This window comes from Megascapheus bottae, chromosome 35 (genome assembly GCF_031878675.1).
Source record: "Megascapheus bottae isolate mThoBot1 chromosome 35, mThoBot2.hap1, whole genome shotgun sequence".
Lineage (NCBI taxonomy): Eukaryota > Metazoa > Chordata > Mammalia > Rodentia > Geomyidae > Megascapheus > Megascapheus bottae.
Genome location: NC_143543.1, coordinates 3,381,307 through 3,453,125, shown reverse-complemented (window position 1 = coordinate 3,453,125; position 71,819 = coordinate 3,381,307). Strand labels below are relative to the sequence as shown.

The 71,819-nt window shown below is 42.1% G+C and overlaps 1 protein-coding gene across 3 annotated transcripts; it reads left to right on the top strand.

Annotated features, from left to right (window-relative positions):
• Nucleotides 1–31,354: 31,354 nt before the first annotated feature.
• Nucleotides 31,355–71,558, top strand: Kras (KRas proto-oncogene, GTPase). Of its 3 annotated transcripts, XM_090324488.1 has the most exons (7): nt 31,355–31,366; nt 36,447–36,568; nt 53,875–54,053; nt 55,959–56,118; nt 64,119–64,234; nt 64,703; nt 69,019–71,558. In XM_090324488.1, exons 2-7 carry the CDS (start codon nt 36,458–36,460, stop codon nt 69,133–69,135), a joined length of 684 nt encoding a protein of 227 aa, XP_090180614.1. In that variant the 5' UTR covers nt 31,355–31,366; nt 36,447–36,457; the 3' UTR covers nt 69,136–71,558. The 3 variants fall into 3 exon arrangements, with proteins under 3 accessions (XP_090180614.1, XP_090180612.1, XP_090180613.1); XM_090324486.1 differs by lacking the exon at nt 64,703 and having other exon boundaries at nt 64,119–64,242; nt 69,019–69,107; XM_090324487.1 differs by lacking the exons at nt 64,119–64,234; nt 64,703.
• The last annotated feature ends 261 nt before the right edge of the window (nt 71,559–71,819 follow it).

Sequence of the window (71,819 nt, the reverse complement as noted above, 5' to 3'; positions counted from 1 at the left end):
TTTGCTGGCTTAGCATTTCTGCTAAGAATGGCGTTCTAATGCTAATTCTAAAGGAGCCATGCCTCTATTTCTAGATCTTTGCTGATAAATTGGAGATTAGACCCTTAGGGGACTTTTCTGCCCAGGATAGCTCAGAACTGTAATCCTCAGTCTCCTGAGTATCTAGAGTTACATTCATGAGCCAAGGATGCCTGCTCTACAATTTTGTTTTCTCACTGAATTCCTTCCTTGACAGTTGGTGTCTTCATTTATAATCCAAGCAAATATAAACTCTCTCTCACAGAAAAACTGAGGGCAGACCTGGAGCAGGGAGAGATGGGGGAGAAAGATGGGACAGAGAGAAAGATGGATCAAGATGCACTGTTATCACAAACTTTTGAATTGAAACCCTTTTGGATATTTTCTTAACTAAGCTACCTCTCAGGGTTGTGAATAATAATCAACAAGTTATTTCTGTGTAGCATAGAGTCCTACCCTTTGATTAGTAGTTAAATAGTAGTAAGAATAATGGTGAGGATGATCGTAATAAGAAGCCAGGCACTGTAGCTCATGTTTGAAATCCTAACTATCCAGGAGTCTGAGATATGAGGATAATAGTTCAAAACCAGCCTGAGAAGGAAACTCCATGAGACTCTTATCGCCAGTGAACCACCAAAAAGGCAGAATGTGCTTCTGTGGCTCAGGTGGTATTATAGTAAACTTGGGCAAAAGAAAGGAAGAAAAGGAAGGGAGGGAGGGAGGGAGGGAGGAAATGAAGAAACAAAAGGGAAGGAAGGAAGGAAGAGAAATAAGTGAGGGAAGGAAGGAAGAAAGGAAGGAAGAGAGAGAGAGAGAGGAAGAGAAAGAAAGAAAAAGAGGAAGGAAGAAAAAAGGAAAGATAGGGAGAGGGAGAGGCAGAGAAAGAGAGAGACAGAGAGCTCCCCGTTTTCAAATCATTTATGTGGATGTTAGGTGCTAGCTAGGAATGTATATCAGATTAAAGCTAATCATGGCTTAGGCCATTGTGTTTGGGATTTTTTTCTTTTTCCAGTGCAAATGGTATCTCTGTTCCTTAGTGTGACCCCAAGAAGTGGTCATTCCTGAAGCAGAAAATCGGGAGCAGTGGCTGTCAGTAGATAAGAGATAAGACCTGGAGCCCTATTCCAGCTAGATGACAAAGACTCCAGGGTGCTGGAAAAAGAGGCCCTACTGGGTGGAATTGAAGAACATTTCGTCCAGTGGACTCAGGGAGGCACAAGGTGATTCTCTTTATCTACTTGATTGCATCATTTTCTCAAAGAAATTGGGTTCTCAATTTCTATGAATCAATAACCCCCCAGAAGTTCAATCAAAACATAATAAATAATCCATACATTCACACAAAATAAAGTTCAATGGGATAATTTTTTTAAAAATGTATATTGCCAGCTGGGTGCAGCGACTGTCACCTGTAATCCTAGCTACTCAGGAGGCTGAGATCTGAGAATCAAGATTCAAAGCCAGCCCAGGCACAAAAGGACCTGAGACTCTTATCTCCATTAACCTCTAGAAAATGGGAAGTGGGGCTTGGCTACCGCCTTACCCTTGAGCTGAAGAGCTCAGGGATAGCATCCAGGCCAAGCTCCAGTTCCATGACCCACATAAAAAAAATGTATATTGCCTGTCCTTAAAACATTGAATATTTCTAAGTCATCAGTCTTCTGAAAGAGTATATAAAAAAACAGCAGAGCTGGGCGCTCACTGGTGACTCACTCCTGGAATCCCAGTTATTTGGGGTTCTTATCTCCAATGAGCCACCAGAAAACTGGGAGTGGTAGAGTGCTAGCCTTGAGCAAAAGAGCTCAGGAATAGTGCCCAGAGACCTGTAATCAAGCCCCATAATCAAGAGGAAGTGGGAGGGGAGGAAGAGAGAGAGAGAGAGAGAGAGAGAGAGAGAGAGAGAGAGAGAGAGAGAGAGAGAGAGAGAGAGAGAGAGAGAGAGAGAGAGTAAAGCAATTGGGTCAGAGAGACTGCAGATGGATCTGCTGATACTAAAGCCAGAACTGCAAGCCACAAACAACTACATGAGTTGTCAATCCAGTTTTCTAACACCCAGGCCCTGCAATAAAAACTTGAAGTTTTAAACTGTTAAATGCTGTAGTAATTTAGCATACAATGAAAGATAATGAAAACTCAAGGATACAATGTGAAGTCCAAAAGAATGTGTGGTGTGTGTGTGTGTGTGTGTGTGTGTGTGTGTGTGTGTGTGTGTGTGTGTGTCTACATCCTAGGTCTTAAACTCAGGGTCTATGCATTGCCCTTGGCAGAATATTTTGCTTAAAGCTAGTGTCCTACCATGTGAACAACAGGTCCACTTCTGACTTTTTGTTAGTTAATTGGAAATAAAGTCTCATGGTCTTTTCTGCCTGGCTGACTTCAAACTGTGCCTGGCCAACAAGCAATTAACCTTAATTCCTTGAGTTGAACGTACACGAACACCTTATTGCATGTATATTATATTGCATAGGGAAGGGCTCTTAAATTTTACTCTCAGAGGCTAATCTTTCCAGTCTGTTGTCTATGTCTGTCGGGGGAGCACTGCGAAATGTAAAGGCATTTGAAAACTATAATGTCCAACAGGATTGTACTGCGGCAATGTCTGTGAAATATGATTAAGAAATACTTATAAAGGATGAAAAGAGCATTTCCACAATTGAAATACATTTCCCCCACTGCGCCATTTGCCAAAAGCTCTATCCAATTAATTCAATCCTGTCTAGACCAGTTTAGCTTCCAAAGTAAAAACAAATGAGCTATTTCCTTTTCTTTTAAAATTGGACCTGCAATGTTCATTGATAAGACATCAGAGCTAAGTAGATGGAGGTTAAATCAGAAAAGTCAAGGTAAGAATTGCATAAGCCAGAATTACTTCTTTAAATAAAGGTTTAACAATAATATGGCCAGGGCACTAGTGGCTCACGCCTGTAATACCAGCTACTTAAGGGACTGAGATCTGAGGATCATGGGTTCAAAGCCAGCCTGGGCAAGAAAGTCAATGAGACTCTTATTTCCAATTAACTACAAAAAGCCAGAAGTGAGCTGTGGTTTAAATGGTAGAGTGTTAGCCTTGAACCAAAGAAACTCAAGACAGTGCCAAGTCCTGAGTTTAAATCCCAGGGCCCTCTCTCTCTCTCTCTCTCTCTCTCTCTCTCTTCTCTCTCGTCTCTCTCTCTCTCTCTCATCTCTCTCTCTCTCTCTCTCTCTCTCACACACACACACACACACACACACACACACACACACACACACGAATTGTACATGCTGAATTTCAGGAATGTTTTATTTGAAACCATTTACTTTGCAAGCTTAGTAGGAATCGTTCCACTAATTCTTTGAACCCTACTAGGTGCAAAGGGCTATTATCTACCATTATTTATGAATTAATAGGACTGATTTCATAATACTAGCCCCTCTTCAATGAGTTAGTAATTTATGGAGACTGAGCAGTTCTAAGTGTTACTGGACTTTTATGCATTAAACTTGAGAGATACCTACACATTCCTTCTTTTCCCTCTACAGCTTGCAACTCTTTATTTGCACTGTTGAGTCTCTTTCTTTCTTTCCTTCCTTCCTTCTTTCTTTTCTTTCTTTCTTTCTTTCTTTCTTTTTTTTTTTTTGCCTTGCTGGGAATTGAACTCAGGACTTGGGCAATATGTCTTAGTTCTTTCTGGCTCAAGGCTGGTGATTTACTTAAACCACAACTCTACTCTGGCTTTGGTCTTTCTTGCCCAGGCTGGCTTTGAATTGTGATCCTCAGATCTTAGCCTCTTGGATATCTAGGATTACAGATATACGCACCAGCACTCAGCTTTTTTTCCCTTTTCTTGTTTTGTATGTAAGTCCTGGGCTTGAACTCAAGGTCTGGCAGACTCTGAGCTTCTTTTTGCTCAAGGCTAGCGCTCTACCGCTTGAGCCACAGCACCACTTTCAGCCGTTCTGGGTATGTGCACTAAGGAATAAAACCCAGAGCTTAATGTATTCTAGGTAAGCACTCTATCACTAAGCCACATTCCCAGCCCAGTAGCCAGCTTTTTAATTGATCACTATACAGGATATTAGCTGGCATAGAGCTAGTGTTCAATCAAAGAAAATTCTTCTATTCTCCTTCTGATCCTCCTCCTTTTCTCCCTCCTCTCTTCCTCCTCCTCTTTCTAGTTGTAATTCTAAACCCTTCTTCTGGTTCATCTCTAAATGCATATCAGCAACATTTCATGCAAACATTTTGAGTGAAGCGGGTGATATCTAATGCCAAAAAAATTCACCATTTCATTTTAGCCTTTCAACTGAATAGGCATTCACTAAATAACCATCTGCCAGCTGCCCATGGCTCATGTCTGGTACAGAGCCAACAGGGTGCTGGTAAGAACAAATCGTGATTCCTCTTTTATGGTGCTTTCTACCTGATAGAAAAGACATTTGGTTCCATTTTTCTTCACTCATGGCATGGGCTTACAATCTTTCAAGCAGAAAAACCCACTTTGATTTCTTTCATTTATTTTTAAACTGAGCCTCTATAACGACGCCTTTCATAGCAAATGCTAGTGAAAGCATTTCTCAGCTCCCAGTCACTTGACCAGAAGTTTCCAAAGTGTTCCCAACAAAGATCTGATATAGAAAGAAGAAAAGTTTTGTTGTGGTTATGCAGATTTAATCCACTGTCGACATTCTGGCTATTCAGACCCAGCTTTTAACTACTTTTCAATTTAATGCCAGTTGTGTTTGAAAGTTCTCCCATGTGACCACGGAAAAAGAACACTCCTCCCCCTCCCCCACCACAACTTTCAATTATATTCCTCAGACTTACAAGCTGTATGGAAAAGTAAGCACTGAATGTAAAAACCAACTAAACCACTGGATGGAAACCAGCACAACCATGTTCATTGCAGCACGTTTGCAATAGCCAAGATGTGGAATCAACCAGATGTCCATCAGCAGATGAATGGACCAATAAAATGTGGTGTCGATACACAATGGATTTCTATGCCTCCGTGATAAAAAAATATACTATCTCATTCATAAGGAATGGAAGACTTGAAAACAATTAGTAGAGTACTAAGGAGTAGTACTAATCAAATTACCCAGACCCAAAGAAACATAGGTTGCATGGTTTACTCATTTGTAATATTAGAATGTACCCATAAATCTACAAGTAAGTCAGGTGGTGGTGGCTCATACTGTAATTCTAGCTACTCAGGAGGCTGAGATCTAAGGATCAAGGTTCAAAGCTAGCCCGGGTACTAAAGACCATGAGACTCTAATCTTCAATTAACCACCAGAAAACCGGAAATGGTTCTGTGGCTCAAGGGGTATGGTGGTAGCCTTGATCTGAACAGCTCAGGGAGAGTACCCAGGCCCAGAGCTCAAGCCCCACAGCAGAAAGAAAGAAAAAAGCAAGCAAGCAAGCAAGCAAGCAAGCAAGAAAGAAAGAAAGAAAGAAAGTAAGAAAGAAAGAAAAGATGAAAACTTACACTTGGACATGTTTAAAAAACACTCTAAACATTCATGCAGTGAGAGAAAAGGAGGATATTCTGAAGAGAGGATCACAAGGGCTTCATAACTATATGCATATGATTGTATAAGATGAAGCTTATTCAAATAAAATCCAAGAAATGGAAGCAAGAAGTTTTTATTGTATTGTTTGTAGTTCTTTTTATTCTTTTCTTTCTTTCTTTCTTTCTTTGTGTGTGTGTGTGTGTGTGTGTGTGTGTGTGTGTGTGTGTGTGTGTGTGTGATGGGGCTTGAACTCTGCCTGGGCACTGTCCCTGAGCTCTACAGCTCAAGGCTACCGCCTTACCCCTGGGCCTGGGCCTGGACGTTGTCCCTGAGCTCTTCAGCTCAAAGCTACTGCCCTACCCTTGAGCCACAGCCCCACTTCCGTTTTCTAGAGGTTAATTCGAGATCAGAGTCTCAGGTTCTTTTGTGCCTGGGCTAACTTTGAAACTTGATCTTCAGACCTCAGCCTCCTGAGTAGTTAGGATTACAGGCATGAGCCACCACACCTGGCTTCTTTTTCTTTTTTTTTTTCTGTTTTCTCCCCCTTTGGTTACTGTTGGTTTTTTTGTTTGTTTGCATTTTTTTAAAATTTTTGTGCCCTTTATCTGATATATAAGTTTACCAAATATGGGGAGAGGAAGGGGAACCAGAAATGGCAGGACAAAGGGCGAGGCAGCTCAGCAATGAGAATCACTAGACACTTTGTTGGAAATGAATGTACAACTGAGGGGATCGAGGGATAGGGAGGGAAAATACTGGGACAAAATGAGGGAGGGGTGGCATTGTTCAAAAAGAAATGTACTCATGTGGGGGGTGTGGGGGGGGAGGGAAACGGGTACCAAGACATGTGAAAGGGTATCAATGTATGTGAATTAATGCACCTTCTATCTGGCAAATATCATGTAACCCTTTTACTAATTACAATAAAACAAAACAACAAAAAAAAAGAAATGTACTCATTACTTGACTTATGACACTGTAACCCCTCTGTACGTATATCTGCTGTACGATAAACATTTTTAAATAAAATAAAATAATAAACCAGTGTCATTGTAATCCATTCATTCCTAGTAAGTTATGTCACATGATAGTTAAATATCCCTTTCTTTGAGAGAATAGTTTGCCTTCATTTCTGACATAACTAAATTTAATGTAATTTTGGTCCCGATAAAAAGTCTTTAGCAAGCCACATTTTGGGTGGCTCACAGCTGTAGATCTAGCTACCAAAAAGGCTGAGATCTGAAGATCAAGGTTTGAAGCCAGGTCAGGCAGACAAATCTGAGAGAATCTTCTCTCCAATTAACCAGCAAAAATCCAGAAATGGAGAGTGTGCAAAGACAAGAAAATGGGAGGCACCAAGTTCAAGCCTCAAACTGGTACACACACACACACACACACACACACACACACACACACAGGTCTTTAGAGAACGGCTTCACGTAATCATTTCATATACACACACGTTAAATTCTCACCTTCCAGGGCATTTAAAAAATGAAAACCAGTTTGGAAGAGAAGGAGGAAAATGATAAAAATAGATGACATTATTCAAGATGTACTGTATTTATAAACTGATGCTAACTTCTTTGTACAACTACCAAAAGATGATAAAAATATTTTATAAAATGAACATCAAACATGGTTAAACTATATTTCTGTGTCTACCACTCATAGATGATTAACTTCCCAAGATTTCAAATTGAAAAAAATCCATGCTATCACAACTATACTTTTAGCTGTAGAGCAAAGTTAGGCTGCATAGTTTCAATGAGAAAAGTTGAGTTAAAATTGGCTTTCAGGGCCGGGAATTTGGCCTAGTGGTACAGTGCTTGCCTAGCATGCACAAAGACTGGGGTCTGATTCCTCAGAACCCTGTACATAGAAAAAAGCTACAAGTGGTGCTGTGGCTCAGGTGGTAGAACATTAGCCTTGAGAAAAGCCCAAGAACAGTGCTCAGGCCCTGAGTTCAAGCCCAGGAATGGCAAAAAAAAAAAATTGGCTTTCAACCAGTCACCAATGGCTCACACCTATAATTCTAGCTACTCAAGAGGCTGAGACATGAGGATCATGGTTCAAATCCAGCTCAGGCAAGTAGTCTGTGAGATACTTATCTTCAATTTACTACCAAAAGCCACAAGTGGAGCTGGAGAGGAAGAATTGCCTTTCAGAGTACAATGGGCTCCAAATACATAGAATTCAGATCCACATGCATGTGATGTCTAGATCTTTCTTAACCTCAGTTTTATTCTTAGCCTCTCCCACACCTCTCTTTTTTTTTGTCCATCATAGGGCTTGAACTCTGGGATTGAGCACGGTCCCTGAGCTCTTCAGCTTAAGGTTAGCACTCTACCACTTGAGCCACGGCACCACTTCCAATTTCCTGGTGGTTTATTAGCGATAAAAGTCTCGTAGACTTTCATGTTGGGCTAGCTTTGAACTGAGATCCTGGATCTTGACCTCCTGAGTAGCTAGAATTACAGGTGTGAGCTGCTGGTGCCTGGCTTTCTTAGCCCTTTAACAAGGAAAGAGTAGCAACTGCAGATGTCAACATCTGGCACAGATGGCCAGACATAAATCCACTCGTGTGTGTGTGTGTGTGTGTGTGTGTGTGCTCAGATGGCTTTCCCTGAAGCCTCCAGTCAGATTGAGGAAAATTACATCACAAACAGGAGCCTTAGTCCAGCCTCTGACTGGGTGAATGAGAATGCAGTGATTGTTCTAGGCCCTCCCCTCTTTGGCTCTGTTGCTAAACAGGTGTATCAACACCTCTCCAAGCTTGTGGCCCCTAAAAAGGGTGATCACCAGAACAAAATGGACATTTTAATAGGAAGGGAAGAGTTGTGCCTTATGTGTTTTGTGCCCGTCCTCAGTCTTGAACTCAAGGCCTCACTCTCCTGCTTGACTTTTTTTTCACTCATGACTAGTGCTTTACCAATGTATTTTTTTTGTACTTTACTATTTGAACAATACCTCTGCTTCTGGCTTTTTGCTGGTTAACTGGTAATATGAGTCACATGGACTTTCCTGTCAAGCCTGGTTTTGATCCATAATCTTCAGAGGTCAGCCTGCTGAGTAGCTAGAATTACAGGTATGAGCCACCAGCCAACCCAGAAAAAAAAAAATTAGTGTTTAATTAGCAAATTAATGTTTGCATTCTGTGGAGTGGAAGAGGCCTCAAATGCAAAATTCATCAGCTTCAATTTTTTTTCCTGGGACTCTGGTTTCAAATATGTCTTTAATTGATACCCTTTATCATTTTACATCAATTATAGAAACACCTGCCAATAGAGATATTCTGTTTACCAAATACCCATTAAAAAACATAATCTATTAGTGGAATTGTTCAGTCTTATAAGGAGTGTATCATGCATTCTTTCATCCAGAAAAGATAGTAGAAAAACCACATCTCCTAACCCTCCCCCAGTAAGATTTCATAGACAAAATACTACAGGCATTCTGTAATTCACTGAAGAGTTTGATACACAAGTGGGTGTTAAATGTTTTATAACTGTCATAACAGGAAAATATATGCATTTAATTTAGCATTTAAACACATGAACATTCATTGCATTGTCTAGTTTTCTGGTTCTGTGGCTATGTTGATTCATTCAGTTACATGTTCAGATAATAGTTATTGTTCACGTGTGTGTGTGTGTGTGTGTGTGTGTGTGTATTGCCAGTCCTGGCTTGAACTCAGGGCCTGAGCACTGTTCTTGGGCTTTCTCAAGGCTAGAGCTCTACCACTTGAGCCCCAGCACCATTTCTGGCTTTTTCTATGTATGTGGTAACAAGGAATTAAACCCGGGTCTTTGTGCATGCTAGGCAAGCACTCTACCACAAGCCAAACTCCCGGCACGCCAATTATTTTCATAAGGCTATGTCATCCTTCTGCTACGTAACTCCTGTTGCATTTCAAGAATTATTATCTGGACACTTTCATGTAGAAATGATGTTGCCTTTGAGAAGCAAAGAGGAAGGGTTTCTCAGTTCCCATTGCTGTCTCTCCATACATGGTAAACAATTCATGTGTCCAAACTTATGATATCATCTGCCATTACACCTTTGCAAATAGTTCTGCCATTATCCAATGGAAAATGAAAAGCAAAAAGGAAAAAACAGCACAACTGACGCTAACAGATACACATCTACCTGCTAACAAAACACAACTTGCAAGCAAACTTTATTTGTATTCCATAAAATGGAGACATTTTCACAGTCAAAGCCTTGGAGACAGTGGTTATGATTTATAACTAGATTATTTATGAATTTTCTATTGACTCTATTATACACACACACACATACGCACACACACACACACACACACACACACACACACACACATTGTGGGGGGCAGTCTTGTGGCTTCCTCTCAAGGCCTGGGCACTGTCCTTGAGCTTCCTTAAGGCTAACGCTTTACCATTTCATCTACAGCACCACTGCTGGCTTTTTCTGTATTTCTGGTACTGAGGAATCAAACCCAGGGCTTCGTGCATACTAGGTAAGCACTCTACCACTAAGCCACACTCCCAGCCCCAACTCTACTATTTTATATTCAATATTTGTTTCATGTTTTTTTTTCTACTGAGAAACATAAACAGAATCCATCAATCATTATGAAATCTATTTCTTTTTCTTTTTCCTTTTTTGGGGGGGAGGGGAAGGGTCATGGAGTTTGAACTCTGGCCTGGACGCTGTCCCTGAGCTCTTCAGCTCAAGGCTACCACCCTACCCCTTGAACCACAGTGCCACTTCCCATTTTCTAGTGGTTAATTGGAAATAAGAGTCTCTCAGCTTTGTACTGCTCCAGCTGGCTTTGAACTGCAATCCTCAGATCTCAGCCTCCTGAGTGGCCAGAATTATAGGTACAAGCCACCAGAGCCTGGCTTCTCTGCTTTTTTTTTTATGCTAGTCTATCTGAAATTCACCTTTTCTGTCTTTACTCTAAAGCAACTCTTTGAACCTGGAGCATGGCATAGTGATAAAGTGCTCACCTAGCATGCACCAAGTCCCGCGTTTGATTCCTCAATACTACATACACAGAAAATCTGAGCTTTTTTACTCTAGACTAGTGCTTTACAACTTGAGCTACAGCTCCACTTCTGTCTTTTTGCTGGTTAGTTAGTAATGAGAATCCCATTGACTTTTTTTTTTTTTGCCCAGCCTGACTTTGAACCATGATTCTCAGCTCTCAGCCTCCTGAGTAGCAGAGATTGCAGGCATTAGCTATCCGTGCTCAGCTTTCCTGCATATTTTTATTTATTAGAGTCTCTCTTGTATGCCTAACATATACCAGCAAATATAGCATAGCTGGGAGACATGGAAACAAGCCCAGATAGATATGTAAATAGAATAATCACAGATAATGCCAAATGATATAGAGATTTAAAAAAAAAAATCAAAGGCCCTAGAGAAGGCACATCTACTTCAAGTCAGAGAGAAGTAGGATTTTCAGGAAGTGACATCCAACCCGAAACAAAACAAACTGTACCCTCAAGAGCCTAGGTGGGGCAAGAGTCTTTCACACAAATGAAGCAGGAAGTGGAAAGGTTCTGAGGTGAAGTCAAGGGCAGGTGAAGGAAGAAGCAATAGTTGAACAAGCAAGCATGTGTCTGGAAAAACTTCACAGAGCTGACACTTGAGAAGATGGGAGCAGAGGGAAAATAGTCAAGATGGAGCAAACTCCCTAAGGCAAAGAGAAACACACAGTGAAGAGGAATGCCCACTACCAGAAATCCACACCTGTCACGTTAGGGATTCAAGAGAAGGAGGTGCAAGGAACCAGATTCAATGGAAGCCTGTGAGGTTCTTCTCAACAATTAACCAGCAAAAAGGAAGAAGTGGAGATGGGGGCCCAAGTGATAGAGCAACAACAGCCTTGAACAACAATTTTTTAAAAGCCAAGCAAGAGCCCTAATTTCAAGTCTCAGTACTGGAGCAAAAAGAAGAGAGCGGTGGGAGAGATTACAGAGGAAGAGCCTGACAACATGGATTTGGGGACAAAAAGAAAATTGGAAAAGAGAAGAGAAGCTATTTCATGGAGATTTATTCTGGATAGAAAGAAGACATTGAAATCAACAGGTAGTGTGTGCGTGTGTGTGTGTGTGTGTGTGTGTGTGTGTGTGTGTGTGTGTTTGTAGGGATGGAGAGTGGACATTCTGAGACCAATTAGGAGACAGATGCAGTGGACTAGCTGGGGAAAAAAAAGCAAGCCAGCTGGAAGCTGGTAGCCCCACCTGTAATCTTAGCTGCTCAGGAGGCTGAAATCTGAGGATTGCAATTTGAAGTCAGCCTGGACAAGATTGTCCATGAGACTCTTAACTCCAATTAACCACCACACACACACACACACACACACACACACACACACACACACACACTCACAGTGCTAGCCTTAAGCACAAATGCTCAAGGACAGTCCCCAAGCCCTGAGTCCAAGCCCCAGGACCAACACAAATTTAAAAAAATAAAATAAAATATATTTTAAAAGATGGACATGAGTTTCTCAGAGAACTGGCTGTATTGGAGAATGCTGTGTATGAGTTTCACGAGAGCTTAAAGAATAAAGCCGAGGTAATTAGCCTGGGTTCTGAACCTGGATCCTCAGATCTCAGCCTTCTGAGTAACTAGGATAACAGCTATAAGCCACCGGGGTGTGTTTTAATACATGTAGGTACATGAAGAGTCTACAGGCATCTTGCCCACCTTTGAAGGAATGGCTTTATCACACACAAATTGGGCGAGCATGGAGAAATGTCACCAAAGTTCTGCCTTCATGTAAAATGGTAACAATACACAGAGGGCGCAATGCATACAGGAATCAGTGTATGGGGATGGAAGAATGTCTGTGGGTTGTGCCAGGGTGGCATTTTCAGTTATAATGCTTTACTAAGAGATGTGTGGAATGTTTCATAGACCAGGGTCTCCGCTGTATGTGTCTTCACTTCCTAAAACTAAATCTAAACTGATTTCAAAATACGAGTCAGAAAACATGAAAGATAGCAGTATCAACATTGTAGAATTGCAGAAAGACTTGTATGTTGGCATGTCTACCGAGAAGTTTCTAGAACAGTGTCTGGCAGTGCCCTAAACATTATAGTGTATGCTAGTTATATCATTTCAAGGTAAATCCCATTCTATGGGCACTGATGCATTTTTATGGCTTAATTCCCTGGGGTTAACCATATTTCTTTCATCTAACAGCTATCTATAGTCTGAATATTTTATAGGCCACTAAGCACATATGTATAATATATTAATTATTCAGTATAGTGTTGAAGCCAGCCTGGGCAGGAAAGTCTATGAGATTCTTTTTTTTTTTTTTTGCCAGTCCTGGGGCTTGAACTCATGGCCTGGGCACTATGTCTGAGATTTGTGCTCAAGGCTAATGCTCTACCCCTTGAGCCTCAGTTCTACTTCTGAGATTTTGGGTGGTTAATTAGACATAATAGTCTCAATGACTTTCCTATCCAGGCTGGTTTTGAACCTTGATCCTCAGATCTCAGCCTCCTGAGTAGCTAGGATTACAGGCGTGAGCCACCACGCCTGGCATTCTCTGTTATTTTTTTGTCAGAGTGATGTATCAAGGGGTTACAGTTACATTCGTAAGGTAGTGAGTACAATACTTTTTGAGTGTTACCCCTTCCCTTGTTTTTCTCCCACTTCTGCTCCCCCACCAATTATTTATTCGTATATCTATTTCTCTATTTATTTATTTATTTATATCAGTCTGGGGCCTTGACCTCAGGGCCTGAGCACTGTTCTTGGGCTTTTTCAAAGCTAGAGCTCTACCACTTGAGCCACAACACCACTTCCGGCTTTTCTATGTATTTGGTACTGAGGAATCGAACCCAGGTCTTCGTGCATGCTAGGCAAGCACTCTAATTATTTATTTTTATCAGCATAAATAATTCATGGGTAATTTCTTTTCCTTTTTTTTTGTCAGTTGGGAGACTAGAACTCAGGGCCTGGGTGCTGTCCCTGAGCTCTTCAGCTCAAGGCTAGGGGCCCTACCCCTTGAGTCACAGTACCACTTCCAGTATTTTAACTCGTATGCCTTCCTGACAGATCCTTATCCTGTTTTCATATTTGGCTATTCATTTAAAAATAAAAATAAAAATAGATTCCCTACACATTAAATACAGCGCTAGTTCCTGGAACTTGAATTATATCATTCTGGTAGTAAACATTTTCTGATATTACTACTGGCTCTTTGAACCTTTTTTCCCCAGTGGAATTCCTTGACTGTTCCTGTATTATTCCATTGCCAATATAAGAACTTGAAAACAAATATGACCAATTAAGTCATGCTGGGGTGTTAACGTTTTTCTAACTCTTCTGGGTAGTGAAGAACACAAGAGAGTTCTTTCATAGCTTTAAATTCCTATTAAAAATAAAAGAATTAGGCCAGATGCTATAGGTTCACGCCTATAATCCCAGATACTCAGGAGGCTGAGATCTTGAGGACTGTGGTTCAAAGACAGCCCAGGTAACAAAGACCACGAGACTTCTGTTAAGGCCAGTGAACCAGCAAAAATCAACAGAAATGGAGGTGTGGCTTAAGTAGTAGAGTACTAGCCTTGAGCAAAGAAAAAGCTCAAGGATAGCCCCCAGTCTCTGAGTTCAACCTCCAGGCCTAGGACAAAAACAAAACATTAAAGAAAAAAAAAAACAGAAAAAAACAATAAACAGGCTAGGAATGGGGCTTAGTGGTAGAGAGCTTGCCTAGCACGCATGAAGCCCTGGATTCGATTCCTCAGTACCCTATACACAGGAAAAGCCAGAAGTGGTACTGTGACTCAAGTGGTAGAGTACTATCCTTGAGCAAAACAAGTTCAGGGATAGTGCTCAGGCCCTGAGTTCAAGCTCCAGGACTGGCAAATAAAATAAATAAATAAATAAATAAACCTCAATACACATAGATATCTTGGTTGGAGAAGTCTGACATAGTAAGAAATGACTATAGGACCTTGGTTACTTGTGGCTTTAGAAATTCTAGAATACCTGCCAGGAGTGTGGCCTAGTGATAGAGTGCTTGCCTAGCATGCATGAAGACCTGGGTTCGATTCCTTGGTACCACATACATAGCAAAAAGCCAGAAGTGGTGCTGAGGCTCAAGTGGTAGAATTCTAGCCTTGAGAAAAGCCCAAGGACAGTGCTCAGGCCCTGAGCTCAAGCCCAGGACTGGCAAAAAAAAAAAAAGAAAAGAAATTCTAGAATACCATTACTAATTGCTGTGGCAGTTAGTTTGTAAGTGTTTATGAGAACACTTAGGCACTCTGAGCGTCAGGTCATTTTCTGGGGAGAGAGAGATAAATGTGAGGAAGATATTTGTATATCACTTATGAGTTGTTGAGAGGCAAGTAAGAAAACTAAGTTAGGAAAAGAACAGTTGAGGTTATTTAGAACCTTAGAATTTTAGTGCATTTGTAATTTTAAAAGACTTAAAAAAAAGAAATCCACTGCCTGGTATTGGTGGCTCTTAGCTACGTAGGAGGTTGAAATTTGAGGATTATGGTTTGAAGCCAGCCTTCAGGTAAGAAAGTCCATGAGACTTATCTCCAACACCCCCCCCAAAAAAGAAAAATCCAGGAGTGACCTCTACCACTTGAGCCACAGCACCACTTCCAGCTTTTTCTATGTATGTGGTACTGAGGAATCGAACCTGGGTCTTCCTGCATGCTAGGCAAGCCCTCTACCACTAGGCCACACTCCCAACCCCAAACCCCTCTCTTCTAACAAGGGTCTTTAACAAACCCAAGTGACTCACTTTCACACGCTCTTCCTTATCATGCTTTAGCTATTATTACACCAGGTAAACTGAGTGGCATTGTTGATCCCCTGGGAGTTGATGCCCATAACGATGAAACTGGAGTGTACCTTCCATAAACTCTGGACACTTGCTTCATTAAGGTAAATGAGACCTGGAGACTGTGAGTTTCTTCTTTATTCCCCTTTTATTATTAACATACACTCATTGTACAAAGCATACATTTCGTTGTTTTCCTTACATGCAGCCTACCAGGCACTTAGATCCAATTTACCCAATGAAAGAGCTTCAGTGACCTCACAGTGACAAGAAAGAGTGTCTCCCTGGAGAGTTGTTACCAGGTGGTTGTTGTTATGCTATGCAACTCTCCTTAATTAGTCATGGAATGACACCCACGCTAAAGCCTGGCACAAGGAAAAGACTCTTTTTCTTGTCTTAAAAGTTTCAACTGCAAGCATGCAGGGAGGGCACACGCTGGTAAAATGCAGAAGTGGAGAGAAGGAAGAGGGGAAACGGAAGCCATGAGTAAGCAGGGCTAGGAGGCCCAGAGAAAGTGGGGAAGCAGGCAACAGCAATGACTGGAAGAATCAAACAGGGTGAAGGAAAGCTCAGGCCAAGAACCAAGATTTCCTGGAGGTCACCAGAGAGCGGCTTCCTTTACTCACAGAGGAGTTATGGCTCTGGTTGTGGCTCAGTGGTTTGAGTTGACTCACGCATGCGCCTGAGTAGACACAAAGCAAGAGATGTGTGTGTGTGTGTGTGTGTGTGTGTGTGTGTGTGTGTGTGTGTGTGTGTGTGTGTGTGTGCCTTGATCCTAGGGCTTGAACTCAGTTCCTGGACAGCATTCCTTAGCCTTAATCTTTCACTGATTAATTACAGGTAAGAATCTCCTGTACTTTTTCTGTCCAGCTGGCTTTGAACAGCCACTCTCTAATTTCAGCTTCTTAATAGCTAGGACTACGGGTGTGAGTTACTATGGGCCAGCTTGTTTTTGTTTACTTCTTCATGTCTTTTTCAACAAAATTATTATTGGGCCAGGGGTTTGGCCTAGTGGTACAGTGCTTGCCTAGCATGCACGAAGACCCGGGTTCGATTCCTCGGTACCACATACATAGAAAAAAGCCAGAAGTGGAGCTGAGGCTCAAGTGGTAGAGCTCTAGCCTTGAGAAAGTCCAAGGACAGTGCTCAGGCCCTGAGCTCAAGCCCAGGACTGGCAACAAAAAAATATTATTATAAATGTGTTGCACAGTTCCATAAGTCAGGTAATGAGGACATTTCTTTTTGGACCTTCCCATATCGCTCTCCCCAAATTTCACCCCCCATCCACAACTGTGTGTGAATGTCTAGAATCCTATATCATTTATAACGTCATGGAGTATTTTAGATCTAGCTTATGCATATAAGAGAAAACATGCGCCCTTTGACTTACCTCACTTCACATGATTTGTTCTAGATCTGTCCATTTCCCTGCAACTGACATTTTATTATTCTCTCTATTGCCTATATAAAATTCCATTGGACATAGGTACTATCCTTTTCAGATTTATGTCATATCTTTTAAATATACCTGGATTGAGTTATATGGTCACTTGTCTGTTCTTTGAATCCCAAAAGAAATAAATTAACTATTAACTAATTTATTAATAATTAACTAATATGTTCCACTAATTGGAACTATATGCTATTAGTCATTTTTGTTGAGCCACTATAAGCAAAAGCAAAACCTGCCAGATAATTCTCCATTGCAAGACACAGTTGTTTCAAATTTTCAGTCTGTGTGTGTGTGTGTGTGTGTGTGTGTGTGTGTGTGTGTGTATTTGTGTGTGGCAGTAGTGGGGCTTGAACTCAGGGCCTTGGTGCTGTCCCTGGGCTTTTCTGCTCAAGATTAAAGCTCGACCACCCGAGTCACAGCTCCACGTCTAGGATTTTTGTTTTGTTTTGTTTTACTGGTTAATTGGCAATAAGTGTCTCATGGAATTTCTTGCCCAGTCTGACTTCAAACCAACATCCTCAGAGCTTGGCCCGTTGAGCCTAAGTCACCAGCACTCAGCCTGAAATCTATTTAGTTTTTTAAATGCTTTAGCATTATTCAAGTTCAAATTTGGGTTAGTGACATCTCATCTATCTGTAGACATTTTCTTATTGTGTGTAGCGCATTCATTCTTCTCTATCATTCAGTAATAATGTTTCTAATAAAAAAAACCTTCAAACTAAATAACTGTCAAAGTGACTTTATAGTTCTCTTCTGCAGTGAGGTAATCAGGCAAAAAAGCCAAATAAATCATTTTCTTCTGCAGTGAAAGCATTCGTATTTGATAAGTCATTTGAAAGTGAAATGAGATTTTTACATAAACATTTTACATTTTTATGAACTTATCTTTCTTAGCATTTTCCAGGAAACAATCATTATGAAAAAAATTATGCACATATCAAAACTATGTATGACAAAGTAGTTATGCGTAATATGAGTAAGAGAAATAATGAAATATGGAAAAGTATAAACCCACAACTCAGTGAAATCATTCCTTTTTTTTTTTTTTTTTGCCAGTCCTGGGCTTGGGCTCAGGGCCTGAGCACTGTCCTTGGATTTTCTCAAGGCTAGAGCTCTACCCCTTGAGCAACAGTACCACTTCTGGCTTTTTTCCTATGTGTGGTACTGAGGAATCGAACCTGGGTCTTTGTACATGGTAGGCAAGCATTTTACCACTAGGCCAAACTCCAGGCCCCTCAGCAAAATAATTCAAAGAACTTAATAATGATAAACTTTTAGCTGGGAGCCTGTGGTTCACGCTTGTAATGCTAGCTACTCAGGTGCCTGAGAGTTGAGGACCGCAGTTCAAAGCCAGCCTAGGCAGGAAAAGTCCATGAGACTCCTAGTTTCAATGACCCACCCCTCCCAAAAAAAAATGAAGTGACGCTGTGCCTTGAGCAAAAGCGCACAGGGCTCAAGACCCACCACTCAAAAATTTAAAAATTTAAAAATTTAAAAACACACACACAACAACTTGTAGGCGAGCAGAATTACAGGTAACCAAAAACAGTCGGTTGTTTTGTTAGTGTAGTTGTTATGATTGGTTTTACAGGGTCCTTCTGAGGAATGCTGGCTGGCCTCAAATTGTTAATTCTCTTACCACAGCCTACTTTGAGTTCTGGGATACAGGGGTTCACGACCGTGGCAAGCATAAAATATTTATTTATAATTTTATGATCGGAGGACTGCGGTCTGGAAATTAAAATCTGATGAAATAAAGAGGAAATAACTAAATAGGGCAAATTCCTGGTCCCAGGGAGAGAAATAATTTAAAATAATAAAATATGTGTTAGGCCGGGAGTGTGGCCTAGTGATAGAGTATTTTCCTAGCATGCATGAAGCCCTGGGTTCGATTCCTCAGTACCAAATACACAGAAAAAGCCAGAAGTGGCACTGTGGTTCAAGTGGTAGGGTGCTAGTCTTGAGTAAAAAGTGTCTAAGGACAGGCCTGGAGTTTGGCCTAGTGGTAGAGTGCTTGCCTAGCATGCACTAAGACCCAGGTTTGATTCCTTGGTACCACAAACATAAAAAAAAAAAGCCAGAAGTGATGCTGAGGCTCAAATGGTAGAGCTCTAGCCTTGAGAAAATGCAAGGACTGGCAAAAATAAATAAATAAATAAATAACTGTCTAAGGATAGCCGGGTACAATGGCTCACAGCTGTAATCCTAGCTATTCAGGAGGCTGAGATCTGAGGATCAAGGTTCAAAGCCAGCCTGGGCACAAAAGGACCTGAGACCCTTATCTCCAATTAACTGCTAGAAAACAGGGCTTGGCTCAAGGGCAGGGTGGTAGCCTTGGGCCGAAGAGCTCGGGGGACAGTGCCCAGGCCAAGTTCAATCCCTATGACCCTCCCTATCCCCCCCAAAAAAGGTGTGTTAGCTCTTTTTTTTTTTTAAGATGTTATATGCATCTTTATGTGGCCTGAGTGGCTATCAAACCAGCTAGAAAAGGAAAATTAATCACGGGGACACAGGATACTCAAACTCCTCATTAAAGTATTTTCTTTTATTCTTCTATTATTTTTTTAATGTTGGTTACAGGTTGAACTCAGAGCCTTGTTAGCACTTGGCTTTTCTAGCACTGGAGCCACAGCTCCACTTCTGGTATTTTGGTGGTTCATTGGAGATAACAGTGTCATTGACTTTCCTGCCCAGGCTGGCTTTGAACTGTGATCCTCAGATCATAGCCTCCTGAGTAGTTAAGATTACAGGCATGAACCACTGGCCCCCTATTAAAATATATTTATTGAGCACCTCCCCATGCCAGATATTAAGCCATTCTCTGTGGAAGGCAAGGAGAGAAACGATACCCAGTTGCTGAGTAAATGTGTTCACCTCTGTGGATGGCATAGCTTCTTTCTAGAAAAGGCAATCACATGATAAGTAAATTCACAGGAGCTGGGCTGCAGAAGTTTTCATGTCCTGGGTAACAAAGAATTTAATAAGGATTTGGTGTGTATCATTACAAGAGGCTAAAATGGATGCAAGAATAAAGAGAAGTTTATCATGAAGGATCCTATGGAAAATGGCAGATACAGGCCTGGAAGCACAGCTCAAAAGAGAAGAGCTGGCCTGGGAAGTGTAAGGCTCCGAGTTCAATCCCCAGCAGTGAAAGAGGGTCAGGATGGGGAGGGGCGGGGGGGGGGGGGGGGAAGGGGAGGAAGCATACATATAGCTAAGGGAAATGTGTATCTGGCAGCAAGTCTGGTCCCCTTCCAATGAAAACAGCTGTAATTGTCTCTTCCTTACACATCACAGGTCCTGTAGCTATTTTCATCCTGGCTAATTCATTCAAATTGACCTTTAGGTAAATTGAGGCCTGCAGAGAATTCATCTGTGGGTGTCATGGGTGGTGATGAGAAGCACAAATGAGGGTTTAGGGGGCACAAAACTAGGACAGGAAGCACTGGAGGAGGAGGAAGAGGAGGAGGAAGAGGAAGGGAGGAGAGGGGGAGAGGGGAAGAGAGAGGAAGAGGGGAAAGGCAGAAGAAGAGGGGGAGGAAGAAGTGGGAGAGGAAGAGGAAGAAGGGAAGGAAGAAGTGGGGGAGGAGGAGGAAGAGGAGGATGGGAGGGAGGAGGAAGAGGGGAAGAGAGAAAGAAGAGGAAAAAAGAGGAAGGAGAGGAGGAGAAGTGGGTGGGGACAGGAGGAGGAAGAGGAGGAGGAGGAAGGGCAGGGGGAGGGGAAGGGAAAAGGAAGGGGGTGGGATAGGAGGAGGAAAAATGGAGCCAGGCCAGCTGAGCTCCTGAGATCCTTGACACAGGCTAGGTCCAGGCAAAAGTCCTGTGGCTGCTTGACCTTTCTTGTTTTGTTGGTCATAAGGTTTGAACTCAGGGCCTGGGCACTGTCCCTGAGTTCTTATGCTGAAGACTGGTACTCTACCACTTGAGTCACGGCTTCACTTCCGGCTTTTTGGTGATTCATTGGAGCTAAGAGTGCCATGAAACTTCCTGAGTAGCCCTGCAGATGTGAGCCACCAAGTTCCACAGTAAATTAGGGCGTGAGCTGGCGTACCTACTCCTGACATCTCAAAAAAGTCCCCTCCTACCACAAGAAAACACCCAGGAGTGTGACATCCTAGTCGACAGGTGTCTTAGGATTGAAGTTTTAACACCAGCCACCCATTGTTGGAAAGAACTAGAAACAACATACAGGAGGAGCTTGAGACAGGTACCTGCCACAAGCAAGAAGCATAATAAATAAGAGGATCGTGGTCCAGCTTAGGAGAGGACCTCAAAGGCTCAAGGCCTCTGTGCCTCTGATCACATTAAATAATATTTACCCAAATGAAATCCAGGAAATGTAAACAAGAGGTTTCTTTTTTCCAAGTTGTCCTTTTCTTTTGTTGTTGTTGTTGTTTTGTTTGTTTTTTGGTCTTATCTGTTTATCTGTCTTTGGGGAGTTGTGGGGCACAGGAATGGAGGGATACACGTTGAACAAAGGTAGTTGTGGTCTTCATGGGACACGAAGTGAAAAATGAACTCTACAACATGTGGAGGGGGAGGGGAAAACTGGGAGAGAGTGAGGGAAGGGTTGACATTATCCAGAAAGAAATGTGCTCTTCATCTGACTGGAACCCTTCTGTACATCACCTTTATCATAACAATAAAAAATAAAGATCAAATGAAATGAAAAAGAGGATCGTGGTCAAAAAAAAAAAAAAAGAGGATCGTGGTCCAGGCTGGTCTATTCTGAAATGCAAGATGAAAAGTTTTAAAAAGTTGGGTGCTGATAACTCACACTTATCATCCTCACTTATTCAGAGGGCTGAGATCACTGTTAGAAGCCAGGTTGGGGGTTGAGAGTTTGGCCTACTGGTAGAGCGCTGGCCTAGCATGCACGAAGACTGGGGTTCGATTCCTCGGTACCACATACACAGAAAAAGCCACAAGTGGTCCTGTGGCTCAAGTGGTAGAGCTCTAGTCTTGAGGAAAGCTCAAGGACAGGGCTCAGGCCCTGAGTTCAAGGCCCAGGGCTTACCAAAAAAAAAAAAATCCAGGTTGGGAAAGAGATTCTTATCTCCACTAAGCAACCAATATATATCAGAAAGTAAGTAGATCAGTGGTTCAAGTGGTAGAGTCCTACCTTGAGCAAAAGAAGCTCAGGGACAGTGATTAGACACTGAATTCAAGCCCCATGATGGCACCTAAAAGCTTAAAAATGGGTAAATCAGGGTTGTTGTTTTTGTTTTGTTTTTTTTTTTGGACGTTTGCTTTCAAAACAGCTTAATTTTTATTGTCTCTAAATGTTCAACAAAGAGGGCCATAAATTGTTGTGGGAAATTGTGTAATATAAAATGAAATAGGAGTAACATAAAATTCCTCATTACTCCACTGTGTCTTTGAATGAGACAAAACAAAAACAACGCTAGGAAGCCATGCAAGGTGGCTCACACCAGTAATCCTAGCTACTCAGGAGGCTGAGATCTGAGGATCATGGTTCAAAGCCAGCCCAGGTACAAAGAACTTGAGACTCTTATCTCCAATTAACCTTGAGAAAATGGGAAGGGGGGCTTGGCTCAAGGATAGGGAAGTAGCCTTGAGCTGAAGAGTTCAGGGACAGCGCCCAGGCCCAGAGTTCAATCCCCAGGACCAACAAAATCAATCAATCAATCAATCAATCAATCAGACTGATTCCTAGCTTAGTGGCAGCATGCATAAAGCCCTGGGTTCAATTCCTCAGTACCACATACACAGAAAAAGATGGAAGTGACGCTGTGGCTCAAGTGGTAGAGCACTAGCCTTGAGCAAAAGAAGCTCAGGGTCAATGCCTAGGCCCTGAGTTCAAGACCCAGGACTGACTGAGCTGGCAACAACAACAGCAACCATAATAAATAAAACAAAAGGTATGTATCCTCATCCAAAAAATTAAAAACAGAAAGAAGTAAGTGATTCTGTTCTGTCGATGATTTCGCTGGCCTTACAGGGCCTGTGGTTGGGCATTCTTCAAATTATAAGTCATAATCATGACAAGTGAGATTGTGTGGGTGGGTGGGTGGGTGGGTGGGTCTCGCTTGAACTCAAGGCATGAAACTGTCCCTAAAATTCTTCACTCGAGGCTGTTATTTTCCCACTTGAGCCACAGTTCTACTTCTGGTTTTTTTTGGTGGTTCACTGGAGACAAGCATTTATAGATTTTCCTGCTCAAGCTGGCTTTGAACCTCAATCCTCAGATCTCAGCCTCTTGAGTAGGATTACTGCATGAGCCATTAGAATCCAGTTTTGGGCATTGATGTAAAACACACACACACACACACACACACACACACACACACACACACACACACACACGGGACATAACATTCTGAAGCCTGTTATTTTTCTGGAATAGTATTTCTTACACCTGCTTTCTTGGTCAACCATATTCTATTCAATAACACCTGCCGAAGTACATTTTAGAATATCTTCACCCGTTTCTTTTCCAGTTAGCAAATTCGTTTGGTGGAAAACGCATAGTGAGCAAAAGCAGACATAAATCCCACGTCTTGCACAACTGGATTTCTAGTCAAAGAAGACATACATTGCGAAATATCTAGGGTGACAGATGGGGACAGAAAAGCACCTACAGAGAAGAGAGAGCTCTCGAACAACAATTGCTTCTTTAAAAAGAAGAAAATAAGGTGACTTTCCAGATGTTGGCGGCACTTGCCTGTCATTGCAGCTAACTCAGGAGGCTGAGACCTGAGGATCACAATTTGAGGCCAGGCTGAGCAGGAAAGTCCATGAGACTCTTATCTCCAATTAACCAACAAAATACTAGAAGTGGTTCAAGTAAAGTAAATGGCATGTTAGGGAAGAGATGAACCCTGGAATGAGCATAATTCCTGGCACCCCGTGGTTGAGATGGAACATTCTGGAAGGCTTCAACCGTGACAACATTTTATTGTGACACTTTGAACCTCAAGGGCTGGGGTCAGTATGAATTTAACACAACTTAGGGGAAGATGTCCCTGTAGCCATGTTACTTTATCCTTTTTATTTTATTTTATTTTTTTAGCCAGTCGTGGGACTTGAACTCAGGGCCTGGGCACTGTCCATGAGCTTTCTCAAAGCTAGCATTCTGCCACTTGAGACAGGGCATCACTTCTGGCTTTGTCTTTGTATGTGGGATTGAGGAATGGAAGAATGGAAGCCAGTGCCTGTTAGGCAAGCACTCAAGCACTAGGCCATTTCCCCCCGCAAGCCAGGTAGAACTGGGACAGGACTCAGTGAGTTTGAGCATGGGGGGGGGTGTTCATAGTTTGTATATTTTGTTTTCTGAGAATAAATGAAGGTAAAAAGGAGGAGAAGAGGGAAGAAGGGAAGGTGGAGAGGAAAGGAAGGCTGGAAAAAAGAAAGGAGGGAAAGAAGGATGGGCAAAAGAAAAATAGAGAAGAAAGAAAATGAGGGAGAGGAAAGGGGGCAGGGGGAAAAAGGGAGAGAGGAGAGAGCTAAAAAGAAAGAAAAGGGAGGGGTGTAGAGCATGGCCTAGTGTTAGAGTGCTTGCCTAGAATCCACAAAATCCTCGGTTGGATTCCTTGGTACCACATACACAGAAAAAGCTGAAAGTGGTGCTGTGGCTCAAGTGGTAGAGTGTTAGACTTGAGAAAGCCCAAGGACAGTGCCCAGGCCCTGAGTTCAAGCCCCAGGACTAGCCAAAAAAAAAAAAAGAGGGAAAGAGAAGAGAAAGAGAGGAAAAGAAAACAGTTCAAGGCAGAAAGGAAAGAAAAGAGGGAGGGAGAAAAATTAAAAAGAAGGAAGGAAACAGAGAAAGAAACATGTCAGAAGGAAGGTAGGCAAGATAGGGAGGGAAAAGAAAGAGAGAGACAGAGACAGAGACAGGTATCAGTGGCTCATGCCTGGCTACTCAGGAGGCTGAGATCTGAAGATAGTGGTTCAAAGCCAGTCCCAGCAGAGAAGTCTTCTAAAGACTCTTATCCCCAGGTAATCAATCAAAAGCTGGGACATCAATGAAAGTGAATTCTTCAACTCCTGGGTGGACATTTGAGGGAAGACCTGGGAGAGAGTGAGGGAAGATAGTGTACAAAAGAAAACGTACTCATTCCCTGACATTGACCACTGTCATTCATCCCCCTGTACCTCACCTTGAAAATAACAACCAAGTAAAAAAGAATTAGACACTGCCAACCTAAAAGACCAAAAAAAAAAAAAAAGGTGGAAATAAGCCCAGAGTTCAGACCCAAGACTGGCACTCATACACACACACACATACACACACACACACACACACACACACACTTATTTGGGAAAAGCTGGGCTCTGTGATCTTCTCTCATCATCTTAGCTAGGCCAGGCAGAGCACAATATTGTGAGATTTATCTCAACCAATAAGCTGGCCTTATGCCCGACATCATTTAGAAGGGACAAACAGGGGGATGAAGGGTCCAAAGGCCAGACACGGTATCTAAACAGAATGGAGGAGAAGACATGAGAATACAGTTCCTTTTATTAAGTAAGATACTAAGGTGAATTACAAATAACGATAAAACAATGCCACTGTTTATGTATGGAACAAACATTTCTCAGATCAAGACATACAAATTGCTAACAGGTATATGAAAAAAAAATATTCCACATCATTAATCATAAAGGTAAAAGGCTAAGAGGAGCCTAGGCGTTTGGCCTAGTGGTAGAACGCTTGTCTAGCATGCAGGAAGACCCGGGTTCGATTCCTCTGTACCACATACATAGAAAAACACCGGAAGTGGTGTTGATGCTCAAGTGGTAGTGTTCTAACCTTGAGAAAGTCCAAGGACAGTGCTCAGGCCCTGAGTTCAAGCCCAGGACTGGCAAAAAATAAAATAAAATTCTGTAAGGAATTTGGTGCCGAGGTAGACTGGTATTTCATCACTGTTCCGAAACACAAAGCTTTGCAGACGTCAATTTCTCTCCCATAGGTCTCTTAACATAGCCTGATTTACTCCTATTCCTAATTATCCTCCACAAAAGGCCTTACCTGAGGTCTCTTGGCTTTGTGATCTTCCTGATATACAAATGCCAATCTAATCTTCCTCTAACACGGCTTTTATGTTTACTTTGGTGATAAGCTCACTGGGTGGCTTCTTGAGTCATAGTAAAGAGCTTGTCTGGTATGGAAGGGTGAGGCCACACACACACCTGAGATTTAGCTCTGGCCTCCAGGATCTTAGAATTTTGTTGGGGAGTCAGGTGACAGTGGCTCATGCTTAGAATTCTGCCAACCTGGAAGGCTCAAGCCTAGGACTGGCAAAAAAAAAAAAAGAGACGACAGAGTTAACAATGCCCTATTAAAGGAGTTAGGATTTGAACGAAAGAGAATTTTAGTAAAGAGGAAGCCTTGAAAGTGGCTAGGAGGAGAACACACCCATGATATTATATTCTATTTATATTTGCTTTGAAGTGTTTAGAAAGAAAGCCACAGGGTCAAGATGTAGCCAGTTGTGGGTGTTTTTTAGACGCTAGCCACCAAGGACTGAAGTTTTGAAGGTGTAAGAAACTGAAAGTTAAAGGTGTAAGAAGTTATTCAAGATTTGCAAGCAAGCCGGGTTCTGGTGGTTCACATCTGTAATCCTATTTACTCCAAAGGCTGTGATCTGAGGATCATGGTTCAAAACCAGCCTGGGCAGGAAAGTCTGTGAGACTCCAGAGAATCATCAGAAACAACGGGAGTGACACCGTGGCTCAAAGCGGTAGAGCACTCAACGTGAGCAAGATCAGATCTTAGGGAAGGTGTAGCTGAGGCCAGCTATTATTTCTCCTTGTAATTTCTTGGGTCTTGAACTCAAGGCTGGAGGGTCATCCCTGAGCTTGCTTGCTTTTCTTCTCAAGGAGCGATCGCTCCATTTCTGACTTTTCACTAGTTAATTGCAGATAGGAGTTTCATGGACTTTCCTACCCAGGCTGGCTTCAAACTGAAATCCTCAGAACCCATCCTCTCCAGTAGCTATGTAGTAGACTCACAATCATGTTGCTGAAAATGAAAGACATGAATAAAGAGTCTCATAGTCTTTATTGCCCAGGCTGGGTTTGAACTGAGAACCTCAGCTGTCAGCCTTGTGGGTGGCTAGGATTACAAGCATGAGCCACCATGCCAAGCTGTGAGACTCTGAACTCCAATTAACCAGCTATCTCAAAAAATAAATGTCTCTGCCAGGAGCTGGTGGCTCACACCTGTAATCCTTAGCTACTCCGGAGGCTGAGATCTGAGGATCGTGGTTCAAAGCCAACCAGAGCACAAAAGTCTGTGAGATTCTGTTCTCCAACGAACAAACGGTGGTTCATTTTAAAACTGGAAAACTGGAAGTGTAGCTGTATCTGTTAGGAAAATGGAGGACATAAACCTTCCCTCGGGACTAGAGGTTGTGCTAGGACAGGAGCTGGGTTTTATGAGGTCTAAGCAAAAGGGCAGAAGTTAATGCAATAGCCATTAATTAGGTCAAGGAAGGTGGGGGCTTTCCAGTTGGGTCTTCCATGGCATGTTTACAGCCAGGCTTAGGTAAATTGCCCTGCTGGAGTCAGGCAGTCTGCATCTGTATACATCTGGAAAAACAGGATGGGAGTCCATTCTTCTAGTCAATCTTTGGCTAGCCTTGAGCTAAAGAGTTCAGGGACAGAGCCCAGGCCCAGAGTTCAAGTCCCACTACTGACAAAGAAAATGGATGTTTCCTCTAAAAAAGAAAAACAACAAAGTGATCACAAAATAATAGGTAATAAATGTTAAGTTTATTCGTTTAACAAAAACTCTATACTATCAAAACTATTCTCCTCCCCTTCTCCTCCTCCTCTTCCTCCTCCTCCTCCTCCTCCTCCTCTTCCTCCTCCTCCTCTTCTTCTTCTTCTTCTTCTTCTTCTTTCTCTTCTTCTTCTTTCTCCTCCTCCTCCTCCTCTTCTTCTCCTCCTTCTCCTTCTTCTCCTTCTCCTTCTTCTCCTCCTCCTCCCTCTTCTTCTCCTCCTCCTCCTTCTTCTCCTCCTCCTTCTTCCTCCCCTCCTCCTCCTCCTCCCCTCCTCCTCCTCCTCCTCCTTCCTCCTCCTCCTCCTCCTCCTCCTCCTCCTCCTCTTCTTCTTCTTCTTCTTCTTCTTCTTCTTCTTCTTCTTCCTCTTCTTCCTCTTCTTCTTCTTCTTCTTCTTCTTCTTCTTCTTCTTCTTCTTCTTCTTCTTCTTCTTCTTCTTCTTCTTCTTCTTCTTCTTCTTCTTCTTCTTGCCCTGAACTCTTGTGTTCAAGGCTTAGTGCTCTACCACTTTGAGCCACAGCGTCACCCCCTATCAGATACTTTTCTAGATTCTGTAAGAAGCAATTTATTGGGTGAGTTTAAAAACTGATTATGAGTTGACCCAAACAGATTGACAGGAGGATTGAAGTTCTCTAAGTAAGGACTAGGCTCAGGGGTCAGAGGGTACAGAGACATCTCAGTAAGCCAGGAAACTTATTTGGGTCAAAGGCTTAGTGTTAAGTCCTGGAAATTTAGTAGTGAGGTGGAAAAAAAAAATCCCTGTTCCTCAAAGGTTACAATTTGATATAAGAACAAGAGGGATCAGAACACAAATTAAGTTCATGTATTTGGAGGTGGTAAGTGTTCTTTAGTTTTCCGAAAAGCAGGAAGTAAAGCAGGAATTAGTATTTGGAAACAAATGATTGGACAGCTATGGCTCATGCCTATAGCATTAGCTATTCTAGAGGCTTCGGAAATATGAGGACTGTGTTTCAAACCCAATCTGAGCATGGCACTCTTATCTCCAATGAACCAGCAGAAAACCAGAAGTGACACTACGGCTCAAAGTAGTAGAGTGCTAGCCTTGACCAGAAACTCTCAGAGACAGTATCTAGGCCCTGAGTTCAAGTTCCATGACAGAGAGAGGGGGAGAAAAGGGGAGAGAGGGAGGGAGAAGAAGGGAGAGGGAGAGAGAAACATTGAGCTAGGCACTGGTGACTCAAGTCTGTCCTAGTGTCTCAAGGGTGAGATATGAGGACCAACTTTCAAAGGCAGCCTGGAAAGATAAACAGTAGAGACTCTTATCTGTAATTAACCAGTAAAAACAAACAAACAGAACCCAAAATAAAACCCCAAACAAGGGCCCGGAGTTTGGCCTAGTGGTAGAGTGCTGGCCTAGCATGCACGAAGACCCGGGTTCGATTCCTTGGTACCACATACATAGAAAAAACCAGAAGTGGTGCTGAGGCTCAAGTGGTAGAGCTCTAGCCTTGAGAAAAATCCAAGGACAGTGCTCAGGCCCTGAGTTCAAGCCCAGGACTGGCAAAAAAAACCAAAAACCAAACAACTGGATGTGGTATAACTTAAGTAGTAAACCACTAGCCTTGTGCAAAAACCCTAAGTAAGGCCAGTCACGGTGGCTCACGCCTGCCATCCTAGCTACTCAGGAGGCTGAGATCTGAGAATCATGATTCAAAGCCAGCCCAGACACTAAAAAGTCTATGAGACTCATCTCTGATTAACCACTAGAAAACATGAAGTGGCACTGTGGCTCAAGGTGGTAGTTGAGTTGAGGAGCTCAGGGACCGTGCCCAGGTCCAGAGTTCAAGTCCACGACAAAAAACATATTTGAACAAAGATTTTTGAATATGGGCACCAGAGGAGGAAGACATGAGTATCTGGAATTGTAAGTGTCACTAGTACCCAAACATAGCATTTTTTTTTCTTTTTGATGGTTCTGGGGCTTGAACTCAGGGCCTGGCCACTGTTCCTGAGCTTTTTGGTTCAAGACTATCACTTTACCACTTGAGCCACAACATTCCTTCTGGCTTTTTCTTTTTTGTCTGTCGTGGGGTTTGAACTCTGATATGTACCACCAACACCTGGCTTAAAAGTTAAACCTCTCTAAATTACTTCATGGGTAAAGTCGTGTAAAAAACATTATGCTTAACTCCTCCTCAGGCTGTTGTGATAATTAAATGATATGTGGGCAGCATTTAGCAAATAGTTGGCATAGAGTAGGCACACTCTTTTCTCTTCCTTGTCTGTCACCTGTCTCTTGTGCCTCCTACCTGGTGCCGGGAGAGACAGGGTGGCAGGGCGAGGGCTCCACTGTGTGAGGGTAGGACAGATTTTGTATAGCTTTCCTTCGCTGACAGACATAGCAGCAGGATAAATTGATGTGTGTGTGTGTGTGTGTGTGTGTGTGTGTGTGTGTGTGTGTGCATACAAGGCCTGGGGCTTAAACTCAAAACCTGGGCACTGTCCCTGAACTTTTTTTTTTTCTCTCTCTATATTTTTCTCTCTCTATATTTCTTTCTCTCTCTATATTTTTCTCTCTATATATTTTTTATTGTAATTAATAAAAGGGTTACATGATATTTGCCAGATAGAAGGTGTATTAATTCACGGCTGGTGCCTTCCCTGTCTTTTTTTGGTGGTTAACTGGATATGAGTTTCATCAACTTTCTCACCCAGTCTGGTTTCGAACCAAGATCCTCAGATCAGCTGCTAGGATTTACAGGCTTGATGCAATCCGCAGACGGCTTTGTCACCAATTCATGTCCATCCTTTACCTCTGAAAGCAAGGTATTGACAGCTCAGGAAGCTGAAAGTTCCACAAGGCCAGGAGCCTGTACAGCAAATTCAGGTGGTGGTGGAGGCTGGATTCAAACTCAGATCTGCTCCGGCCTCCAGATTTGTTCCTCTTTTGTTGACTTTTTGTTTTAATTATTCTCTTCTGTTATCTTGTTGTGTGTGTGTGTGTGTGTGTCTTGGTGTCCCACTTGGGGTACTTGGGGCACTTGGGAGTCCTGGGCTTGAACTCAAGGCCTGAGCACTGTCCTTGAAGCCTCAGCACCACGGGCTCTTTTGTTCTATGTATGTGGTACCTGGGAATCGAACCCACGACTTCGTGCATGCGAGGCAAGCACTCTACCACTAGGCCAAACTCCCAGCACAGTATAGTTCCTTTTTTTTAACGCGGGTAAGTGGCATCTCACGGGCGTTTCCTCCCCAGGATGGTCAGGCCCCGCCTCCCACGCCCTAAGCCACGCCCTCTCGGCCTCCGCCCGCCATTCAGGGCCCGCCCCCTCTTCCCGCCCGCGTCAAGGCCACGCCCCTCCGCCTCAGCTGCTGCAGCTGCTGCTGCGGCTTTTTCCCGCCTGCCATCCAAGTCACGCCCCCTACGCTATATGCTCCCCGCTCGGTCCGGCCCCCCCACCTCTGCTTCCGCTCCGGCTCCGCCCCCTCCCCTTTCCCCGCCCACCCGGCCCCGCCCCATTCGTAGTTCTCCGCCCACCAGGCCCCGCCCACCTCGAGGCCGCGCTCGCCGCCTCCCGTCCCCGCCCTCAGCCGCTCCCAGCCCGGCGCGCGTCTGAAGAGGAATCGATCTCCGAGCGCATCGGTCGCTCTGCCCTCTGCGGCCGCGCCGGGCCTGGAAGGCGCTCATCGGTGCGCTCGGAGCTCTGCGAGGCGGCGGCGGCGGCGGCGGCGGCAGCGGTGGTGGTGGTGGCGGCGGCGGTGGCGGAGGAGGAGGAGGCGGCAGTGGCGGTGGCTCGGCCGAGGAGGAGTCCGGGCTCCCCCCGCGCCATTGCGGAAGCGGGAGCGAGCTTGGCGACGCGGGTGGTGAAGGCTCGGCGGCGGCGGCTCCAGGTGCGGGCGGAGAGGCCGCCGGGCGCGGGCCGCCCTCGGGGGGCCTGGGCCGCGGGGGGGGGGGGGGGGGGGGCTGGGCCCCGGGCTGGCGGGGGCGGCGGCTCCGGGGCGGGGTCGGCGGGACGAGCCCTCCGGGCCGGGCCGAGCGGGGCCGGCCGCCGCGGTGGAGGGCGCTTCCTGGCCCCGATCCTCCCCCCTCCGCCCCGCGCCCCGCCGGCCCCGGCCGGGCGGGGGTGGGTGGGGGGATCCCGCTCGGCTGAGGACACCCCGAACTTCTCCCTTGGGATCCAGGCTGCAGAGAACCGTGGATTCCCCCCCCACCACCACCCCGGGGCTGTGTGTGGAGGGGGGAGGGGGGCGGCGCGGTTCCCTCCCCCCCACACCTCGTTCTCCCAGCGATCGGGGCGGGGGGGGGGGGGGACCGGCAGGGCCCTGGGAAGTGATCGTGGACGGGGTGGTGGGGTGGATCTTTCCTCTTCCTTCCCCCCCCTCCCGCCCCTTCCCAGCTGCAGGTTATTGTGCAGGGTGGGTGGAAAATTAAAAAAAAAAGGGGGGGGAAGCAAACCGTGTCCTCCGCCCTGTTCCCGGCTGCTCCCCTCCCCCCACGGCCGGGCTGTGACATTGCGGTGGCCACAAAGGAGGAGGCCGAGGTGGAGGTGATGGTGGGGGGTGAGGGTGGGGGTGGTGATGATGGTGATGGTGATGGTGGTGGTGATGATGGTGGTGATGGTGATGGTGGTGGTGGTGGTGATGGTGATGATGGTGGTGATGGTGGTGATGGTGATGGTGGTGGTGGTGGTGATGGTGATGATGGTGGTGATGGTGATGATGGTGGTGGTGGTGATGGTGGTGGTGATGGTGATGGTGGTGGTGATGGTGGTGATGGTGGTGATGGTGGTGGTGGTGATGGTGGTGATGGTGATGGTGATGGTGGTGGTGGTGGTGATGGTGATAATGGTGGTGATGGTAGTGGTGATGGTGATGATGGTGGTGATGGTGGTGATGGTGGTGATGGTGGTGGTGGTGATGGTGGTGGTGATGGTGGTGGTGATGGTGGTGGTGGTGGTGATGGTGGTGATGGTGGTGGTGGTGGTGGTGATGATGGTGGTGGTGGTGATGGTGGTGGTGATGGTGATGGTGGTGGTGATGGTGGTGGTGGTGATGGTGGTGGTGGTGGTGATGGTGGTGGTGGTGGTGATGGTGATAATGGTGGTGATGGTAGTGGTGATGGTGATGATGGTGGTGGTGGTGATGGTGGTGGTGATGGTGGTGATGGTGATGGTGGTGATGATGGTGGTGGTGGTGATGATGGTGGTGGTGGTGGTGGTGATGGTGGTGGTGATGGTGGTGGTGATGGTGGTGGTGATGGTGGTGATGATGGTGGTGGTGGTGATGGTGATGGTGGTGGTGATGGTGGTGGTGGTGATGGTGATGGTGGTGGTGATGGTGGTGGTGGTGGTGATGGTGGTGGTGGTGGTGATGGTGGTGGTGGTGGTGATGGTGATAATGGTGGTGATGGTAGTGGTGATGGTGATGATGGTGGTGGTGGTGATGGTGGTGGTGATGGTGGTGATGGTGATGGTGGTGATGATGGTGGTGGTGGTGATGATGGTGGTGGTGGTGGTGGTGGTGGTGGTGGTGGTGGTGGTGGTGATGATGATGGTGGTGATGGTGGTGGTGGTGGTGATGATAATGGTGGTGATGGTAATGGTGGTGATGGTGATGATGGTGGTGATGGTGATGATGGTGGTGATGGTGGTGGTGGTGGTGGTGGTGGTGGTGATGATGATGGTGGTGTGGTGGTGATGGTGATGATGGTGGTGGTGGTGATGATGGTGATGGTGGTGGTGGTGATGATGGTGGTGGTGATGATGGTGGTGATGGTGATGGTGGTGGTGATGGTGGTGGTGGTGGTGGTGATGGTGATGATGGTGGTGGTGGTGATGGTGGTGGTGATCATGATGGTGGTGATGGTGGGGGTGATGGTGGTGATGGTGATGATGGTGGTGGTGGTGATGGTGGTGGTGATGGTGGTGATGGTAATGGTGGTGATGGTGATGATGGTGGTGATGGTGGTGGTGGTGATGGTGGTGGGGAGAAGTGGGTGAGGAGGAGGGAAAAAGTTCATCCCGAGCCCCTGGTGCTGGGATCTCTTGGCTCCTGAGGGAAGGAAGGAGAAGGGAGGCTGAGAACTGAGGATCAGGGGTTCAAATCCTGCTTATCCCCATTCCCTCCCAGACAAGAACATCTTGGAGAATCTGATCTACAATTAACCTATTTAAAAAAAAAAAAGCTGACAGTGGAGGTGTGGCTCAAGTAGGAGAGTGCTGGCCTTTCAGGAAGAAGGCTCAGGGGCAGAGCTACAGGCCTTGAGTTCAAACCCAAGACCACCAGCACAGGAGCGGGGGCTGGGAGGGAGTTAATCCCAGTAGAAAATGGGCTTTGTTTCCAGTTCAAGCCCACCAGGAGGAAAAAGAACCCCAAGAAGCCAAAGTTGTGCCTGTCCCTGGATTGTTATGAGTGTAACCCAAGCAAAAGCTGAGCCTAGTACCTAAGAGTTGAATTCTCTCTCATTTTACCTCTGTCCTTAAGAGGTTTGTCTCTTTGGAAAGTTAGTTCGTGGCAACATTGAGCCAGCAAGTAAATCTGGAGAGGCCCATGTAACATAACCTGGGGGGAAAAAAATGACCTAACAAGAAATTTACAAAGGGAAAAAGAAAAGTGTGTTTGCAAGAGTCATTTCAGAATGGAATCAGATCAACCATATAACAACCTTGAGTTTCAAACCGGACAGACACATTTTTGTGTCTGACAGGTGACAGTCTGTGCTGGGAATTGCTACCCACCCAACACTTGATTTTAAGAGTTGGTAGATCATAATTTAGCTTTAACACAAATAAGAGGGAATGTTTTGTCTTCATACTAATTTTGGTGGGAGTGAGTCCCAGTTATACTCCCTTACTATTGTGACTTGAGACTTTGAATAAGGCTTGGGACGCCAGTTCCTTGCTGTGTATTTAAATATTACGTTTGTTTTTTAAGCCTGATTCAGGATTTCTTTCTCCTCTAGCAACCACCAAACAGGATAGGCAAATAGACCAATCTGTATATGTCTTATTACAGTACATACACAACCAATATGTAATCCTTCCTCTATCTTAGATGATCAAACTTTCCCAAAATTTTTTGCTTGGAGACTTAATGACTATTTAACCATAGTAGGGAAACAATTTAAAAATTCTATCAGTTTGGAACCAGGAATATCATGCTTATGATTTGGTAGCAGGAACACATTTTTTTTTTTCACATGAAAAAACAACTTGTCCAAAAGCAAAATTTAAAAAGAGAGAGATGCATTGATTGACACTTCAGTCAATCTGTCTCATGTCCCTGTTCCTTAATACAGGACATCTGTAATCCCCTAGCTGCATCTGTGAATCCGGTGCACACATAGTCTTTGAACACTATTGGGTGCTTTTGAGCTCAAAGAACATCTCAGTATTACTGTGAAAATAATTTTGAATCCCCTTCTTTCCCATCCAGAAGTCTTCAGGACCCAGTAAGCTCCACATCACTTTTCCTTGTCTATACCATTTGCCCTGGGCCCCCCTCCCCCCCTCTTTTTTTTTTTTTTTTTTTTTTTGGCCTCTCCTGTGGCCTTGGTGCTGTCTCTGAGCTTCTTTTGCTCAAGGCTAATGCTCTGTCACTTGAGCCACAGCTCCACTTGCAGCTTTTTTGGTAAAGAGTCGCATGGATTTTCTGGCTGCTGTGGCTTTTTGTTTTGTTTTGTTTTCCTCCACGCCTGGGGCTTGAACTCAGAGCCTAGGCACTGTGCCTGAGCTTTTGCTCAAGGTTAGCGTGCTTACCACTTGAGCCACAATGCCCCTTGTGTCCTTCTGTTTATGTGGTAGTGAGGACTGGAACCCAGGGCTTCTTCATGCATGCTAGGCAAGCACTCTACCATTAAATCACATTCCCAGCCCTTGCTGTGGCCTTCTTTTAGAATAAAATGTAGGGGAAGATTGGCTTCTGGTTAGCTCTCTGCACTGCCCAGCCATGCAGCTAGCATGAAGATAAGCCAGAGTACAGCAGGAGCTGGGCTGTACTTCTGTGACGGACCAGTGTCCTTTTTGGGGGGATTTTGGAGGGGGGGGTCCAGATTTTTTAAAAATTTCCTGGTGTCTATGAATAATTCTTTATTCTGTAGGAAGCTCCATAGATAAAGTATTTTATATTTACACATTTACTGATCTAGAGCTATTTTATCATTGTGGCATCTCTGCGTCTCATCCCTTGTTTGCAATAATATTATCCAAGAGAAGGGAGACAAAGTTGTTCATCCTCATTTCAAAGAAGTTTGCAGATCTGACCAAACAGTATCATCTGTCATGATACTAGAATTGGTCATGGTGCAAGCTGTCTATTACATTTGAGAGATTGGCGTGCTCTGATCACAAGTCAGAGTCACAGGGACCATTGAGAAAAATCCATTTGTGTCTGTAGAAGTTTCCCCCCCCCCACGGAAAGTTGTTTGTATTTGCATTTTTTCTTAAAGTTGTGTTACCTTTGATCTATTCCATTTTTACAGTTGCCTGGGCATTGATTCTGGTATGTTTTTCTTGTACTAATGTAGAATTGTATTTGCTGGATGATCAGCTATTCTGAATAATCCAAACTTCTCTGAACACCCATCCCTCCACACCCCCCGTAACGTTTCTAGATCAAAAAATCTCATCAGAAGCCGAGTGTGCTCACGCCGTCATCCTCGTTACTCAGGATGCTGAGATCTGAGAATCTTGATACCTAAGGCAGGGAAGCAATGAAATGTAATCCCCAACAGACAACTTAGACAAAGCTGGAAGTGGCATTGTGACTCCAGTGATATAGTGCTAGCCTTGGGCCAAAGAAGCTCAGGAGGGACAACACCCATGCCCTGAGTTCAGGAGCCATATCCAGTTCCCCCCCACCCCTAAAAAAAGGCATGCACACAGAGAATTACTTGGTAGAAAGTTAACCGCATGTATGACACACACTCTCGTTTAATCAACGGTTTTCATTATTATTTTTTTTTTATTATAAGGTCTGCTGAAAATGACTGAATATAAACTTGTGGTAGTTGGAGCTGGTGGCGTAGGCAAGAGTGCCTTGACGATTCAGCTAATTCAGAACCACTTTGTGGATGAATATGACCCGACTATAGAGGTAAATCATGATTTATGTGGCACAGGTTTTATGTGCCACAGGATTTATGTGGAAGACCATCCTGGGTACAAAAAAAAAAAAAGGTTTCTCTTATCACTTGTGTGTGTCCTTAACTGGAAAGAGGATGACTGACTGAAATGTCCTTGGGTTTCAGACTAACTAAAGTGAGATACAAGCTGACATAAGAGAACCCTGCTTTTGTCTGGGACTACCCTTGTGGCATTCACGGTGACAGTGTGTGTGTCTTTTGATTGAAAGTGGATTATTGCAGGGTTTTGAGAGAGGTTGAAAATGTTCCCTGGCATTCTGTCTGTATTTGAAAGTCATTCTCCTGTGTAGCATCATTTTTATGTGCTTCTTGGACAATTACATGTGACACATAGACGTTAAATTGATTGAAGATGGTTGACGATTTGTTTGTTTGCTTTTGTGTGCATCTTAGAGTTTGAACTCAGGGCTTTGAGCTCTTGTTCCACTTGTTTGCTTTTGAACGGTTCTCTACCACCTGAATCTCACCTGTCATCCCGCATTTTACTAGTTAATTGAAGATAGACTGTCCTGGAACTTTATCTCCTGGTTGGCATTGCACCCTGACCCTTAGCTGCCTGAGTAGCCAGGATTATAGGTGGGAGCCAGTACTACTTGACCAAGTATTATTTATTCTTTGGCAGTATTAGGATTTGAATTTGGGATCTTTCTGTAATTTTTTTGTTTTGGCTGATGAGGTGGTGCTGAATTACACCCCCAGAAAGACTTTTAAATTTAGTATGGTTTGACTTAGTAAGGCTTGTTAGGATTATTTTGAGACTTAGTAAAATTTTATGAAAACTTGGCAAAATAAAGACCAAGTACATACTGGGAGAAGAAAAGCCTGCGAGAAATCACCTAGTGTACTTGGATTTGCTGGTAGTGGACTGCTCTTATTAACCAAGTGTATAAGGGTTTATCTAATGTCAAAAACCTGTAAGAAGCTGGGTGCCAGTGGTTTACACCTTATTCCTAGCTACTCGGGAGGGTGAGTTCTGAGAATCAACATTCAAAGCCAGCCAGGGCAGGAAAGTCTATGAGACTCATTTCCTATTAGCCATCAAAAAGCTGAGAGTAGAGCTGTGACTCAGATGGTAGAGAGCTCGCCTTGAGCACAAAAGCTTAGGGACAGAGCCTAGGACAAGCCCCAGGACTGGAGGAAAAAACCAAAACCTGCATGAGGTCATGTACGATAGATGCCCTTGTTAACTCATTTTATACATAATTTCAGTCTTTATATTCTGTTTATTTGTATCCTATTGGTATTAAATGTATCACCTGGACTGTGAGGTAAATTCTTTCTTGGACATTGTTTACCTCAGGTTAAATAGTCTCAATCCCTTTTCAAATGCCCATTAAAAAAAAAAATCCATTCTGAAGAATATCCCAGATCTTTATGTGAGTTCCACCCAGTGGGATAAAGAACACATCAAAAAGTCTTCCTGCCCACTGTGGTTTGTAATTTTGTTCTGTTTTGTTCTGGGGCTTGAACTCAGGACCTGGGTGCTGTCTCTGAGCTTTTATTCAAGGCAAATGCTTTATCACTTAAACCACAGTGCCACCTTTTTTTTTTTTAATACTTTATTGGAACTAAGAGTCTTGAGGATTTTTCTCCTGTCTAGGCTGCCTATGAACTAAAATCCTCAGATCTCAGCCGCTTGAGTAGCTAGGATTTCAGGCGTGAGCCACCACTCCCTGGCTGTTTGTAATGTCTTGAAGAAACACTGCTCAGGTAGATTCTGAGAGCACGGCTGAATTTGGGCCACTGTCAATTGAGATGAACCTTTAAGGGCCAGGAGTGTGGCCTAGTGGTAGAGTGCTTGCCTACATACATGAAAACCCAGGTTCAATTCCTTGGTGTACCACATACATAGAAAAAGCCAGAAGTGGTGCTGAGGCTCAAGTGGTAGAGTGCTAACTTTGAGAAAGCCCAAAGACAGTGCCCAGGCCCTGAGTTCAAGCCCCAGGACTAGCCAAAAAAAAAAAAAAAAAAAAAAAAGGAGGAGATGGACCTTTAAGCTTCAGTTGTTCTAACTTCATAAAAAGGTAGCACGCACTTTTTTTTTTTTTGCAGAATCAAAAGATGGAGAAATAATACTGATTGACTAAGATCTGACTTATGAACATAGAAGTCACTTGTATTTGACTTCCAGCTTTCAGAGTTTGCCTTAGTGAAGGATAATGGTCTTAATGAAATGACCATCTAGGTGGTCTTTGAGCGCTGTGTTAACAGTTTTCATTTTATCTTGGTTGAAGGGCAAGTCGTTCATGCATTTTAATCGGTAGCCCAGCCTGAGACTGTTAGGCATATCCTCATTAATGCAGATAGAAAAGGAGGTTTTATAAAATGCAGGCAAAACATGGAGGTTTCCTAAGATTTGAAAGCCTGAGACATCTTAATTTTCCCTGTTTTTTTTTTTTTTATGGTCATAAATACTATCTGAATGCATCAATCAGTACATGAATGTGATAAAAATTGGCTAGAAAACCTTTCACTCAGCGGGGGTTCCTTTGATCAAAATGTATTTATAAACTGCTTGGCATCTCCTTTGTACAAGTACTTAAAGATAATAATAATAAAAAAAGATTAATCGTGTGCTCAAAATTGTTAAAAGCACTGATTTCTTGAAATGTTTAATCACTTACCTCATTTTATTTGTGAGGAAGCTAGTAAAGGTTATCATCTTAAACCTCTTAACTCTGTATGTTATTTCTGCCAAGCCTGAAGATTTCACTGGGAAACACTGATTACATACTGTGAACTTTGAAACGGACATTCCTTCACGTAGCCTGGCTACCTGAGGAAAGGTATCTGAGATTATCGCTTATCTCACCTATAATGAATGGTGAGTCTCAGAGAACTGACTGTTAAGATCTTGGTGGACGTTACCTGTAAGAAATGCAAGAAAAACCATGTCTGCAATTCTACCTCCTTATGGAGGCTGAGATGCAAGGATCAGAATTGTGGTTCAAAACCAGCCTGGTACAACATGTCATGAGACACTTATCTCCACTTACTCACCAGAAAACCAGAAGTGGCACTGTGACCCAAGTGGTTAAGCCTTGTACTGAAGAGCTCTGAGACAGCACTCAGGCAGTTCAAGCCCCACAATCAAAAAGAAGTGCAAGAAAAGTTGATGGAGGGCCGGGAGTTTGGCCTAGTGGTTAAAGTGCTTGCCTAGCATGCATGAAGACCCGGGTTCGATTCCTCGGTACCACATACATAGAAAAAAGCCGGAAGTGGTGCTGAGGCTCAAGTGGTAGAGCTCTAGCCTTGAGAAAGTCCAAGGACAGTGCTCAGGCCCTGAGCTCAAGCCCAGGACTGGCAAAAAAAAAAAAAAAAAAAAAAAAAAAGTTGATGGAGTTTAAGAAAAAAAATTTGTGTTATTGTAATGTTTATGTTACTGTAAAAAATTAAAAGGAGGGTGAGAGAGCTCACTGTAACAGTTAGGTTTGGGGTTTTGTTTTGTTTTTAATACTGGTTTAGGGGCTTTAACTCAGGACCTGAGCTTTTTCCTTCCGGACTGCTGTTCTACCACTTGAGCCACACCCCTTCTGAATTTTTTGATGATTAATTAGAAATAAAGAGTCTCATAGATTTTCCTTTTCAGTCTGAATTTGAACCTCTATCCTCAATAGCTAGAATTACAGGTGTGAGCCACTGGTACCTGGCTTCTATTCGATTTTGAGTGGAGATTAATGTGGCAGGGGAGAAAATTAGAAATGGTATAAACTCTGCATTCTGTTTTCCCAGGTTAATGAGTTAGTACTGTTCACTTAGTTACTTGGAATTTGAGAGCAATTTCCTTGAGGCAGGTAGACATTTCCTCTTCGATGGATAAAACTGGGTCTTGGAGAAGCTTGGAGTACCTATGAAGATCTATTATGTTTCTGAAAACAAGTGGAGTTTCCACTGTGTGTTGTGTCACTTCTTTCTTTCTTTTTCCTCGTTTGTCCTGGGGCTTGAACTTTGGGCCTGGGCACTATCCCTAAGCTCTTCAGCTCAAGGCTACCGCCCTACCTCTTGAGCCACAGTCGTACTTCCTGTTTTCTAGTGATTAATTGGAGATATGAATCTCACAGACTTTAGTGCTCTCGCTTGCTTCACTTTTCAAATCTGACAATGAATTTGCACTATGGTTCAAGTGGTAGATCACTGGCCTTGAGCAAAGTAGCTGGGGACAGTGCCCAGGCCCTGAGTTTAAGCCCTGGCACAATAATGAATGAATAAATGAATGAGTGTAAAACCGATCTTTCAGACTAAGAAAAAAAATTAATGTGTCAATATAGCAAAATATTAATTTTTGCTTTAGAACTAATGTCTCCATGGCGGAGATATGATGCTAATGTCTCTTAATATCAGAATATATGCCCTGAAATACTTTATTCTGAGGTAGAATGAGGTGGAAGAAAAACATCTCTTTTTAAAAAATTTCAGTTGATCACTTAGTTAACGTATGTTAAGTGTCTACTGCATGTAATATACCAGTAAAATACATCAAGTAGTTGAATTTTCCCCGCATTTAATGCTTTGAGCTATGGGGCGTTTATTTACCAAGATATCTCTAGTTTTCTATTTCATTCCCTCCCCCTCCCCTTAATGGCAGAAATCCATTTTACTGGTAGAATAATGCATTTAGGTTATAATAGAAAAAAAAATGAGAGAGGGGTACGTGGTGATGCTCTTCTGATCTCAGACAGGTTAATGATCTCACCCAGGGCTGGGTGGCCAGGGGTTAGATTCCCCAGGGACGACCTCTGGCCATGCCTGGGGACACTTGGGAGTTGTCAGTCTTGGGAGGGAAGACCCAGGCAGCTGTCAGGTTAGAGGTCAGCATTTATAAATCCTGCTGTTCCAGCACAGCCCAAATTACTTAGCCCACAATGTAATTGTTTGGTTTTAAATGCCCTAGTGAAATGTTTTTGTCCTTAAAATCTACCCTCCATTTGTCACGGCCTTTGCTAGGATCATGGCAGCTACCGCCTGGTGTGAGAGCGCCCTCTACTGGTCATTTACTTCTCCACTGAATAACAGCAAAATCCTAAGTTTGGACAATCATTATTTTAATATTTTAACTTGTATTTGTAAACCTGTGGTGCCATCCATTGGTAGATATATCTATTGTACTTCAGAGTCTGCCATTGATACTTTTTTTCATTGAATAATTTATTAACATGGATTCATCATTGATACTTTTAAAATGTGAACTAGCAGTTTGACTTTGGTACTGTGTGTTCATATAAACATAACTGTAGACTTCTTAGGCCTAGGTGAGTAGGTGAAGAATGGAAGTGCAGGATGGGTACTTTGCTGAGCCCTGTCCTTGAGCTTTTCAGCTCAAGGCTACCGTCCTACCCCTTGAGTCACAGCCCCACTTCCCCTTTTCTAGAGATTCATTAGAGATAAAGAGTCTCTTGATCTTCAATGCCCTGGCTGGCTTTGAACCATGATCCTCAGATCTCAGCCTCCCGAGTAGCTAGGATGACAGATGTGAGCCATCACACCCTGCTCTAAGTATATATCTTTAAAAATGGAGAGATGTGCAGTAGGTGAAAACACATTTTTTTATTTATTTAATGATTTGGTGTCCCCTACCTAAGATTCTGGTTCTAACAGTGCCACTGATTCCTAGTATTGGGCTTTGAACTCAGGTCCTCTCAACTCCCCAGGGCAGATGCTGTATGACTTGAGCCATACCCCCTGCCCTTGCGTGGTTCCCTAGGGCTGCAGAGCCTTGCTGTACTCCAGGAAAGCCCTCATCTTAGAGGTGTTTTGAGGAGTACTTTCTTTCTTTCTTTTTTTTTGGGGGGGGGGGGGACAGTCCTGGGCCTTGAACTCAGGGCCTGAGCACTGTCCTTGGACTTTCTCAAGGCTAGAGCTCCACCATTTGAGCAACAGCACCACTTCTGGCTTTTTTCTATGTATGTGGTACTGAGGAATCAAACACCAGTCTTCATGCAAGCTAGGCCAGCACTCTACCACTAGGCCAAACTCCCAGTCCTGAGGAGTTCTTTCTTAACTCAGGGTTCCAATACTTTATACCCCAAGAAAGCATTGAATTTCTTTCATTTTTCAAATGTTCTCCAGCATTTCACACCAATAAAGAGCAATCTACATATATGTACATATATGTACATATATGTGCATAGATACATGCATATATTTATGCATATACACATATATGTGCCAATGGCTCATGCCTGTAATCCTTGCTACTCAGACTGACATCTGAGGATTGTAGTTTGAAGTCAACCTGAACAGGAAACTCCATGAAATTCTTATCTCCAATTAAACCCTAAAACTGTTAGTGAAGTTGTAGCTTAAGTGGTAAAGCACCAGGTTGAGTATCAAAACTCAGGGATAATGCCCAAACCCGGAGTTCAAGCCTCAGGACCCACCACAAGAAAAACAAAACCAAAAAAATCCCCAAACACAAGGAATACTGTTGCGGTTAAACTAGATTCCCCTATTAATATTAAACCAGAATTGTTTTCTGTATTTCTACATGTGTGTGTATCTCTGGGTATATTTGTGCACATGCACACACTCGGCTAGAGTCTTTGCACCTGGTTGTAATCTTTATTCTTGCTGAACTATCTGAGCATATGATACTTAATGTCCTTTTCACCTCTTGATTTCTGCCTTTCTTTGACAGTTCTGCATATTCTACCTGTGACTCTGAGGGATGTTTTCACTAAGGTGGAATCACACTGTGTTTGCAGGTGACTTCCCAGCACAGTGACAGAATTTCAACAGAATGCAAAAACCCAAAGTAGGGGCCAGGAGCGTGGCCTAGTGGTAGAGTGCTTGCCTGGCATGCACGAAATCCTGGGTTCCATTCCTTGGTAATAAATACACAGAAAATGCCAGAAATGGTGCTAGCACTAGCCTTGGGGAAACTCAAGGACATTTTCCAGGCCCTGAGTTCAATCCCCAGGCCTGGCACACAACAACAAGTAATTTACTCTGTGGCCAACTCAAGAAAAGTTTGGCAGTCCACATGAACAATACTTCCATGTAAAACTACAATACACTGGTTGAAATCTAGGAAATTCAACAGTGGTATACTTCGTTTTATAGTTGGTATAATTTGTTATTTGTTCTTTTCTGACTCAGGATGAGAAATAAGTTTGTAGAAGGACATCTAAGTCTGTTTGTTCCCTTAAGAAATGGCTCAGGTGCAGCAGTTTGGGCAGGAATTTTGTATAAATGATGTTATTATTTCTTCTTCATTATATCAAACCTGGGGTCATAGTAATAATTGATTTTTTTAAATTGTCATTGTTAAGGTGCTGTCTGACTATCCTCTGTTAGATCACTCTTGCTTCCTTTATAAACGAGTAAGGACTCTTGAGGAGTAAGATTAAGACCACCCACTGATAATTCCTGCCAGAATAAATTGCTACTTAGAGGTTGTAAAATGGCAATCTGTCATTACATCTGCATTAACTGGCATCTGTCATAAATAAGAGGCCCCATCCCTTTATTTATTTGTTAGGCTTATTTTATTTGCATCAGCATTGACTCCTGGCCTTTTTTTTTTTCTTCTTTCATTCAGTGTGTTGAATTTGTGGCTGTGATTTGCTGATTTAGATGGCATGATCTCGTCTGGGTTACTCAGCTTACTGAGGCGGTTTTCAGGGTGGGGAGACCTTTTTTCTGCCAGGATCCATTTGGATACTTACGTTATGGTTCCCAGGCCATGCAAAAATCACCAGTGTCCACAGACAGCTTTACATAGCTAGCTAGGAGCATGTACTACTTTATGAAGGGATTTCCAGGGCCTTTATAAAGGGCTTGCAGGCTAGCAGTTCCCCACCTGGATTTTTTTTTTTTTTGCCAGTCTCAGAGCTTGAAGTCAGGGCATGAGCACTGTCCTTGGGATTTGTCAAGGCTAGAGCTCTACCACAAGAGCCACAGTGCCACTTCCGGCTTTTTCTGTGTATGGGGTACTGAGGAATCAAACACTGGTCTTTGTGCATGCTAGTCAAGCACTGTACCAGCTAGGCCAAAGTCCCTGACCCCAACCTGGACTTTTTTAAAAAGACAATTTAATGATCCCTCAGACTTTAGAGCCCTTTCTCCAGGATTAATACTTAATTCTTCTGCATCCCCTTAGTATACATGTACTTGAAAGCACTAAACTCTGGAGTATGAAAACATAATGAAGTGAGACTAATTAATTATGCCACAAGCGTGCCTCACATACATTTTTTTTGTTATGTTTTGTTTTTCAGTCCTGAACTTGAGCTCAGGGCCTGAGCACTGTCCTTGGAATTTCTCAAGGCTAGAACTCTACCACTTGAGCCTCAGCACCACTTCTGGCTTTTTTCTATGCATGTGGTACTGAGGAATTGAACCTGGGTCTTCGTGCATGCTAGGCAAGCACTTTAACCACTAGGCCAAACTCCCAGCCCAGCCTGCCTCACTTACATATGTGACAACATGTTTGGCATGGCACCGGTTTGGTTACTTGTAGGGATAAGAAATCAATATCTGGTTCTGGCTACTAGAGAATCACCTCTGCCAAACTCACTAGCACAGAGCTAGGAAATACATGGCTTCTTTTTTAATGCAAAGTTGTTAGTCTTTTTTTTTTTTGGTCAAGTGTTGGGGCTTGAACTCCGGATCTGGGCACGGTCCTTGATCTTTCTCAAGTCTAACACTCTACCACTTGAGCCACAGCTCCATTCCACTTCTGGCTCCACTTCACTTCTGGTCTTTATTTTTCTGTGCATGTGGTACCGAGGAATCAAACCCAGGGCTTCATACATGCTAGCAAACACTCTACCACTAGACCACACTCCTGGCCCCATTATTCTTTATTTCCCTCCAGATCTGGGTTTGCTGTGTACACATTTTAATGTTAAACTGCATATACCTGAGGAATAAACATCGTGTGAACCCTAAACCTTAGTCTTTCATATTACCTGCATGGCAAAGAATAAGAACATTGATCATAGATTATTTCAGGAATGGGATTATTTTTTTCTCTCAAAAGAAATAAAGTCCTTTCTCATTTTGAGAGTATCCTTAAAAAAACATGGATTGAAAGACTGAATTGTCTGGAGGGATAAAAATTAAGGTATAATCCTAGCTACTCAGAAAGTTGAGGTCTGAGAACGTTGGTTCAAAGCAAGCATGAACAAGAAAGTCCATGAGACTCTCATCCCCCAAATACCGCCAAAAACCTGGAAGTGGACCTGTAGGCTCAACTAGTAGAGCACCTAACCTGGAGCACAGAGAGGCTCAGAGACAGTGCCCAGGCCCTGTGTTCAAGCCCTAGAAAAACCTGCCTTCCCCACAATTAAGGTATTTCTAAAAAAGTTACAGATGATAATCCAGTGAAACTATGGGTTCATTCTAGTAACAGGAAGCTGTGTGTGTGTGTGTGTGTGTGTGTGTGTGTGTGTGTGTGTATAGGACGTGCATATAGAAAAGGCATTATTATAACAAAAGTGCAAACAAGCTGCTCTGGGGTGCATGTTGGTACTGGGGCTTGAACTGAAGCCTTGAGTGCCATCCTTCTTTCACTCAAAGCTGGTGCTCTACCACTTGAGCCACAGCTTTTGGCTTTTTGCTGGTTAGTTGCAGAAAAACAATCTCACAGACTTAACTGGCTGGGCTGGATTCAAACTATGATACCTAGATCTCAGCCTCCTGAGTAGCTAGGATTATAGGCACGAGCTGTAAGCTTCCAGCCATCACCCCAAGAAAGAAAATGAAGACTTAACATTGGTTAAGATTAGAATGGTGACAATCCTAGCAACTCTTTGTGCTATAGTATACTTACAAACTTTCTGTGGGTCATTTTGGAGACATGAAAACGTGTAACTGTCCTTTGACAAGGCAGTTGTATTTCTCAGAGGTTGTCCTGTGGATCTATCTGATAAATATTTAACATATTTATACACACAAATGTTAGTTCTGGTGCATTTTATTTTATTTTAGGTTTTTTTTTTTTTTTTTGGCCAGTCCTTGGTTTGAACTCATGGCCTGAGCTCTGTCCCTGCACCACCGCCACTTCTGGCTTTTTCAGAGCGGTTTATTGGAGATGAGAGTCTCATGGACTTTCCTGCCCCCACTGACTTTGAACCACAATTCTCAGATCTCAGTTTCCTGAGTAATTAGGATTACAGGCGTGAGCCACCAGCATCTGGCTTTTTATGTTTTTTTTTTCTCAAGCGGAAATATATCTACCAACAGAAAATTAGTGATATAAATTATGTTAGCCATACAGATTGCATTATACAGTTGTTGGAAAGAACAAGGTAAATAATAGAACCATAACTCTTACATAAGTGAAACTGAGAGTACTTGTGGTAAAACCCACCTTTCAGAAAACAGACTCAACTGGGTTTTCTCTGTGGTGGCTCATATTTTTACAAGTGTGTATACCATTGAAGAAAGGAATAAATTTAGAGAAAGGGCAGTAAAGTATTAGACAGCTTTAGATTGCATCATATCACTCTTTTTAAATTTATTAATTAATTTTTTTGGTGGGACTTGAACTGTGAGCCTGGGCGCTGTCCCTGAGCTCTTCAGCTCAAGGCTAATACCCTACCCCTTGAGTTACAGCCCTACTTCCTGTTTTCTAATGGTTAATTGGAGATAGGAGTCTCATGTCCTTTAGTGCCCAGGCTGGCTTTAAACCACAGTCCTCAGATCTCAGCTTCCTGAGTAGCTAGGCTTACAGGCATGAGCTGTCTCGCCCTGCTTTCCTTTCCTTTTATTTTCTGTTTGTTTATTGTCAGTTTTGGGGCTTGAACTTGGGACCAGGGCGCTGTCCTTTGAGCCTCTTTTTGCTTCAGGTTAGTGTTCAACCAGTTGAGCCACAGTGCCACTTGTGGCTTTCTCTGAGTAGCTGGAGCTAAGAGTCTTTTTCTTGCCCAGGCCGACTTCGAACCAGTCTCCTGAGTAGCTAGGATTATAGATAAGAGTCACTGGTGCTAGGCTTTGCCCTCTATAAATTGGATAATACAAATGTATTCTTGAACTAAGAAAATTGACATAAAGACCAAGTACAGAATGAGAAGTACATGAAACATGAATATTATGCGATTGCCTTTAAAAAGAAAAGCACAAAAAAACACCACAAGTAGTGTGCATCTGTCCCTGTCTGTCTCTGTCTGTGCTAAGTATTTGTCAGTTAAATCCACAGAATAACTTCTGTTGGAGATTATGTTGGATCTATGATTATTCTAGCCTCTCCTCTTGATGCCTTTATATCAATTTGTGGGTTGAATGCTGCATGACTTCCGTAAGCTACAGATGTGTGCTTGTTGCATCCTTATTTTCAAAGTCTTGTTACTCAACTATTCTTGACTTTTTTGGGGTGTGGGAGCAGTACTGGGGTTTGAACTCAGCACTTTGAACTTGTTAGGCAGGCACTCTACCATTGACCCAAGTTCCCAGCCTTCTTTTGCCTTGGTTATTTTTGAAGTAGAGTCTTGCTTCCTGCCTATATATGTCCCTAGACCTCGATCCTCCAGTTTTTCCCTTCCTTCCGTTGTTAGATGGCAGATACAGGCTGTTAAACTCAGCTCATTCTTGAGATGGAGTTTCAAGCACTTTACTTGTCTGGCCTGGCACTAGAATCCTCTCAATCTCAGCCTCCTTTTTTATGCACTCTTGTATCCGGCTGTTGAGACTGGAATTTGAACTCTTGATCTATTGACATTTTCACTCATTAGCTATGCTCTACCACCCAAGCCATACCTCCAAGCCCCGCTTTTTGTCTTTAAACCTGATCCTTCTCTCTTGTCAGCCTCCCAAATAGCTAGGATTACACAAGCCACCAGCACCTGTTTAATCAGAGTTTTGAACTCAGGCTTTTAGTTTCTCTGGAGAATAGTATACATTGTATTCTCTATAGTCCTAGACTTAGTGCTATCTAATTCTAGGTAAGGAGCATTTGAAAAAGTATGCTTTATTTTCCTTATCTGTACTTGAAAAGAATGTCTTAATGGAAATGTTTGTCATGAGAACAAGCTGTCCATCCTTGTTTGCCAATCAGAACGTAACTCCTGCATAATTGTCAGTTTTCACTCTCTTCCCCTGAAACTTGTCCAGCTCTATTTATTTTATTTATTTTTGTTGTTGGTGGTGATGGGGGTTGATCTTAGGCCCTTGAGGTCTTTTGCTCAAGGCTAGTGCTCTTTACCACTTTGAGCCACAGTGCCCTTTCTGGTTTTCTGGTGGCGAACTAAAAAGTCTCACTGACTTTCCTGCCTAGACTATATCTAAACTGTAATCCTCGGTGTGTGTGTGTGTGTGTGTGTGTGTGTGTGTGTGTGTGTGTGTGTGTGCTTTGGTCCTGGGGCTTGAACTCAGGGCTAGGATTATAGGCATACCCAGCTCAGTTTCTTCCCTTCCTGGTGTGTGTGTGTGTGTGTGTGTGTGTGTGTGTGTGTGTGTGTGTGTGTGTGTGTGTGTGTGTGTGTGTGTGTGTGTGTGTGTGTGTGTGTGTGTGTGTGTGTGTGTGTGTGTGTGTGTGTGTGTGCTTTGGTCCTGGGGCTTGAACTCAGGGCTAGGATTATAGGCATACCCAGCTCAGTTTCTTCCCTTCCTGGTGTGTGTGTGTGTGTGTGTGTGTGTGTGTGTGTGTGTGTGCTTTGGTCCTGGGGCTTGAACTCAGGGCCTGGGCACTGTTTCTCAGATGCTTTTGCTCAAGGTTGGCTTTCTACCGCTTGAGTTTACAGCACCACTTCCTTCTGTTATGTTTTGAAGTATGGGGAGTAGCTCTACCCAAGCTTTTTCAACTAGAATTGTCCTCTGATTTTATAAGAACAAAATGCTGTTTCTGGACTCTTCCTAATGGAACAGTAAACCAATGACCTACCTTTGTTTATGGCTTAGAGTAGCATATACCAGTGTGATAGGCAAAGGAATACAAGTAACTTAGCCACTTGCATTTTATAGAGGGATTTTTTTCCTGATCTTTATAACCTTGATGGATTTGTAGTCCTGTATAACTTTTGTTTTGGGGGAGTTTTGGGGCTTGAACTCTGGGCCTGGGCTCTGTCCCTAAGCTCTTCAGCTAAGCTCTTCAGCCTCTTCAAGGCTAGCACTCTACCATTTGAGCCACAGCACCACTTACAGTTCTCTGGTGGTTCATTGGAGATAAGAATGTCAGACTTTCATGCCTACGCTGGCTTTGAACAGTGATCCACAGATCTCAGCCTCCTGAGTAGCTGGGATGATAGGGCGTGAGCCACTGGTAACCTAGTGAGTTTGACTTAATCTATGTGGGACACAATAGCTGGAGCAGGTGACATGTTTGTACTTTGCCCAAGTCCACACCACAATTCAGTGGAACATAGCAGAGTGCACTCCAGGCCGGTCTCTAGCTGACATTTCTGGTCTGAGCACCAGACTGCTTATGGGTCATTTCTACTAAGCCACCCCATATACTGGGGATTTAAGAAAATGACACTCCTCTTTTCTCTTCTTCCCCTCTTAGTCCCATCCATGAAAACTTGAAATATCACTTGCAAAGCTCAGAATTCTCTTTTGGCTGTTCTGAATAATGCTGTTAATAAGCATTTGTATGATCTTACATTTCTGTTCTCAGTGGTATATAAGTAGACATAGATTGGCTAGGTCATGGGATAACGCCTGTGTAAGGACTTTTTTTTTTTTTTTTGGTGAGTCATGGGGGTTGAATTCTGGGCCTGGGCACTGTCCCTGAGCTCTTCAGCTACCCCAGAGCCATAGTGCCACTTCCCGATTTCTAGTGATTAATTGGAGATGAGTCTCACATTCTTTAGTGTCCAGTCTGGCTTTGAACCAAGATCCTCAGATCTCAGCCTCCTGAGTAGCTAGGATTATAGCCATGAGTCATCTCGTCCATCTGTAATGACTTTTAAGAGGAAAAATGTCAAGTGTTTCTCGGTGGCTATACTGGTCACATTCCTACTAGCAATTTATGAGAGTAGTTATGCATTTATCTATTTATTTATTGGTACCCATTATTAGCACTTGAACCCAGTGAGGGTAATTCTGCATTTGTTTATTTATTTACCTGTGTATGTATGTATACTAGCACTTGAACCCAGTACGAGTAGTTCTGCTATTTATTATTTATTTATTCCTACTTAGTACTTGGGCTGGAACTCAGGCCCCGGGTCCTACCCATGAGCTTTTTTTTCCCCAAGGCTAACACTCTACCACTTAAGCCACAGCTTCACTTCCAGCTTTTAGGTGCTTCATTGGAGGTAAAGAATCCCACAGACTTTTCTGCTCAGTATTGGTTTTGAACTGTGATCCTCAGATCTCAGCTTCCATAGGAGCTGGAATTATAGCTGTGAGCCACTGGAGGGGGCTTGTTCTGCTAGTTTTACCAGTTAAGTAGCTTTCAGGGAAGTTTTGTCTGTCCTTGCTGCTGCTGCCATCTTAATTCAGGTTCTGTTGTTTCTTCTCGAGATTGCCTAAAGTATGTCCCTGTCTCCATTCTTTTTCTCCACCTTCCTTCATTCCTTCTTCCTTGTTCTTTATAGGGGTCAAAAGTACAGTCCAGAAAACAGAACACACTAGATCTTTCATCATGGAAAGCTTGATATGCAGCCTTCATTGTAGGTGTTGCACGCATTGGTTTGTTTTTGTATTCCTGGGGCTGACCTGGGCCTGGGCCCTGTCCCGCGCCTCTTTGCTCCAGGTTAGTGCTCTACCACTTTAGCCACAGTGCCATTCTGGCTTTTTCTGAGTAGATTATTGGAAATAAGAGTCTCATGGACTTTTCCTGTCCAGTCTGGCTTTGAACTGTGATCCTCAGATCTCAGCCTGCTGAGTAGGATTATACTGGCATGACCACCAGCACCCAGCTACATGGTCTTTTTCCCCACTACATTTATATCCTTTGGAAAGATTTAACAGTGTAGACAGGCATGTGAGTAAACTTATGTATAAATTGAATATACCAACGTGTCAGTTCAGAGATCTTGATTGGATGTGGGGCTATTTGTGCAGATTTTTACCAGTTGAACCTATTTCAAAAGCAACAATGTTTTGGAGTCTCAGGCATTTCTGATTTTGGCTGAAGGATGCTCATAGTCTACTCTGTACAAGATATTACTTAGTTTTTCAGCAGTTAGTCCCGTGGTACAGAGGAGAGAGTGGTGGATGAATGGAGATGGATTCTTAAGTCTGCTTACATCTGATTTCTTCTGCCTTACATCTTTTTTGTTATTATTCTAACATAGCAGGCAATAGGAGATATTTCTAGCTCCTTTTAAGAATGGTCACATCACAGTGTGGAACACTTCATTCTACAACAAAGTCATGTAATTCTTTTAGAAGAGTAACATAAACTACCTCAGCATTAAGAAAGTAAAAATAAATATTCCACTTTCCCAAGAGGTGAGCACTCAGATACATAGCTCATTAAGAAAACTGCAAATAATTCCCAATAAGTCCCCAAAGAAAACATGAGGTGAGGGGAAGATGTAATGCTTTTGAAGAGATTCTCCTAGTGTCAGTGACTTAAGTTAGGTCTCGGTATTACACTCTTATTGCTGTAATTACTATTAACACTATTCACTTTAGTAAAAGTTCATTGGTTCTTGTGATAGCTGTGTTTACCCACGCTCAGATTATTATCTGCTTTGAAAAACCCAGTTGAGTACATTAATATGGATGTGCTGGATAACCTAATAATTTATTGCCTGTGGATTTACCCTATCTGAGTATTTAACCTTAGCTTCCAAATGTCCAGATGAGTTTCTGTTCGTCAGAACAATTAAAGGCACGTAATCCAACTGGGAAAACCTTAAAAAGAAATCACACCAAAATCAATAGAACAAGATGCCAATGACACAGACAGTGTGATGTTACTGTTTCTCAAGTAAATTGCTTTTAAAATATCAAATATATATATATATATATTTATATTGTTATATATTTTGTGCTTGATCTACCACTAGAGTTGAGCCCCTCATCCATTTTCTTTCTTTTTTTTTTTTTTTCAGATAGAGTCATCTCTAGCTTTTGCCTGATTTGGCCTTGTGCTAGCTTTGCCCTATTCAAGATGCAAAATTTAATACAGTTTGAAGAACCCACAATTCTCCCTATTCTTAACCCTTTCCAACTTATAAACGCTTTACTCTATGTATGATTTCGGTTGTATTTTCACACTAAAAACTTCCTTATTACATAAAGTTAGAAGATCCCTCTTACTAGCTTAGTATTTTGTAATTTAAAAATGACAGCTTCTTGCTAGATGAGGTGGCTCAAGCATGTAATCCTTGCTATTCAGGAGGCTGAGATCTGAGGATCACGGTTCAAAGCCAGCCCAGACACTAAAGACCGTGAGACTCATCTCCAGTGAACCACCAGAAAACCAGAAGTGGTGCTGTGGCTCGGGGGATAGGGCGGTAGCCTTGAGCTGAAGAACTCAGGGACAGTGCTCAGGCCAAGAGTTCAAGTCCCATGACTTCCTGCCTGTATGCCAGTGGCTCATGCCTATAATCCTTACTACCAAGAGGCTGAAAGTTGAGGATTGCAGTTCAAAGCCAGCCCAGGCAAGAAAGTAAAAGTAAAGTAGAAGCATGGCAGTTTGCAAGTTGCTATATTGTCCTATGTGGATAAAGAATTGGTAGTTATTTGTATTAGGTTCCTCCCCCCCACCCCCCACATCAGACAACAACTCCTGCTCCTCCTCCCCTCGCCTCTATTCAACTTCTGATGCATTTTCCTAGCTCAGGTGTCTGATACGATGTGGGATTTGTGTATTTGTTTCTGTCTGTTGTTTCTCAGCAGTGTTTCCAAGATTTCACTTGTGTTGTAGCGTGTATCGGAATTGAACACTCTGTACACGTGAAGTCCACTTATGGAGTCACCCATTGGTCATGGGACATGGCTGTGTGTCTAGATTTCAGCCCTGGTACTCCGTACTGTGTCTGCATTCATCAGGATGGATACAAGTGAGACGGCCAGGTCACATGGTAACTCTTCCCTCACTTTTCAGGAGCTGCCGGACCATTCTCGTATTGGCCATACTCACCATCCATAGCCCCCAGTCACCCTTGCTTTGATTTTGTTTTTCTTTTGCTCAAAACTAGCCACCTCATCATGGATGCTAGACGGGTGTCTCCTACTTTGCATTTCCCTAATCAGTGGTGACCTGCTGGTGTGTTTATTAGCCATCCGTGTGTATTAGAGAAGTACCTATTCAAGTTCTTTGCCCACTTGGAGCAGGGATTGTTCACTCTTCCTGTTGTTGTGACTGCCACCGTCCTCAAGATGCATTGTAATAACCCAGATTGTGTTTCTCCCTTCCCAGGATTCCTACAGGAAACAAGTAGTAATTGATGGAGAGACGTGTCTCCTGGATATTCTCGACACAGCAGGTCAAGAGGAATACAGTGCAATGAGGGACCAGTACATGAGAACTGGGGAGGGCTTTCTGTGTGTATTTGCCATAAATAATACTAAGTCATTTGAAGATATTCACCATTATAGGTGGGTTTACCTTGAATTTAGAAGTAATGGTAGCTCTGCAGTATTGACTATTTGCTAAGTACCATATACCCAATGTTGATCCAAGGTAAAGGAGTTAAAAGTTAATGTTGGTCTCATAAGGGAAGCCCTTGAAAATGAGAATCCCAGACTGCGTGAGTGGTAATGGGCTGAGAGTAGGAGGGAGGGACTGGGGCCTGCCAGACTCCAAAGACTTAGGAATTGTCCACTGTTCAGAAGATCTAAAACTTTTCCTAGACCCATTGTAAAAAGATGAATTATAAGCAGAAATATGAAAAGATAACTTGAATTGCTTCCACTCAAACGATTAAAAAATATTCATCTTTATATAATGTAGGATCTCTTGGATTGCATTAACTAATAATGACTCTGTGTGTGTGTGTATGTGTGTGTGTGTGTGATAACTTGAATGCTGTAAAGGAAGTGGTTTTTTTTTTTTTAAAGAATGATGAATCTGCATAAGACAACCTGCGTAATCAATGTATCAAACATACTTGTTTCTTTGGGAGTGTACAGTTTTCACAAAACTACATATTTAGCAAATATTCCATGTGCTGGTTCTGTTCTATAAGAGCAAGTCAGCCTACTTAATGTCTTATTTATGAATATATCTGATAACATGTTCAGTCTATTACTGGAGAAACCTGGGTGGAGTGTAGTAGTTGTAGTGTTTGTGTAGAGTGGTATATAGTTGAAATTTTTTAACTTCCCCAAATCTATTTATCAACTCGAAGGATTGAGATTTAGATCAGTTTTTGTTTTTGTTTTAAATTGGTCGTGGGCCTGGGCGTAAGTCTACTGCCCTACCCCTTGGGCCACAGTGCCACTTCCGGTTAATTGGAGATAAGAGTCTCATGGGTCTTTCCTGCACCAAGCTGGCTTTGAGCCACGATCCTCAGATCTCAGCCTCCTGAGTAGCTAGGATTACAGGTATGAGCCACCGTGCCTGGCTTGGACCAGTTTTTTTTGTTGTTGTTTTGTTTTGTTTTACACTTCTGTCTACGGTGTTCTCAAGCGATATCTTTGAAGTTCATGGCAGATCCTGAAGGATAATAATTTGACCCCAAATCTAGAGTTTCTCCACATCATACATTGAAAAGTAGCAAGATGTGAAAGACTTAACAAAATAAACTGTAGTTACTTCGTTGTTGATCTTCTAAAAATCAGTCTTCCCAGCTGCCATTCCCCCCCCCTTTTTTTTTCTTTTGAGATAATAGAGTAAATCTTTATTGCTCAGATTTGGTCTGAAAAGATTTGATGCAAAACTACAGAAATAAACAGTTCCTAAGTTTTCAGAGCATCTCATTAGAGACTGCTATCATTGTTCTGGTAATTAATGCATGACTGTGCCTGATGTAGTTAAACTTTATCATTGGTGTGAAGACGAGGAGAAACAGTGGGGTCTTGGTGCTTGTTGTCTGGGGTCTTGAACTATCTATCCATCCCATGGGGCCGGGCTATTGAAATTTAAGTTATATGACTACTGATAATTTATGTCTTGTTGAAGATATTATATATATGTGCATTCTTTTTTTTTTACCATATCCATGTGTATATATATATATGATAATTAATACTCTATTTAAAAGAGAGAAAATGTCAGGTTTAGTATTTTAATCTAGAATTTTCCAGACTTTTCTGTTTGTTATCTACCTACATAGAAACTTTTTTGATGATAGTTTTACTTGGATACATATTTGATCTTTAAGTCATAAGCAAAGTTTTTGATTAAGACAGGGGGTGGGGGAAATACCAAAGAGAAATTTGTAGGATGGAAAGAAGGGATTCTGTGGCACTCTTCATTGCACTCCAGTTTTCTAAGGCAGAAGGATTGCTTTACTAATGCTGCTCTTACAACTTTGTTTTGTCTTGTTTTGTTTTCCCCAGAGAACAAATTAAAAGAGTCAAAGACTCTGAAGATGTACCTATGGTCCTAGTAGGAAATAAATGTGATTTGCCTTCTAGAACAGTAGATACAAAGCAGGCTCAGGATTTAGCAAGAAGTTACGGAATTCCTTTCATTGAGACCTCAGCAAAGACAAGACAGGTGAGTAAAATCAGAGTCATCTGCAAAGCAAATCAGGTGATGAGATTCACTCATGGTGATTACTGCTGCTGCTGCATGCTAAATCATGTGATGTTGGTTGATTGTTTCCCTCCTTGCTGAACTAGGAAGTAAAACAGTGTTCTTTTTGTTGGGGGGTCGGTGCTTAACTAGTGTGTATGTACATGATATTTGTGGCCTTGTTTCCTTTCTTTTCTTTTGGATAGGGAGTGGATGAAGACAGTCTGGATAGTCCAGGCTTGTCTTGAACTCTTCATTCTCTTGTCTCAGCCTTCTCCACCCACCACACTGGATATTATGTTTTCTTTTCACAATGAAAATTTTGTCTCTCTGGGCATATCTTACAAGTACAGGATTCAAGAAATGTGGATTCTTCCTTCAATTATATACTAAAGACAGTACCACTGATTTTGATTTTCTTCTTTTACAAGCTCTGTTACAAGTTCTAGTTGAAGATATTCACTTTGGCAGAACTTTTTTTTTTTTCTTTTTGATGCTATACTTTTGGAGAAAGTTCTCACTAAAGTAAGGGAATATTTAGAAAGCAAGTAGAAATGAATGCTCAAACATTCATTTGCTATATTTTTCCTACAAAAATTAATGCCACATGAAGCCTGAGTTTTGTTTCAAACCTTATCTTCATGTTAAAAATGGATTTCATTAGGTAAAATCTAGTAATTTCATTTGGTATCATTTAATCTCTGTAGAAGAGTGTATCTTGTTTAGAAATCTTAGGAAGTATTACGTAAAGACATGATGGCATACAACTTCCACATATTTAGCAGCTTGCCAATTTTATGATTCATAAATTGGGTTTTTCTGTTCCCCTTACATAACTTTGTATAAAATGTAACTTCTGGGCCCTGTGTTTGGCCTAGTGGTAGAGTGCTTGCCTAGCATATGCGAAGACCTGGGTTCGATTCCTCAGTACCACATATATAGAAAAAAGCTGGAAGTGGTTCTGTGGCTTAAGTGGCAGACCATTAGCCTTGAGGGTGAGGCCCTGAGTTCAGGCCCCAGGACTGGCAAAAATAAATACATTAATTAAATAAAATGTAACTTCTGGTACATTTTAAAAATGTTAAACAAGAACTCATCTTATGTTACATGTATAAAAATAGGTATTCTAGTTAGAAATTCTATCGGGTTTGGTAATCTGGAGCTAAGCAGACTCTTCAGCTCCGATAAATAAATGTCTGATTTCCTTACTGTTCAGATTTACCTCATTTTGGTTAAACAAACTCTGTAAACCTGAAAACAGCCTGCTCTGTTTTAAGTCTTCATTTAGATATTAAAAACTGAACTTTTATACATTACCCACCATATACAATAATTTCAAGAATCCCTCATTCCCAGGTTCAAGGAAAGTTTGGTAGGTATAACCTCAGTGTCATAGCCTAGATTCCCAAGTCCTGGGAAGGGTTTTGTGGTTTCATTTTCATCTTTATTAAAAAGAAGAAAATGGTACTTGACTACCTGAGCCACAGCACCACTTCCCACTTTTTTTCTGAGTAGTTTCTTGTAAATAGTCTCAAGGACTTTCCTTCTCTAGCTGGCTTCGAACCATGATCTTCACCTCCCAGCCTCCAGAGTAGTTAGGATTACAGATGTAAGCTACTGGCATTTGGTTTTCTCCAGCTTGGTGTTTCTCAGGGGAGAACGAACTCAGGAAACATGATTCTATGCAGAACTTCTGTGCTTTACATTTCCTTATGAAACAAAACTCAAAAGACAGAATTGTATAGAACACATTCGCAAACCTCCTAGCCAGATTGTGCCATGAGTGAGTGGTCTTTTACTTGTATTATTGATAACTTGAAAAGATAGGTTTTCACACAGCACACGTGTAAAGGACTGCAGGAGAGGGCAGTCTCAGACTTGTAGCAGGTGTGTCGACTGAGCCTAGCAGGGAATCGGGGGCGATTGCACTAAGATGCCCTGCTGGGGCTTCCTTTCCCCCTACCTCCCTACACCTCTGGGCTGGCCTGGTACCACCCCAGCTGCATTTCTTGGCTTGACTGATTGTACCCCAAAAAGTACAGCATTTTGAAGTTACAGGATTCCCTTGAAGGGCTTCACAGCATTCAGATGGGTCATCTGACTCATATGTAGAGAGCATAATAGAAGGACACTTGACATAATACTTGGCTGTCTTGCCTTTATGTTTTATTGATATTTTCAAGTAATAGATGCTCCTAAGCTGTGACTTACATATTTCATTTTTTCCTTTTTTTTTTTTTTTTTTTTTTTGCCAGTCCTAGCTAGGCCTTGCACTCAGGGACTGGGCACTGACCCTGAGCCTCTCTATGCTCAAAGCTATTATGCCAATTCCAACTTTTTCTATTTATGTGGTACTGAGGAATCAAACCCAGGCCTTCATGCCATCTCTAAGCCACTTTCCCAGCCCTATTTAATTTATCTATGATGTAAGTGGGCTTGCTGATTCACTTAGAAAATAATTTGCTTTGATTATATTACCCTGACAGTAAAATATAAAAAAAAAGGAAATAATTTGCTTTGAATCATTCATTATTCTTAAAGTTGATAAGTGCATATTTGGAAGATTCGAAAGAGCTATTCAAAAATAACTTTAGTAGGAGTTGTAACATAACATAGGTTTGTTTTAATTTCCAGGTTTTGTAAAGTTTGAAGGCCTGCCTTTTGCAGAAAGTTTTGTTACTTATCTGATACTCGCATATCTTTATTGTAGTACACTAGCAATTTCTGACATGCTGAAATTATAGTCTTGTTCCCGAGCCTAAGATAGAAATACCAAAAAAAAAAAAAAATTAAAGTTAATAGGAACTGAAAGCTAATTCAGAAGTTGTCATAGCTAGAAATAGAAGTCCTGGTAAGTTTTTCTTAGAAAGGGCCAGATAATAAACATTGAGAGCCCTGGGGGCTCAAAGTGGTTCCTGTTAGAGGTTGATGGTTTCCCCCGCTGTGGCCCTTTAAAAATGCCAGGCTCATTGTTGGCTTGTGTGTGGAAGTACTAAATAGGCTGTGGCTGTATTGTTCCCTTCAGATAACTTGTAACACTGTAGTTCAGGCAGGACTTTGAACTTCAGATTTGCATATTTTGAGAAAGGGAAGCATGCCCTGCTAACACTTTTAAAGATAGTAAGAATTGTAGATAGCATATATGTGTGTGTGTGTGTGTGCATATGTTATATGTATATATTATATAATTACATATAACATAAGTGCATAATTTTTTCTTAAATCTTTTAAAAAGACAACCATTGTTTTTATTGATTTAATCTTGTCAGTTGTAGGACTTGAATTCTGGGCCTGGATGCTATCCCTGAGCTCTTCAGCTCAAGGCTACTGCCCCACCCATTGAGCCGGTTTTCAGGTGATTAATTGGAAATGGGTCTCACAGACTTTAGTGCCCGAGGCTGGCTTCGAACCTCGATCCTCAGATCTCAGCCTCCTGAGTAGCTAGGATGACAGGCTTTTTTTTTTTTCTTTTTTTCTGAAAAACTCCCATTACCTGGCCAGACTATTGTTTCGCTTTGTGACCCAGTCACAAAGGCCCCAAGGCTGAACTCCACCTCCTGGGTTCAAAGGATCACGTGCCTCCTTCACCCACCCCGGGTATCTGGGACTACAGGCACACACTGCTGTGTCTACCATGGTTCCATGTTCTTTGGTCGTTTTCAGCCTTCATCTGGAAGATGAGTTAGGTTTTGCCAGTATGCAGTGTGTTCATTCATCTGAATCATAAGTTGGGACTCGTGTGAATTAAAACATCTGCTTTGTACCATGAGTGGGGGGCCTAGGTTAGGGGTACTGTTTCGAGCTTGGCACTTCTCAATGTTGCTTGAGAAAGTTAAGACACCCCATGTGAGTTCTTAGAATATCTGTACAATTGTGTGTTTCTCCATTTCCTTTTTTGTTGTTGTTGTTTGCCAGTCGTAGGGCTTGAACTCAGGGCCTGGGCACTGTTTCTTGAGCCTTCTCTCAAAGCTAGCACTCTACTTGAGCCACAGCACTTCTTCCAGCCTTTTCTGTGTATGTGGTACTGAGGAATTGAACCCAGGGCTTCATACATGTTAGGCAAGCACTCTACCACTAGGTCACACTCCCAGCCCCCTCTCCTTAACTCATGCAGACTGATACTCTACCTTTCTGTAGTTAGGGTATTTAACGTGTTCTTTTCTTGCAAGAATATTGTAAGGATTTTTGCAGGTTCAGCAGAATACTTGGATAAAATGAAATCCCTACTGAAAGCCAAGACATGAGATTCCAGAATATTGTTCCCTAAGAATTCCCCCCTCTGTGTGTGGGGTTACTTGATACTCTTGGTTTGTGTGGAAAATATCATCAAACCTTCTGACTCAAAAGGAAGTTATATAATTAGACTGCTTGCTTTTCTTTGTACATATTTTCATTACTTAGAATTTGTTAGGCATTTAGAGTGCATATATGTGTTACAAAGCTGATGTCCTATTAAATGAACGCAGGCATCTTGTCACAACGGATATTAAATGTTTCATTTTACTTTATTGCAACAATTATTTACAAATTTTGGAATATGTACCTGATACTGTTTTCCATGCTGTGTCCCATTTTGTGAGTTTTAATGAAGGCCAGACAAGGCTGGCCTGTCATTTTCATGGCAGGAGGACTTTGCAATTGGTACCGAGTAATAACTAACTTAAATCTTTTCAAGGATGTGAAATGACTGCAGTTCATAAATTCGGTTTGGATTTCCTACTAGTGCAGGTTTCCAGGTGCTAATCAGCCCGAATCAGTGGGGTGGGAAGTCATCTCTTCTTTGTGATTCTTGCTTCCGGTTCTCTCTGCATTGCAAATAACAAAATCACACCTTCTGATTCTGGTGATGGAATGCTCACTGAAAAAGCAGACACACCCAAACCTGATTTTAGAAATAACTTTGATCCAAATTTGCTTCCGCCAATTTAGTAGGTGGTCATGACTTGCCCCTTGCCTCAGCATGGTAAGGCTGAATAAGGTTTAGCGCCCCTGAAAAATTTCCAGAAAATATGAGCTTTTGCCTGGTTTGTTTCTCTAGAAGAGAGCGAGAATGTGATTTTGTTCGTTTTCAAATAAAAAAGCGATTTTTTTGTATGTGTGAAAATATCAAATGACAGCAGCCTAGACTCCTGAGCAAGACATTATCTCAGAAAACATCTAAAAGAATATTTCAAATACATACTTTTCTTAAAGATACAGGAATAAAGATAACAGACCTTTTTCTCTTAAACATTAATGATAGAGCTATGAAAAAGCTTATATATCCAGATACAAGTAGGGATTTAATTTTTACCAACACCAAATGATTTATAAAAGAGCAAAATACTTTCATTTGTGGTTGTCTCAGCTAGTTGATTAAATTTACTACATTAAAATAAAGATAAAGCTGGCTACCAGTGGTTTATGCCTGTAATCCTAGCTCCTTAGGAGACTTAGATCTGAGGATCATGGTTCAAAGCCAGCCAGGACAGAAAAGTCTGAGAATTATCTCCAATGAACCACCAGAAAAGTGGCTCAAAATGGTGGACCACTGGCCTTGAGTAAAAGAACTCATAGACTGTACCCAGGTCTTAAGTTCAAGCCTTAAAACGGACTAAAACAAATTAAAATGATTAAAATAATTTTTTTTCTTGGCCAGTAATGATGTGCTTCTCTATTGTTGGATGGAAATATGTCATTTGCTATATTAGAAGTGGGAATTATACATTTTAATATGTATTTGCATACCTGCTTCTTAACTAACATCTGATTTTATGGATTTTAAAGCTGTAATCTGAAGGTAACATTTGCTGCATTCTGCTAGGAATGCTTTTTCTCTTATAGTGAGTAAAAACGAACATGCCCTAAAAATCGAAGTCTTGGGGCTGGGAGTGCTGGGTTCACTTTGTCAGATTTAATTCAAAGAAACTTCTTTGACCACTTGCTGACGTATACCACTTGCCAAAGTGAACAGTTTTTTTCTTCAAATACCAAAGGAACAAAATAAGCGCAAAAAAAAAAATTAAAAACCAGTAGAAATAAAGATATACCAGCGTTTCTCAGTGTTTCTATCTTTTAGAAGAATGAATGTAAATATTCTTTTTTTGTTGTTGTTGGTGGTGGTGGTGTTCTTTCTGGGTCTTGAACTCGGTGCCTGAACACTGTCCCTGAGCTTTTTATTTTTATTTTTTTGCCAGTCCTGGGCCTGAGCTCATGGCCTGAGCACTGTCCTTAAACTTTCTCAAGGCTAGAACTTACCACTTGAGCCTCAGCACCACTTCTGGCTTTTTTGTATGTGGTACCAAGGAATCGAACCCGGGTCTTCGTGCATGCTAGGCAAGCACTCCAACACTAGGCCAAACTCCCAGCCTCCCTGAGCTTTTTCTAAGCTCAAGGTGGGTGGGTATTTATGACTTGAGGTACAGCTCCGTTTTTGGCTTTTTTGATGGTTAATTGGAGAGTCTTACGTACTTTCTTGCCCAGACTGGCTTCTTCAGATCTCAGTCCTCAGATCTCAGCCTCCAGAGTAGCTAGGATGACAGACTTGAGCCACCAGGAACACGTGTCTGTCATTCTGCCTTTGGCACTTATTTGCATGTCCCTTTTAGATGGCAACTTCTACTTTTTAGATGGCAGTATATTGTTTTGGACAGATTAGCAGTACAGACTCTCTGTCCTTCAGGGTATTGTCTAATTTTCTAGGCTGGAGAGACGAAAACCTTCACCTGTATAATAGCATATTTTCACTTTTTTTTAAAGAATTTATTAACGTTGATTTTTACATCATATTTTAAATGACAAGTTTAACATACAAGTGTTCAAGGATATTTTCACTTTTTGTGTCATGATCAACAAATGATCCCTTTAGAACATTTAAGTTGAAATACAAGGAACAAGCTAGTAGAGTTTGAACAGTGTTCTGCAAGTTGTTTATCCATTTGTTCATTCATTCTTTGGCTTCTGTGCTGGTTCTGAGGCTTGAACTCGGGGTCTGGCTATTGTTCCTGAGCTATTTTTGCTCAAGGCAAACAAGGCTCTAACACTCTTGAGCCACACAGTTCCATTATTGGCTTTCTGGTGCTTAGATATAATTATCATGGACTTTCCTGCCTAGGCCAGCTTTGAACTGTGATCCTCATATCTCAGCCTCCTGAGTGGCTAGGATGACAGATGCGAGCCACCAGCACCTGCTGGTGATTTTTAAGAGTTGCAGCAAGGATACAAAAAACCCCATATTGTTTCTGTTTCATATTTATATACAGATATTTTAATATTTTGGTAAACAGGCCTTTCTTAGCATCTACAAAGGCCCCTGTGCCACCTCTCCTGTAAACCTAGAAATTGTCTGGAAATGTCTACTTGAAGATTGGAAAGACTTGGAAAAAAAAAAAATATATATATATATATATATAAGTAAAGTAAGCCAGACCCAAAAAAACATAGGGTGCATGGTTTCCTTCATTTGTAGTTAACTGGAATATGTCTAGGATGCCTTAATAGAGGGTCTCAGTAACTCAATAGCTATATACATACGAACATATAAAATGATGCTTATCAAAATAAACTCAAAAAAGATTGCATGACAGAGTAGCCTCCTAATTTGTGTTCAGTTTTAACAAAAACATGATCTGTTGTACTGTGTGAGTTAGGAGACAGAATAGCAATACACAGGATTTGTTTTCCTTGAGTTACAAAAACATTTAAACCTAACTTTGAGCCTTTTAATTCCATCACTAGTAAACTAAAATGCTTGTCTAAACAGATACTAAATAACAGTTTTCATAGTCTCATTCCTAATTAAATTCTTTGGAAACTCATAAACTTTTATAAGAACAAACCAGGTGCTAGCCCATATTTTAAAACTGCATCCTCAAATGGTATTCAGCCTCATTTCTAAGAAAAGAAAATTGAAATAAAGCTCGTGATCTCAAACTTCTGGCTGTCCCGGTAAATTATTCTTCCCAACAAAACAGTCTTTAAAGAAGTTGTGTTTTACAATACAGAGAGTGGAGGATGCTTTTTATACATTGGTGAGAGAGATCCGACAGTACAGATTGAAAAAACTCAGCAAAGAAGAAGAGACTCCTGGCTGTGTGAAAATTAAAAAATGCGTAATAATGTAATCTGGTAAGTTTCAGCATCTGACTTTTGGCAGAAAGGAGAATGCCTTTCAAAAGCAACAAAGTAACAACCACTACTTTTTAAGTGTGGTATTCTGATTTGAAATATTAAGGAAGTTTGTTTCCATAAAAGGAGTTTATTTCCATAATTGGTAGATGTCTTTTGGTGCGATGACTATTATAATTGAGACTGTTTTGATGACTGTATGTTTGCCATGAGCTCTCATGATATAATTAGGTTTGAGTAAGATACCCATTGCCTTTTTTCTTTCTGGTTTTTTTTTGTTGTTGTTTTTTTTTTTTTTTTAATTTTTAAGGGCAGTCAGAGACCAGTTTTAGAAGCAGCTCAAATCTCGTAAGTGTTGTAGAGAATTCAGATAGAATGATCCAGAAGGTGGAAAAGGCCCTTCTTATTCCAGTGTGTGTGTGTGTGTTTTTCCTTTTGGACATTGTATAAACAAAATAAGGGTTGTCCTCCTGTATTCGCTAACTCAGTTGTCCCAACTCCTCTTGTATCCATGTGAACACTGTGTCAGGATAACGCACATCCTTGCTTTTCACATGCCTCTGGAAACATCCTAAATTTTACCCCGTGACTTGTTAACATCTTATCCCATCATTTGTTCAGGCCTCTTGGATTCCCTGCTGGGTGTGTCTCTCTCCCCCTCCCTCCCTCCCTCTCTCTCTCTCTCTCTCTCTCCCCCTCTCCCTCTCTCCCTCTCCCCCTCTCCCTCTCTCTCTCTCCCTCTATCTCTCTGTCTCTCTCTCTCTCCACCCCTGTCTTGTTTTATCTGTTGCCACTGTCATTCCTTAGGCATGTAGAGCTCTTAGAAGAATTATCCCTGCTTTACTGGGCACTGAAGTCCAGCATCCTGTAACAAATTATATACCTGCTTCCCGCCTGCCATCTTGCCGGAATGTCATTCTAACATAAACACACGCAGTGCCATCTCCTCCTCTCGAATGTGTGTCCTGCCCCTGGCTGTGTTCAAGGTCATGATCCACTCCCCCCCCCAACACACTCTCTTGTCTCTTCAGAACCTTTTAGGCCTGGCCCTCTTCTTGTGTTTTTCCAGTGTACCATTTTTAATGATGAACGGCTTCCTGTGTTAAACTGTGTCTTATTCTTACACTAGCGATAGAATCTTAGGAAAACTGTATTTTTATTATTGCTATGTGTGGTTCTTGGCATGCAGTCGCTGCCCAGGAAAGCTTTATTGAGTGGAGCCCTTTCCTTTTTCTTCATAAACCAGTCAGTATTCAATTCTGTCTAACCAGCAAGTGCTTCAGCAGATGGCAGAAAATTCATATCAAAGCTTGAATTTTTGTCCTGAACTGTGGTTGCATGCCATAGCGTTCTTTGAGCCCATAAAATTTCAAAACAACTAGGAATATCATTTATTGTACTAATGAAACTAAATGTTGATTTGGTGACTCTTAGGTCTGAAATAATTCATGTAACCTCCCAAAGTAAATCTGTTCCTAAGACTTGTAGAATGCTAATCTATTAGCTCAGAATAAACATTTCTGGGATTTTAGAGATATTTGAGTTCACTATTTTTTAGTACCGTTATGTAAAGCAGCACTTTAAAAGTAGTGTCAAAATTTAACAACACAGTACAATTTGAAAACCCACTTTTACGGGAACAGAATCATGGCTGGATTTATGTGATGGTTTTAATTCTTCTGATTGTCTCACTATAATTCTTAAAGACAGAACTACTTGGAATAAAGCTTTTTCTTAATTTATATTTAAAACAAAGAAAAGCGGTGTCCTGGTAGCTCACACCTATAATTCTAGCTACTCAGGAGTCTAAGGTCTAAGAATCATTTTAAAACAGGTTAGGCAGTGAGGTCTGTGAAATAATAATTATTCTTCTTCCTTCTTCCTCCTTCCCTTTTTTTTTTTAAATTTTTTATGCCAGTCCTGGGCTTGAACACTGTCCTTGGGCATGTATGTGTTACCAAGGACTTGAACCTAGGTCTTTGTGTATGCTAGACAAGCACTCTCCCACTAGGCTAAACTCCTGGCTCCAAAGTCTGTGAAATTCTTATCTCCAGTTAATCTCCAAAAAGCTGGAAGTGGAGCTGTGGCTCAAGGCCAGCTAACTAGTGTTCAATGTAAGGCCGAGGGACAGTGCACAGGCCCTGAGTTCAAGTCCCAGGAACAGTGCAAATACACACACACACACACACACACACACTATGGTTCTAATCTGTATAGTTCTCGCTGTGCATAGTGTGAAGGTCAAGTTATCTACTTTTTAAGTAGACTTGAATAGCACTTGTATGAACAAAAAAAAATGCTCTTACTTGCTAACTAAAATAGCCTTTTGAAATTTTGCTTGCTAGTGATAACATAGACACACCAGTTTTTCATAACCCCTAAGGGGATTCATTTAAAGTAATTCCTGGGATGCTAATGTTGTTTTTGATGTGAGCATATGGAGAATGATGATTTGCCCCAGGAGGAAAAAGGCAGTCTACATACATAAGCAAATGGTGGCATTTCCCCAGGGAGTGGAAATTATCTAAGGTAGCTTATCAAGTGCAAGCCAGGCTGAGGCCTACAAATTCTCCATTGTCAAGTGCTGGTGAGTGAGACATTTTAGTTCTGTCATTGTGAGAAGATGAGTGACCAGACGCTGATTGCATCACGGAAACATTCTTCCGTTGCCCCCGTCTTCCATAGAATCACCAGCAGTGCTTTCCACAAGGGGAGAAGCTGGTCCATGTCACGTAAAATTTGGAATTATTTTCAGTATGCCATATTTATTTACACATGGTGTAATATTTATACAGTGTATCCTTTTCAATTCAATTACTACAATTGGTTAAAAAAAAAAGGCAATTAAAAAAAAGCACCAATATACAAATCCAGCATTTACTTATCTACTTTTTGTTGTTCTTGGTCCTGGGGCTTGAACTCAGGAGCCGGGTGCTGTCTCTGAGCTTTTGTGCACATGGTAGCACTTGAGCTACAGTTCCACTTCAGTTTTTAAAAAATTAGCATCGAGGGGCCAGGAGTTTGGCCTAGTGGCAGAGTGCTTGCCTAGCATGCATGAAGACCTGGGTTCGATTCCTTGGTACCACATACATAGAAAAAAGCCAGAAGTGGTGCTGTGGCTCAAGTAGTAGAGCTCCAGCCTTGAGAAAGCCCAAGGACAGTGCTCAGGCCCTGAGTTCAAGCCCAGGACTGGCCAAAAAGAAAAAGAAAATAGCATCGATTATTTGTAGGAGGTTTTATTGTGACACATCCATATACCCATACAGTGTATCTTGATCCAACCCTGTCATCATTCTTCCTCATCTTCCCCTTCTGCAACACAGAGCAGCCTCAGCAAGCTTCATTGGTCCTTTTCCACATGGGTGCATAAAGCATTTTGATCCCCAATCCCATGTATTGGTTTTGTTTACCCTTTTTCTTTCTCTTCTCTCTCCTTCCCTTAGTCCCCTGACACAGTCCCCTGACAGTTCCCTTCATTTATACTTCAGTGAACCTTTAGCTTTTATACTTCCTGGAACTTTTTCCTTAACTTCATTCAGATACTCTTTCGTGAGTGTTATGTCAGGTACGAGGTCCCAAGACGCCCCCTAGTGTCTAGTCTTGGAAGCGTTAAGCATTCTGCAGTTCCTAACAAGTAGGTTGAACTGATTTTAAAATAGGATCCTATTTTTTTGGACTGTTTTTTTTGTTGTTGTTTGTTTTGTGTTTGCTTTTATTTACATTTAGTTTGCCTTTTAACAGAGACATTGCAAGGGGCATGTGGAATAAAGGCTCCCACCATAGCCTTTCTGTAGGCTACTACCACTTTTAGAATGCAGCTTTTCACACTGTGGTCTAGAATCGTTTTTTTTTTGCCAGTCCTGGGGCTTGAACTCAGGGCCTGGGCACTGTCCTTGGATGCTTTTTGCTCAAGACTAGTGCTCTGTCACTTAAGCCACAGCGCCACGTCTGGCTTTTTCTGGTACTGAGGAATTGAACCCAACCAGTACTTCTTGCATGCTAGGCGAGCACTCACTTGGCTACACTTCTGGCCCAGAAGCATTTTTTTTCCCTCTCACAACTGACTTAAATACCTTACTTGATCACAAATAAATTCAGGCTTCAATGGCCACAGTTATTATATGGCTGGTTTTGAAAAACACTAATAAGATAAACAGAAACTAAAATAATACAAAGGGAATCTCCTCCATCACCATTTGAGGGTGATTGATACTTAGCTTTTTTTTTCCCACAAAGCAGAAGCATTCGTGTTTTTCAGACTTAATATCCTTTTTTTGGGGGTCATTTTAAGCCTCATAAATTTTAAAATGAACATTACTTGAAAACTGCAAACCATATCTGGATTTTATTTCTTGGCAAATCGTCCAGAGGATTTTCTGTAGGTATAAAACTAGAAATCATTTTGCCTTGAGGACTTCTAAAATTTTTCTCATCTAAAGGGGAGAAACACAGTAGGCAGGCAGGCATTTGGAGTTTGGCAACTGAGGTTTTCCAATTCAGAAAACGTGGTACCAAGTTAATTTCTCCTGGGGAAGAAGTCCTTTGTGTTACAATTCTGGCCCACAATTGCTCAGTGCCCATTATTCCCACCTCTTTTGAATGTTCACAGTTCCTGTGTATAAAAATGTCTTGAGTCCTAAAAGTTGTCATCTTGTTTCTTGAAGAGAAATGTAAACTATCCCGTTCTTTCTCAGTGTGAATAGTTCCACGAACACTGGCTTTCCGGATGCTATTATACTCAACATCTTCACTTTGTTTTTTTTTCTTAAATTTCAGGGTGTGGACGATGCTTTCTATACGTTAGTCCGAGAAATTCGAAAACATAAAGAAAAAATGAGCAAAGATGGGAAAAAGAAGAAAAAGAAGTCAAAGACAAAGTGTATAATTATGTAAATACAGTTTATACTTTTTTCTTAAGGCATACTTAAGTAAAAGTGGTAATTTTTGTACATTACACTAAATTATTAGCATTTGTTTTAGCATTACCTAATTTTTCTTTTGTCCCATGCAAACTGTTAGCTTTTATCTTAAATGCTTATTTTAAAATGACAGTGGAAACCTTTTCCTCTAAGTGCCAGTATTCCCTAAATTTTTGGTTTTTGAACTAGCAATGCCTGTGGGGAAAAAAAAATACTGAACACCTGAGATTTCTGCCTCAGGTTTTGGTGCATGCAGTCAATTTTTTTTTTCCTCCTAGTTTTCTTAACAATTGTGAGCATTAGTGTAAAACACTAAGCTCTGGAACCAACCCCTCTTGTGTTTTAATCTAGCCACATCAGTGGATTAATTAGTCATTTTACAGCTTCAATTGAGACTTTATGGTTGGTTTTTTTCCCGAAACAGTGAAGGATCACAAATTGATGAGTTTCCTTTGGGCTCTTTTCCTGGTGTCCTGTCGTCCTGTTCTATCATTTGTCATCCTTCATGAATATTGCAATTAGCTGTGGTCACTCTCCTAAAGATATATTTTTTATAAAAAGGGGAAAAAATAGAAAAAAAACGACCCAAGGCAATGAAAAATATGAAGACCATTGACTTTCTATATTAGGTAATTACTGTTAAGACTTCTCTTAGCTTTTCTTACTAAGGTGGACTCTATACCACTGAATTTTTACAGCGATCCAAAACAATTTTAACAACAACAAAAATTCGCCTCGGAATTAAATGTAGTCCCCCTTTATCTGATTGCTCTGTCTTAGCCTGTTAGTCTGTCGTCTTTGAAAATGACTTTAATTTGGGTAATGGTATTGAAGAGGGTTTGAGCCATTTATAGAGTGGCAGGGGCTGAGGAGGCTGAGTTTGCCAGGCCTCATGTGAACCTTTGTGCCTCGTTGAGATTTCACAACACAATGGACTACTTCTCTACTCGCCTCTGAGTCAGGCTTTCATTGGTCAGAATGTGAACCAGGAGAAAAGAGAGTGCTGGGAAAACTCAACAAGATGAATTCTTATTGTTTGGTGGTCCTGTTTGATTTTTCTTACTAGAACTTAAAAAAAAAAAAAAACCCTTTGAAATACAAACTTAAGAAACTGAGATGGAGAATGGAGAAATGTACAAAGGACAGTGTTTTCCTCTTTCTTTTAAATGATGAAGTTTCAGACTCTTCAATCTGGCTAAATTGACATTTCATCCATATTTCAACTATCTAATGCGTTAAAGATAAGATTAATTGTCATTAATGAAAATCTTTGAATGAATTTGCAGTGAAATGGTGTAGCGAGATGGAAATTACTGGACTGGGAGGAAGTGATTTAGATTTTAGTTATGTCTGACTTTGGGCAAAATCACTATCTACTTCAAATCATCTCCAAAGGCACTCACTTTACTACGATGTGATTTATATGCAGTTTACATACAGACTCACTCACTTGTCCAGCTCATCACAATCTGTAACAGTTTACTCTTATTATCATCTTTACTGTGGGTCTCCTGGTCAAAATTGTGCAAGAGGTGAAGTTTATATCTGAATATTCATTCTCCAGTTTTGGATTGCCCCATATACATCCTGTCATTTTGCTTGCCTCGCCTGTTTTTCCACACATCCTGTCATTTGTTGTAGCTTTAGATTTTTTTCCACTCCCTCACCCCCATTTTATCGCTGCTATGGAATTCAATGTAAAAGGTTGCTCAAAGGTACATCAGAATTGCCCTAAGTCTTTCTTCCTCAGGGCCTAAAATAATCTTGACAGATTAACATAATGAGGTTCAAACCCATCATTTTTTTTTCTGGGTAGTTGGCATTTTCAGTTTACCCTTGACTCTTTAAACCTCATCTCTGCTGTCTGATCCATTTGCTAATTAAGGGACTTTAATAAAAGTAGTTTACATAGAGACCCTTATCCCATAGAAGGAGAATTTAGTTAAGGTGGTGCTGAGATCTACGTCTAGGACTTAGACCTGATTTTTTAAAAAATGATACATTCCAATCGTATAAGTCGAACTCTTACAAGTGAAAAGAACCTTTAAAATTTAATAAATAAGGGTATTCTTAAAAATTGGTTCAACAAATATTTCTTTAATGCCTGTTATTGAGTAGCCATCACACACAGCCCCATGGCTGTTGTATTTCTGGGGGGCATAGTCCCTAAACTTTACTGCTAGAGTGCTCTGTGGTATTTTCATCAGGTGTTGACACATGACTCAGAGATAATGTGGAGTTTTTTTTTTACCTTTGTGTGTGTGAGGAGTGGGGAGAGGTATCTGATGACTTCTCATTCTTTTCTCTTTTTTGCCTTTGAGCGGGTGTTGGTGGTTGAGCCCATAGCCTCGCATGCAACCCTCCATTCCCAGTCCTGTCAGCATGGGGGGGCTGAATCCAGCGTCTAACTCTTTTCACTGAGCCACTTTATATAGCAAGGCCTTGTTTCAAAGGAGTCACGTTTTCCTACTAGTTCAAGTTTTTCTCTGAAGACTATAGGATCTTTTGGTAGGCATAAAGTTTGGGATAGTAACCTCTTGGCTTTCCATAAAAGGACACACCTGAGGGATAGCAGTGTGCAGTAGACATTTCAGACTCTTGAATTTTAGGGAGGTTGCTGAGCAGATTGTTTTTTTTTAAGGTAGTGGTAATTATGAT

What these genes read in the sequence shown, in the direction of transcription:
- Kras (XM_090324488.1), top strand. Translation starts at nt 36,458, where the DNA reads ATGACTGAATATAAACTTGTGGTAGTTGGAGCTGGTGGCGTAGGCAAG. An exon ending in AATATGACCCGACTATAGAG is followed by an intron (nt 36,569 to 53,874) that starts GTAAATCATGAT and finishes CTCCCTTCCCAG; the next exon opens with GATTCCTACAGGAAACAAGT. An exon ending in CCTCAGCAAAGACAAGACAG is followed by an intron (nt 56,119 to 64,118) that starts GTGAGTAAAATC and finishes TTTACAATACAG; the next exon opens with AGAGTGGAGGATGCTTTTTA.